Source organism: Drosophila suzukii (assembly GCF_043229965.1).
Source record: "Drosophila suzukii chromosome 2 unlocalized genomic scaffold, CBGP_Dsuzu_IsoJpt1.0 scf_2c, whole genome shotgun sequence".
Taxonomy (NCBI): domain Eukaryota; kingdom Metazoa; phylum Arthropoda; class Insecta; order Diptera; family Drosophilidae; genus Drosophila; species Drosophila suzukii.
In genome coordinates, this window is record NW_027255896.1 from 14144047 (window position 1) to 14216135 (window position 72089).

The 72089-nt window shown below is 45.1% G+C and overlaps 2 protein-coding genes across 2 annotated transcripts; both read right to left on the minus strand.

Moving 5' to 3' along the window:
* Nucleotides 1-3228: 3228 nt before the first annotated feature.
* Nucleotides 3229-8359, minus strand: LOC139354068 (uncharacterized). The gene is made up of 2 exons (XM_070998311.1): nucleotides 3543-8359; nucleotides 3229-3483 (listed from the first exon to the last, which is right to left on the minus strand). Exon 1 carries the CDS (start codon nucleotides 4055-4057, stop codon nucleotides 3698-3700), a length of 360 nt encoding a protein of 119 aa, XP_070854412.1. The 5' UTR covers nucleotides 4058-8359; the 3' UTR covers nucleotides 3229-3483; nucleotides 3543-3697.
* Nucleotides 8360-19635: 11276 nt separating this feature from the next.
* On the minus strand, nucleotides 19636-56326 carry LOC139354304 (uncharacterized). The gene is made up of 9 exons (XM_070998525.1): nucleotides 56274-56326; nucleotides 54251-54380; nucleotides 53865-54068; nucleotides 52910-53756; nucleotides 52635-52843; nucleotides 52230-52475; nucleotides 51826-52132; nucleotides 51478-51687; nucleotides 19636-19721 (listed from the first exon to the last, which is right to left on the minus strand). The coding sequence occupies exons 1-9, from the start codon at nucleotides 56324-56326 to the stop codon at nucleotides 19636-19638; spliced, it is 2292 nt and encodes a 763-aa protein (XP_070854626.1).
* Between the last annotated feature and the right edge of the window lie 15763 nt (nucleotides 56327-72089).

Below are 72089 nucleotides of genomic sequence, written 5' to 3' on the forward strand. Positions count from 1 at the left end.
TAGGGAGTGGAAATTTACCAGACAAGAGTTTTTTTATTAATTTGACGATAGTCAATTAGGTTAGGTTAGGTAGGAGTGGTTGGAGACTAAATATTAGTCCCCTCACTTAGGCCACAATGGGCCCCTTGTGATACCACATGATCTCTGAAAGATCCGTTTCCCTAGCTCATGGGTTTTCTGCCTTCGCGAAGTATTCTGTTCTTCTTAAGAAACATAGTAGTTTTTGAATGCTTACGTCCTGAATGGCCGCAAGGTTCGGAAGTGTGTAGCTACCTAGGGTTTGAAAGCGCTTTAGGTTATGCGCTGGGCAGAAGCATAGGAGGTGTTCGATGCTCTCCTCTTCGTCTATCTCTTTGCAGCTGCGGCAGAAGTCGTGGTTACTTAGACCCAGCCTTATCGCATGAGTCCCTATAAGACAGTGGCCCGTGAGGGCATTTAGGAGAGTGGAGATGCCCTCCCTACTACATTGTAGGAGAGTTTTTGTTCTTTTCGTGTTATAGTTTGGCCATGTGAGTCTAGAATTGTGGCATGTTGAGATTGAGTTCCAACGGTTGTTGGAAAGAGTATACAATCTCTGCCTGAGAAGGAGCTTGCAGGTAGCCATGGGCATCCCTACCGTGTCCTTATCACGAAGGATATCGGCGGTTGTCCCCTGTCTTGCCAGCTCGTCTGCTATGCAGTTGCCCTCAATGTTGCGGTGCCCAGGCACCCAGATGAGGTTGATTTTCAGATGAGTGGCCATCTCGTTAAGAGATTTGCGGCATTCAGAGATTGTTTTTGAGCTCGTTGTGTAGGAGTCGAGGGTCCTGAGGGCAGCTTGACTATCCGAGAATATGAAGATATCACTGTCTTTATGTACAGACGTGTTCAGGTGGGTAGTGGCTTCCTGAATTGCCATCACTACCGCTTGAAAAACACTACAGTGGTCTGGTAGGCGGAATGAGACTTTTATGTCTAGTTCGGGGGAGAAGACTCCCCCACCTGTTTGGGAGTTAAACTTGGAGCCGTCAGTGTATATGTTGACGGCGTTTACGAATTGATGTGGGAGGTTGTCCCAGTCTGAACGGGTGGGTATATGAATTTTGTATCTTCTTTCGAAGTTGGGACGTAGTCTGTATAACGTGGTAGGGGTGAATGTTTTGATAGGATAATGGAGTGACCCGTGGAGCCCGTTGTCCATGCCGCTGCTTCACGGAGCCTCAGCGCTGTTGCAGATGCCCAGCTTTTGGCAAGTAGGTCCAGGGGTTGGAGATCGAGAATTGTGTTTAGTGCCTCGGTGGCGGTAGTGCGCAGCGCCCCACTGATGCAGAGCTCTGCGCTCCTTTGGATCTTGTGAAGGATCCGGAGGTTGCAGTTCTTATCTAGAGAAGGCCACCAAACGATGTTTCCGTAGAGGAGAATGGGCCTGACTATTGCAGTATATAGCCAGTGAACTATCATGGGGGAGAAACCCCACTTCCTCCCTATGGCTTTTTACAAGCGAAGAGGGCTATGGCCGCTTTGCGTGTGCGATCTAGGATGTTATCAGTCCAGAGGAGCTTTTTGTCAAGGATGACACCTAGGTACTTTGCTTGGTTGCTAAAGGTTAGGCGCGTTTGGTGTAGTTTTGGGGGAACTAGAATTGGTACCTTGTACTTCCTTGTAAAGAGAACTAGTTCGGTCTTTTCCGGGTTAACTCCCAGTCCACAGACAGCCGTCCATCGGGAAAGGGTGGATAGGGCTGTCTCCATTAGATTACAAAGGGTTTGCGGGAATTTGCCCTGCAGTAGGATAACCACGTCATCCGCGTAGGCTACCACTTTTGTGCCCGCCTCTTCTAGAAGTGATAGCAGTTTGTTGACCACTAAAACCCATAGAAGAGGTGAGAGTACGCCCCCTTGTGGGGTTCCTCTACTGACATTCCTGGTCGAGAGGGCCGATCCCATAGTGTAGTGCACTATCCTGCTGGTTAGCATGGTGTGTATGAGTCCCACTATGGGCCGCTCAATGCCCAGTTCAGTCAGAGCACCAGTGATCGCCGTTGGGGTGACGTTGTTGAAGGCGCCTTCTATGTCTAGAAACGCTGCAAGAGAGTATTCCTTATTGTGGGAGCCTCGTTCTATACTGTACACTAGAGAGTGGAGGGCGGTATCGGTTGATCTACCCTTACGGTACGCATGCTGTGCGTCAGAGAGTAGGCTATGGTCGATGGTTAGTCTGATATGGGTGTCAATTAGCCTTTCCAGGGTCTTCAACAAGAAGGAAGAGAGACTGATCGGGCGGAAGTCCTTTGGGTTTGTGTGGGAGGGCTTGCCGGCTTTCGGTATAAAAATTACCTTAACGTCCAGCCACCTTGTTGGAATATGGCTTAGAGCAAGGCAGCCGTGGAAGATGGCTGTCAGCCAGGGAAGGGACATATCTAATGTCCGTTGTAGCTGGGCCGGGAAGAACCCATCTGGGCCATGTGATTTGAAGGGCTTAAAAGAGTTAACAGCCCACTGAATGCGGTCAGGGTTTGAAATGTTGGCAATACTCTGGTCGTCTAGATTCACCTCTATGTGGAGGTCCTCCACTACCTGGGTATTGGTAGGGAAGTGTGTGTCTAACAGTAGTTCAAGGGTTTCCTGACTGTTTTCCGTCCAGCCATCAGCATTGGTTTTAAGATAGCCAATGGTAGCTGGAGCTTTAGCTAGAATTCTTCTGAGTCTGGATGCCTCCGCAGTAGATTCTATGCTACTGCAGAAGTTAGCCCAGGCTCTTCGTTTTGATATTCTTATTTCCTTTTTGTATAGGCTTAGTTTTGAATGATATAGATTCCAGGAGGATTCGCTATTGTTGTATTTAGCTTTATTGAAGTAAGTTCTACACTCTCTTTTAAGGTTCGCTAGGGTTGGGTTCCACCATGGGGGTTTGTGCTTTGTTTTAACTGTTTTACTTGGGCAAGACCTTTTTAAGGCCTCACCGCAGATATCAGTAAAAGTGTTAACTAGGCTATCTAATTCTTGACGGTTGCGTATGTGTGTCGGAGGAGCGGGTAGGTTCCTGTTGGGGAGATTTTTATAGTATCCCCAGTTGGTTAATCTTAGATTAGTTATGTTCTCGGCGGGAGGATGTTCTAGACTTATTGTAAATTCTATGTATCGGTGGTCCGAGAATGAGTGTTCGATCCCCACCTTCCACGCGTCTAGCTGGTTAAGTAAGGGATCAGATATTAGAGTACTTCCCTCCTATTCCTTTGTTGCAGATGAATAGGTTTGATTGAAGGAGATAGTCGTAGAGTAACTCACCCCTTTCGTTGGTGTTTGTACTTCCCCATTGTGTGTGGTGTGAGTTAGCGTCCCCACCCAGGATGAGTTCCTTAGATGAGTGAGTGCGTATGAGTTCTTGTGTAGTGGTGTTTGGTAGTGGCCCTTCGTAGTCGTGAGCCAGATAGAATGATGCTATGGTGTGATGGGTGTGTTCGTTTAGCTCCAGTCTGACCGTGGTAAGGTCGCCTTCGCTAAACTGTGGAATAAGAAATGTGTTAAAGTGTGTTTTTGTAAGAATGCAGGTTCTGGTTTTACCCTTGTCCTTGGTGTAAAATAGCTTGTATAGGGGGGTTGATAGGCCACAGATGTTGTTACCAACAATCCATGGCTCTTGAATGAGGACTACGTCTATGTTGCCTGTTGCCAGGCGGGTGAGGAGGGCAGCGGATGCTGCCTTGCTGTGGTGCAGATTAATTTGCAGAAACTGCACCATCTTTGGGACTGGGGTCGGGCTGGGTACCCTCCGCTTCCTCCGCTATGTCCTGGAGGACAGAGCGCCCTGGTCGGGTTGTGTCCTGGGTGCACAGCTGTTTCAGGCTCTCCGTCAGCTCCGAGTCGGTTGACACGTAGCCGGTGAGGGTGGCCTCCTCGTGATCTGGTTCGTCGTCGCTCGGGGGTTCGTACGACGCACAGGCAGCCAGGTTGTCTGCCGCTATTTTATCGGTGTCATAAATACGAAGCTGCACCTTGTCGAACCCGTAGTTCACTCTGTGCTGTTGGGCTGCGAGGGGTTCCAAGCAGGCCTGGTTTAGGAGGATAACCACGCTCATGGTGACTCGCTCGGTTTTCTCCACCTTGACCACCTTCCAACCGCCTGTTGGAAGTTTTGGGTTGAACCTGGTCAGCAGGCTGAGTATAGCCTCTGGTTCCGATGGTTCCGACGGCAGCCACACCCTCGCTCTCGGTCGAGACGGGATGTCTGCAGCCTCACAAACTGCCAGCTTGGCCCCGGGGTAGACCTCGCCGACTTTGTCAATTGTCAATTACTAATCGCCATTTAGACTACTTGATCTGTGTTTGTAGTATTTAGTAATCTTATATATGGATTTTGGACTGTTGCTATGGTATTTGCGATATAGATACCATGCTGAATTTCTTGATTCGGAATTAATGCACTGTCTTCTTCTGAATTTATTTCGATTTTTCGGACGATTTGGGATCTTGCTGGCAGAATTAGAGAGTTGTTGCCAGAACTGAATGCTATTGGAACATAAATTGGATATTTTAGGTTATTTGGTCTTATTATAAGCCAGTCTTTAGACGGCTTGAAGTCTATTTGACAGTTGTATCTTTTGATAAAATCGATTCCTAGTATTCCATCACATGGAATAGCGAATTGCATATTTACGATATGGAAATCATGTTGAATTATGTACTTAGAAGTTTGAATTTCAATAGAAGTTAAGCCTTTTGATTTTGTAACTTCCTGACTTACACCCTGTATGTTTATGATGTGATTATCTTGAATGTTTTGAAAATTATCAGAATTTTCCTTCAATAAGGATATTTCCGCACCTGTGTCTAGTAAGAACTAATTCTTTTCCTGTTGCTACGTTCGTGAAAGTGACAAATGTTTTTTGACTGAGATTTAAAGTGTGAATTTTGATGTTGTTTACTGTCGTGTATCTAAAGGTGTTTGGGAGTTTCCCGAATTTGTTTGCGCCACTCTAACATTGTTATTGTGGTTGTTGTTTCCCTCACGGCTGTTTCCGCCGCTGGTGTTTCCACCACGGTTGTTGTTTCTGTTATAATTGTTATTTTGGTTATTTCTGTTATAACCATTGTTTTGATTATATCCGTTATTCTGATAATATCTGGTATGGTTATAATTACCTCGATTATTACCTCGATTATTACCTCGTCCTTATTTCTACCGCGCTGCGGGTAATTTTTGTAATATAGGACAGTGTTTGGCTGTCCGGTTGCTTCTGTGCAACTGCTTACAAATTTGGATATGGCTTCATTCATTGTATTGAAGGTAACGGCTTGCATTATAGTTTTTACCTTATCTATTTGGCATTGCTTTCACTGCATGCCGAGTGGAATAACGTCTGGCTAACTCTAGAGATAAGCCATCTGTTATAAATGCACCTTCTAAGGATTTCGTCATCTGCTCAACCTCTTGTGTGTACTGGTTGGCAGTTTTATTGCGTTGTTGTAGGCTCATCAGTTTTGCTGACAACACTTCTACAGTTTCGCCTTTGACGTTGTTTTTTAATCTGGAAATGACTTCAGCTATTGTTGTTTCATCTCCGATTAGATTTCTGGCGACACCTTTTAGCTTTGTTTTTATAATTGAAACTGCTAATTGTTCGTGTTCGCCTTTTATTGATTCTATTATTTCTAATGCATCCATAAAACTTGTTAAGTTTTCAGATTTACCATCGAAAACTGGTATAAGCTTGGATGCTGTGTTAATGAAATCAATATTAGATTGTGCCATTGTGATATTGTTTCTTATTTTATTTTCTATTATGGAATTATCATCAGAATCTGTAGAATTATCTAGATCTGACATTAAAACAGCTGGAACAGTAAGATTATTTAAATCTTGCTCTTCTATTTTAGGATTTGTTTCTGTAAGGTCTTCTGATTCTATTTGGTCACTGTCAGTTTGTTTTGTTGATTCCGATTCATCACCAGTTTCAACTGCTAGGGAAGTGTTAAGTATAGTTGGTACCGATATGTCCAACTTAAACTTTTGTTTAATTGATATTAAATTAGATCGTAGTCTGATCAAAAATTTTGATACTTGGGACCAATGGCCTCTGGCCATATATTAGTATTCGTGCTTCATTAAAGCATTTTACTAGAATTTCCACATGTTTTTTAATGGTATTTTTTAGAATTGGCCTGTTTTGATTAAGTGACTTATATGATTTGTCAAAGTCAACTTTTATGTTATTTAGCTGCTTATATAATTCATTCCATTCCATTATATTGTGGAGATGAATTATTTCTTGAGGACCATATTGGGCGTTCGTCTACTACTGATTTAACCTGTACCAATAAATTAGGGGAGAGGCATCTAAATTAAATGTTTCTGTATATAAGTTTTCTAACTCGTAAATGCTTACTGAAGTTGGTGCAACTAATTGCAGAATTCTTTCTCTAAAATAAATGTCCCTATCATATGTGTTTGCAATTGCTTTTAGCGTAGCCATCTTTAATTAATTTGTTTTTATTTATTTATTTGTATTTTATTCTATTTTCTTTAACTTTTTAAAATTTCAATACAGCAATATTTTTATAATAATGTTGTTTGTGCCAAAATGTTTAAATTTTGTCCAGATCATTTGCCTGGCTCATATATTTTTTCTTAAGACATTTATTGTGCAATTTATAAAGTTTATAGAAACAGTTTGCGCACATTATTACAACAATTATTATAAGCAATGTATGAATTAATTATAAGTCTATGGGGTTTGATTCTACCTTATTAATAACATTTGCAGTGGAATCCACTGTTTTTGTATCTATTAAGCCCATCTTTGGGGTTGGTATTCTTAATATATATCTTGGTCTGTCAAATTCTTTGGATTTTTGAATCAATTCGTAAATGTTGTTAATGTTATTCATAAACAACTAGTTTAATATTATTAATTTTGATTTTACTTTTTTGTTTTTGACCAATTATTATCATATTTTACATATAATTTCCTGCCTATTTTGTGTATGGTTTTCAGGCCATACTCTAATCGGGCAACTTTTATGTCGCTCAATTTTTACAATTGTTTTTATAAAATAAATAAAAAAATATGCATCGCAGTGCAATTAAAAAAAATTTTTGCAACGCAGTGCAAAGATAAAAAAACAAGGAAGAACGCTATAGTCGAGTACCTCGACTATCAGATACCCGTTACTCAGCTAAATGGAGATATGCAAGCAGCAAAGCGAGATTAAAATGCGCCACCTACCGGCGGTAGACAGATTTAAGCGTTATGGGCGTTAGAGTGGGCGTGGCAAATTTATTTTTGGATAAATCGATAGGTATTGACGATACCAATACATTTCAGTTAAAATTTTTTATGTAGCATGCAAATTGTGGGCGTCACAGGTTTTCGCGGTTTGTGGGCGTTTAAGTGGGCGTGGCAAACTTTTTTTTAGGTCAATCGATAGGTATTGTAACGAACTGATTTTTATTGTCTGCTCGCTACAAGATTCGTGCGGCTAGCTCAGTATATTGTGTGTTCGTCCCACCAAATTTATATTAACGTGACCGCCCAGTAGCTCAGTGAGAAAGCACAGAATTCACGGGTTCGTATTGGGTTTTATTGCGGGTATATTATTACAAGTGTCTTAGTCGCTTGGTTGGCTTTGACTCGTTGCTTGTGACCTTCGGTGCTTCCGACGGTCCTGGATGACTCTACGACCTCTCGCCTTGATGACTCGGTGCTCCAGTCCTGTAGCTCCCTGAAGATACTCGCAGCTCCCTGAAGATCCTCGCCGCTCCCTGAAGATCCTCGCAGCTCCCTGAAGATCCTCGCAGCTCCCTGAAGATGCTCGCTCGCGGTTCACTTCTCACGCGTGACTTGGTGACTGCTGGTAACGACTCGGACTCGCGAGGGGTATCGGCCGTACGGGCTTAGGGAAGCGTCACCGTTCTCAGACTAGGGTGAACAGAAGCTGCGCTCTCCAGGATCGCTCCTTTCGACACACCGCCGCCTGTCCCTTGCTCTGTCCCGGATGGTCCCACTGGGGTTTCTGCTCAGCCCGCGCGGACAGTCAAGGCGGTAACGCCAGGAAGCTGCCTCGCGCCTTACTTCGCTTCCACGCCTAGTGTAAACGAACGTTCCACCCTAGCCTCACCCTTTTGCTTTTTGTCCGGGACGTTTCCGTGTGGCTTTTGGTACTCGGGGTTCGGGCACGCCGCTCCGGGACCTCGCAAGTCGAATCCGTAGGGCTCTCCTGGATAATTCCACTCGAGACCGTACCGATCGACCGCTCTCCCTTCTGGCTTGTTATATTCGTGGTTCGGGCACGCCGCTCCGGGACCTCGCAAGTCGAATCCGTAGGGCTCTCCTGGACAATTCCACTCGAGACCTTACTGATCGACCGCTCTCCCTTCTGGATTGTTATACTCTTTCCAGGCGTAACGCCAGGACTTTGTGGACAGGGTTAATCGACCGCCTTGACCTAGCCGTGTGATGCCCTCTGGATCTCAGCTACCTGCGTCTCAATTCGGAGATTCCTGGTATCCCAATCCCGAACGTCTCGACGTAGCAATCTCGCTCCTTGTAGGCTCCCACGGCGCTGCTTCTCTGGCGACTCGACTTGCTGCTGCTCCCTTGTAGGTTATCTGGTTGTTTGATTGTTCACTTTGGTATCTGAGTGATCTTGACGGTTTGACTCCTTGTGATCGACTGATCCAGCTGCCAGCGCTCTGGGGCCTTATATAGGGCCTCCGGGAACCGTTATTTCCCTTTTGCGCACGGCCCGCTGGATCTCTCCACTCTGGGTCCAAAGTCCGTGCCTCCTGGATGACCCACTTGTCGTTCCCGTACCGTTTCCAATCGATGCTCCGCCCACTGCTGCCATCCCGCTGATTCCCGTGATGCTTGTGGCACGCCTGTGTGCCGCTCCACTGCCGAGATGTGGCACTTCCTCTCCCGGTCCAAAGTTCACGGGAGAGTCCAAAGTCCAGAGGAGTTCCGTTATCCCCTTCTGCATACGGCACTCTTGCTCTGCCCGCGAAGTCTCCATTCTCTCTCGATCTCCATCCTTGGTCTCCAATCTCTCTCGCTCTCCTTCATTGGTCTCCAAACTCTCTCGCTCTCCATCCTTGGTCTCCAATCTCTCTCGCTCTCCTTCATTGGTCTCCAAACTCTCTCGCTCTCCTTCGTTGGTCTCCAAACTCTCTCGATCTCCACCCTTGGTCTCCAGACTCTCTCGTTCTCCCCGCCGCGCCGTTACTACGCGAATTCGCCGCGTATCTGGTAAGCGGCCGGCCATCTGCTGCTGCTTCTATTTGTGGGGAGTTATTCAACTCCTCACATTCCCCCCTTACTTCGGGAAACATTTAAGACTGGTTCCTACTCTCCGGCGTTTCCTTGCTTATCCTAGCCTTTGAGTCCTTGTGATTTCCGCGGCGCTCCCTCGTTGCTCCCTCGACGCTCTTAACTCCCTTGAGTTTCTACAGCGGGGGTCATCCTCCTCGTAGCAACTTTAAATCTCCCGCGCCGATATCTCCTGTGTTCCCACTGGGACATCGATACTCCTAGGCTATCGATCCCCAGCTCGCTGCTCATTGCTGCGTCTCACTCCTTTCCATGTTTCCCCCGCCTGGTCACACCATTCGTGCGTGATCGATATTTATTCGCATATCGATACCGACGGTGCGGCGTTGCCACCTGCTCGTTTGCGATATTTCCACCTTGGCCGATATTTCCATTGTCGTGTGCCCATCGATCGCACTATCGTCCAGTGCCAATCGATCGCCTATCCAGGCGCCCCCTTCCCTGGCTCATGGTGATTTTGCAACTTTCTAGGTAAGTTTTCGCATTTCCTCACTCCTTTCTATTTCATCCTTTCTCTCTCCACACGACCTCTCTCGCCTCTCGTCTCTCTCTCTCGCCCTTCAATCGTCCTCAGCCGGCTGAGCCTGGCCTTACGCTGGCAACACTCGAACGCTGGTGCGGAGAGGACTTCGCATTTGCTTCGCTGCAGGTAAGTATTTTGGTGTCGCTTGGCTGCTTCCTGTATTAACCCAATATTGATTTCAGGACGCTGAAGCTGCCATGTGTGCCCCTTACTTCTGGCCCCTGTTTCAGCCGCGATTCCCGTTCTATGTCGGTTTTTTCCTTTTTTTTTTAAACTCTGTTTTTTTCGGTTTATTTAACTTTTATTTTTGCTCCTCAAACACTCTCATGCCCGCCAGCCCCAACCGGACGCGGAACGCGCGCCCCTCTCTCCATACGCGCACGCTGCGCCTGCCGCCCAGGATGCGAGCTTCCTGCACCACCGGTGTCTCCGCGATCCCTTCGGGCCACTCCGTCTCCGCGATTTCTCGCCATCGCTGGCCTTCCGGCGCCGACACCGTCCGCGACAACTTCGGCCGGGCCACCACCTCGGACACTTCGGGCGCCGAGTGCTGCCGCTTGAGCGGAGGACGGCCGTTTTCCACGGGCTCAGGCCACACCCAGGGTCCTCGCTCCAGAGGTTCCGCGGTTACTGCGCTCCCGGTAGGCGTCGGCGTCGTTGGTCCGGTGCTCGGCGTCGGTGGTGCCCACTGCTCCGGTCTGCCACGGGTCCTGGGGTCCAGCGGGCTCACCCGGGGACCACATTCTTCCCAGATCCGGGGTTCTTCCGTCGCTACCGTCTCCTCCGCGGGTCCCTCCGGCCAGGTCCAGACAACCGTCTGCTGTCGCCACCTTATCCCTTCGGCCACGAACGTCCGGGTGCTGTGGCTCACGTGGGCCGCCGGTATGTCTGTCCGGATGTGTTGCTGCTGCGGTGGTGGCTGCCGCTGCGGTGGTGGCTGCTGCTGCGGTGGCTGCTGCTGCGGTGGTGGCTGCTGCTGCGGTGGCTGCTGCTGCTGCGGTGGCTGCTGCTGCGGTGGCTGCTGCTGCGGTGGCTGCTGCTGCGGTGGCTGCTGCTGCTGCGGTGGCTGCTGCTGCGGTGGCTGCTGCTGCGGTGGTGGCTGCTGCGGTGGTGGCTGCTGCTGCGGTGGCTGCTGCTCGTGCCTCGGCGTGGGCGGTCGCGCTGGCGTCCACCGTGGTGACCCCTCGTACCGCGGTGTGGGCGGGATTTCGGGCAGCCACCGCGGAGGCGAGGACGCCCAATCGTCTGCCACTTCTTGCGGCGTGGTGCAGGGTTCGGGCGCATACCTCGGCGTAGGTGGGTACCCCGGGTTTTCCCACAGCTGCTTCTCCTCCTCCTCGGCCATCCGTAGTTGGGCCTGCCACTCCGGCGTCTCCTCCATCTCCTTCAACCGCCGCTCCTCGTCTCGCCTTCGCGCCTCGCACTTGCGCCGGAACTCCCACGTAGCCGCTGCCACAGCCTCGGCATGGCTAACGGGAGCCGGCTGGTCCTGGGGCGGCTCTTCACTGGCCCACTCCACCTGCGCCGCGCCAGTCGGGATGCGTCCGTCGGCCCGGTTGAACGCCTTGCGAAGCCGCCATCGCCGTTGCTCCACCCGCGGGTCCTCCACCAACTCGACGTCGCTGTCGGAGCTGATCACCGGATCGGGGACGCCCCGCCCGGAGATCCGCCGCGAGGTTCGGGTAGGCCGGGCTGCCGACCATCCTTGCCCCGGGCCAGATCCTCCGGACGGCTGGTGGGCAGCCATCATCCTGCGCGCTTCGCTCCTCGTCACACGTGTGCTTATTATGCTCTTTGATTTTGATTGTGCAGCTGGAGCCTGGGCTCCCTTTAACGACACCTCGGTTCCGAGCCTTCCTCTTTGCTCAATCCCGCTATTTCCATCGGCCTCTCCTTCTTACTACCCAGATCTACGGTACAGCTCTCTGCTCTGTGCCGTCTTCCCCCTTCCTTCGGCAGACTTTTGATGCGTGTTTTTCTTTTCCTCCGATCAGTCCCAATCGAGACCTTAGACGCTCTGGTTCGCTCCCTTTGTGTTCTTAACGTTCTCCTGATGTCCTTTATGTGTTTCATCGCGCCTTTGTAGATGCCCTGTAGTATCCTTGGAGGTATCCTTGGAATTTGTTAGTAGTATCCTTTGGGAATCCTTGCAGGTATCCTTGGACGCTTTCCGTAGTACCCTTTGGGAATCCTTGGACGTATCCTTTGACTCCTTTCGTAGTATCCTTTGGGCATCCTTGGAGGTATCCTTGGACTCCTCTCGTAGTATCCTTTGGGCATCCTTGGAGGTATCCTTGGACTCCTTTAGTAGTATCCTTTGGGCATCCTTGGCGGTATCCTTGGACTCCTTTCGTAGTATCCTTTGGGCATCCTTGGAGGTATCCTTGGGATCCTTTCGTAGTGTCCTTTGGTCATCCTTGGAGGTATCCTTGGACTCCCTTCGTAGTATCCTTTGGCCATCCTTGGAGGTATCCTTGGGATCCTTTCGTAGTATCCTTTGGGCATCCTTGTAGGTATCCTTGGGATCCTTTCGTATTATCCTTTGGTCATCCTTGGAGGTATCCTTGGACTTTTAATGTTGTTTTGCATCTGTTGTGTCTACTTGCTGTAGCCGCTCGCTTGTGTTTTCCGTTTGTTGCTGTTTCAGCTCGCTTACGTGGATGGTCCGCTCTTTCTTTGTGTTTATGTGTCGTATTTTGCAGATTACTGGTGACGCAAAACCTATGACTTGGTAAGGTCCGTCGTATCTTGGGGCCAATTTTGCTGCGAACCCCTCGGCCGCTTTTGATAAATGGTGTTCCTTGGCCCACACGACGTCACCCACCTTTGGCGTCCATTGCCTCCTCCTTAGGTTATAATGCCTAGCCTGGTCCTGGGATGCTTTCTCCAGGTTCCGCCTTACAATCTCGAAGATTTCCCTGAGTTTGTTAGCATTCTCTTCCGGGGTCTCTGTCGGTCGTCCGGTCCCTACGGTTTCTCTGTCGTATAGGGCGCTCGGTAGTCTTGGTTCTCTGCCTTGGGTAATGAACGACGGTGTGTAACCTGTGGATTCTGAAACGCTCGTATTTACTGCCAGCATGATTTCTGGCCATTTTTCGTCCCAGTCTCTTTGGTTCTGCCCTGCGAACTGCGCAATCATTGTTTTCACCGTCCTATTGGCTCTCTCAGTCGGGTTCTCCTGTGGGGTGTATGGAGCTGTGAACTGTTGCCTGGCTCCCATTTCGGCCAGGAAACTCTTGAAGGTTTTGCTGGTAAACTGGACTCCGTTGTCCGTTATGACTATTTTGGGGACCCCATACCTCGCGATTATGCGTTCTTTAAAAGCTTTCTTCAGGGATTCGGCCGTCGCGCTTCGCAGCGGCACCAACTCAGTCCACTTGGAGAACCTGTCTATCAATACCAGCAGCATTTGGTTGCCGTGTTTCGAACGCGGCAGGGGTCCGACGAAGTCCGCACATACCGTAGCCCATGGTTCCTCTGGCACCTGCGTAAGCATTTTCCCAGCCATTTGCATCTGATTCGGCTTGAACCTCATGCATGTCTCGCATACTCGCACGTGGGCTCGGGCGTCTCTGTGCATTCCTGGCCAGTAGTACCGGGCTGCCAGACGTGCTATTGTCTTTCGGCTTCCTACATGGCCAGCCGCCGGTGGTTCTCCTTCAGCACCGTTTCCCGCAGCGCTTTCGGGACGCACATCTTCCATGTTGCAACATCTTCGCTGCCCGCTCTATGAGGTATATTCCTGTACAGGGTGTTACCTTCCATCACGTAGTCTGGATACTTTTGCGGCTGGGTCCTTATCTTTTCGCGCATTTCCAGAATCCAGCTGCATGCTGCAGAAGCTTCCGCCGCCGACGTCTCCTTGATCCCTCGAAGCGTTTCCGGCAGTGGCTGCCTTGACAAAGCGTCTGCCACCACGTTGAGTTGCCCTTTCCTGTACGCTATTTCGAAGTCGTACTGCTGCAACTCCAGGGCCCATCTGGCGATCCTCCCTGAAGGGCTCTCTATGCTGTTGAGCCACTTCAGTGCCATGTGGTCGGTTACTACTTTAAAGTGGTAACCTTCCAGATACGGCTTGAGCTTTCGTATTGCCCAGACGATTGCCAAGCACTCCTTCTCGGTTGTTGAGTAATTCTTCTCAGCGCCGTTGAGCGTTCGGCTTGAGTAAGAGATTACCTTTTCGCCTCGTTCAGTTTCCTGGGTCAAGATTGCCCCGATGCCGTAGTCGCTTGCGTCAGTTTGCAAGATGAATGGTTTGTCGAAGTCCGGGCATGCCAGTACGGGGTCTGCGACGAGTCTTGCCTTCACCTCTTCGAACGCCGTCTGATGTTCCTGTGTCCACACCCATTTATTGCCCTTGCGTAGCAGATCGTTGAGAGGTTTGACTATTTTTGCGAAGTCAGGTACAAACCGGCGGTACCATGATGCTACGCCCAGGTACTGTCGGAGCTCTCTTACTGTCGATGGTGGTTCTAGTTCGGCGATGGCTGCTACCTTTTCCGGATCCGTGCCTATTTCTTCGCTAGTCACTCGATGACCGAGATATAACAGCTCTTTCTTGAAAAATCTCAGACTTGCCTCCTTTAGTCGTCGGAAAACTTCCTTTAGGTTGGCCTTATGTTCTTCCAGCGAGCGCCCGATCACTATGATGTCGTCCTGGTAAGCAAATGCGTGCGGCGACATTTCTGGGCCGATCACCCGGTCCAGCACCCGTTGAAAAGTCGCAGACGCCGAATGAAGTCCGAATGGCATTACTTTCCATTGGAATAAACCTTTTCCCGGCACTGTAAATGCCGTATACTGCCTGCTGTCCGCTTTCAGTGGGATTCGCCAGTACCCATCCTTTAGGTCCAAGCTGCTGATGTACCGTGCTTCCCTCAGTTGGTCGAGAATATAATTTATTCGGGGCATCGGGTAGGCATCCTTTACAGATTTGGCGTTTATTTGCCTAAAGTCGACGCACAGTCTCCATTTGCCCGTCTTTTTTCTAACCATCACGATGGGAGAAGTGTATGGGCTTGTTGAGTGTTCTATGTATCCCATTTGGAGAAGCTCGTCCACCTTCGCATTGATCTCCCCTTGAACTTTCGGATTCTTGGGATAGTATCGCTGCTTTATTGGTTTGTCGTCTTTCATCGTGATCTGATGCTCTGCCATGTTTGATGTTCCCTTCATGCTGCTGAAAGTCGATAGCTCTGCCTCCAGGAATTTCGTCGTGTCGTCATCTTCGCTTGCCCGTTGTACGACTGCCACCGACAACTTTTCCTCGAGCCATCCCTTGTGACGATTCCTGGCCGGTATTATCACTTCGTGTCCAGCGCACTTAATTTCGGTACCGACTTGTGTTAGAAAGTTCCATCCCAACACCAATGAATCCACTACTCCTGGTAGTATCAGCAGGCTCATGCCCAGTCGCTTGTTCCCGAACGCAATTTCCACCTCCAGCTGCTCATCGATTCCGCCACATCTTCCGTCTGCCAACCTAACTTGCCGTCGTATCCTCGTAATCTTTCCGAGGGCAGCCAGGTCGTCCGCCAGCTCTTTGCTTATAAAGCTTGCTGTTGCCCCGGTGTCGATTGTGGCCTTGTATGTGCCCCCACCAATCGTCACCGCTGCGGACAACTGCTGCTCCTCCTCGATCAGCTTTCCCGTTAGTTTGGAGAGGTAGCATCTTGCGACCCCCGCTCGCCTCTCTGCGGCTGAGATCGCTGGGCATTTCCCGCCTGCTGGCAGCATTCAACGCTCCTGACGCCTACTCTCCCGCACACCCAGCAGAACAACAGGCGATGGTGCCGACATCCCCGCGCCCAGTGTCCATGACCGCCGCACTTTCGGAAGGCCTCCTGGGGGTCTGTGATGTGTGTCGTTTCACGAGGCCTTTGTGTTGTACTTGGTGGCCTCCAAACATTGTTTGCTGGTTGCATCTGTTGCTGTTGTGGTGGTGTCCATTGGCCTCCGCGTGGTGCTCCTGTTGCCTGCTGCCGTGGTACTCGGTTAGGTGGCGACCATTGGTCGTTTCCCCGCGTCTCCTGGATTCCTGTCTCTTCGCATCTTCTGCATGCTGATACTACCTGCGCTGGCGATGACGACTTGTTCTTCGAGAATTTGTTTTCTTGCGCGAACGCTTCCCGCTCCTTTTCGAGTTATTCATACTCGTCTGCTAATATCATCAGCGTGTCCAGGTCCGACACTTTGTATGCCCTTAGGAAGATCCTTAGACTGGGGGTGCAGTTCTCCTTGATGATTCTTAGGGTCTCTATAGTGGAGTAATTAAGTGGCCTCACCATCGTCTGCATGTCGATCATGTAGTCTTTGAACGACTCGCTGAAGCCCTGCTTCCGTTGCCTGACCTGATCCGCCAGCCTGGTGAAGAAGTCTCTCGGTAGAAAGTATGTGTGGAAACTATCTATGAACTCCGCCCAGGTTTTCCATTGTTTGTTGTTGGCGATGAACCACTTTAAAGCCCTTCCCTTCAGTAATTCAGGCATCGCTCGGGGAATCATGTCTAACTCCAAGCCGTATGTGTTGGCGGACCATTCCACCTGCTCCAGGAACTCGAACGGTTTTTCCGCCCCGTCGAACCTGAACGACCATTCGCGGACCTGTTTAGCGATCCTTGCATAGTCTGATTGATTGGGTCTCGAGATCAGCACTGTTGTTTTCCTGTCTTGGCTTGATTCTCTCCTGTTTGCCTCCTTTTGTAGGTTGTCAACGCTCAGGCTTGCCACTAAGTTGTCCCCTTCGACGGTTGTTAACGTGATGCTGGGGCCGGCTTTGTCGTGGTATGTGGCTTCCAAATCGGCCCAGATGTCCACGAGTTGTGGGTCATTATCCGTTTCTGAGTAATACTCGGATAATGCTTTTCTCATGTCCTCTAATCTGCCGTCCAGGGTGACATTAAGCCTCTGTGCGACATTGGCGAAATCCTCCTTTTTAAGTCGGTAGATCCACTTCTTCCCCATTCTGTTTAAATTGCTTTCACTGCTGGGACAATCACGTTGGGCGCCAGATGTAACGAACTGTTTTTTATTGTCTGCTCGCTACGAGATTCGTGCGGCTAGCTCAGTATATTGTGTGTTCGTCCCACCAAATTTATATTAACGTGACCGCCCAGTAGCTCAGTGAGAAAGCACAGAATTCACGGGTTCGTATTGGGTTTTATTGCGGGTATATTATTACAAGTGTCTTAGTCGCTTGGTTGGCTTTGACTCGTTGCTTGTGACCTTCGGTGCTTCCGACGGTCCTGGATGACTCTACGACCTCTCGCCTTGATGACTCGGTGCTCCAGTCCTGTAGCTCCCTGAAGATACTCGCAGCTCCCTGAAGATCCTCGCCGCTCCCTGAAGATCCTCGCAGCTCCCTGAAGATCCTCGCAGCTCCCTGAAGATGCTCGCTCGCGGTTCACTTCTCACGCGTGACTTGGTGACTGCTGGTAACGACTCGGACTCGCGAGGGGTATCGGCCGTACGGGCTTAGGGAAGCGTCACCGTTCTCAGACTAGGGTGAACAGAAGCTGCGCTCTCCAGGATCGCTCCTTTCGACACACCGCCGCCTGTCCCTTGCTCTGTCCCGGATGGTCCCACTGGGGTTTCTGCTCAGCCCGCGCGGACAGTCAAGGCGGTAACGCCAGGAAGCTGCCTCGCGCCTTACTTCGCTTCCACGCCTAGTGTAAACGAACGTTCCACCCTAGCCTCACCCTTTTGCTTTTTGTCCGGGACGTTTCCGTGTGGCTTTTGGTACTCGGGGTTCGGGCACGCCGCTCCGGGACCTCGCAAGTCGAATCCGTAGGGCTCTCCTGGATAATTCCACTCGAGACCGTACCGATCGACCGCTCTCCCTTCTGGCTTGTTATATTCGTGGTTCGGGCACGCCGCTCCGGGACCTCGCAAGTCGAATCCGTAGGGCTCTCCTGGACAATTCCACTCGAGACCTTACTGATCGACCGCTCTCCCTTCTGGCTTGTTATACTCTTTCCAGGCGTAACGCCAGGACTTTGTGGACAGGGTTAATCGACCGCCTTGACCTAGCCGTGTGATGCCCTCTGGATCTCAGCTACCTGCGTCTCAATTCGGAGATTCCTGGTATCCCAATCCCGAACGTCTCGACGTAGCAATCTCGCTCCTTGTAGGCTCCCACGGCGCTGCTTCTCTGGCGACTCGACTTGCTGCTGCTCCCTTGTAGGTTATCTGGTTGTTTGATTGTTCACTTTGGTATCTGAGTGATCTTGACGGTTTGACTCCTTGTGATCGACTGATCCAGCTGCCAGCGCTCTGCGGCCTTATATAGGGCCTCCGGGAACCGTTATTTCCCTTTTGCGCACGGCCCGCTGGATCTCTCCACTCTGGGTCCAAAGTCCGTGCCTCATGGATGACCCACTTGTCGTTCCCGTACCGTTTCCAATCGATGCTCCGCCCACTGCTGCCATCCCGCTGATTCCCGTGATGCTTGTGGCACGCCTGTGTGCCGCTCCACTGCCGAGATGTGGCACTTCCTCTCCCGGTCCAAAGTTCACGGGAGAGTCCAAAGTCCAGAGGAGTTCCGTTATCCCCTTCTGCATACGGCACTCTTGCTCTGCCCGCGAAGTCTCCATTCTCTCTCGATCTCCATCCTTGGTCTCCAATCTCTCTCGCTCTCCTTCATTGGTCTCCAAACTCTCTCGCTCTCCATCCTTGGTCTCCAATCTCTCTCGCTCTCCTTCATTGGTCTCCAAACTCTCTCGCTCTCCTTCGTTGGTCTCCAAACTCTCTCGATCTCCACCCTTGGTCTCCAGACTCTCTCGTTCTCCCCGCCGCGCCGTTACTACGCGAATTCGCCGCGTATCTGGTAAGTGGCCGGCCATCTGCTGCTGCTTCTATTTGTGGGGAGTTATTCAACTCCTCACAGTATTGATGAGAACAATACATTTCAGTTAAAATTTTTTATCTAGCATCAAAACTGTTGGAGTTACAGTTTTGGGCGGTTTGTGGGCGTTAGAGTGGGCGTGGCAGTCTACTGAAACAAACTTGCGCTGCGTAAGAAGCTCAGGAATCTGTACGCCAAATCTCAATAGCCTAGCTCTCATAGTTTCCGAGATCTCAGCGTTCATCCGGACAGACAGACGGACAGACGGACAGACGGACAGACGGACATGGCTAGATCGACTCGGCTAGTGATCCTGATCAAGAATATATATACTTTATGGGGTCGGAAACGCTTCCTTCTGCCTGTTACATACTTTCCGACGAATCTAGTATACCCTTTTACTCTACGAGTAACGGGTATAATTATGCGCTCTTGGTAGCGCTGTCGGTTCACACTTCCTTGGTACCGGTGCTGGCTGCACAGGTGTACTTCATGGTGGGGCACCGGTGCTGGCTACACAGGTGTACTCGCAGAACGGGGAGCACAGTGGTCCCCCGCAGTCATCTGGGCACGTCTTCTTTAGTTTTGGGATGGCAACTTTTTCTGGAGGAGGCAATGTGTTTTTATTTTTGCAAATATTTTGGATTACAGGGTAGGTGGATGTAGCTGTAGCTGTGGTCTGATTTTTACGTTCTGATAGCAAATTTTTTAGGTATTCAACTTCGGCATGTATTTTTACCGAGTCGTTCCACTGTATTGCTTTGCCGCTGTTGAGCAGCTTCAGTAGATGAGCCTTTCTGGCTTTTAATCTTTTGACCACGCCACTTCTTTTGGCACACATCACACTCTACTCACTGCGTTTCTTCTCTTGTTCTTGTTGTTGTTGCCGTTTTTGCTGTTGTTGCCTTTGTTGTTGCTGTTGTCTTTGTTGCTGTTGATTGCTGCTGTCGCCTTGGTTGCTGTCTTCTTATTTTTCGAAGTCCCGATCCATGTCCAGATCCAGGTCCAGATCCTTTAGGACCAAAGTCACGGTCGCCATGTTGTGTGAAACTCCTTGTGTTGGAAATGTTAATAATCTTTATCCATTTATTGAGAACGCATATTTTTGGTAGTTTTATTATATTCTTTATTTATTTGGTTTGCATGGTAGGAGCAGCGTTAATGCCGCTTTCGGCCACTTAGGGTTTTCGACCGAGCCTTTTGTTTATATAAACACTGCAACAAAGTGTTACAGTGTGTTTGTTTCAAGTACTCTTGGTACAGTAGATATTCCATATAAGTGCATACTACAATGCATAAAATATTTTATGTAGCATGAAAATTGTGGGCGTCACAGGCTTGGGCGGTTTGTGGGAGTGGCAGTCTGTTGAAACAAACTTGCGCTGCGTAAGAAGTTCACGCACGCCAAATCTCAAGGACGGACAGATGGACAGACGGACATGGCTAGATCGACTCGGCTAGTGATCCTGATCAAGAATACAAGTATATATACTTTATGGGGTCGGAAACGCTTCCTTCTGCCTGTTACATATTTTCCGACGAGTCTACAAGGTGAGTTCCAAAGTAAACAGGACTTTTAAAAAAAAGACAGAACAAATAGTTTTTTCGGGTATAACACGATAGTACATTTCTCATGCGATGGTGGCGCCATCGGGCGGTGAAGTAGTAGGAAAATTACTGCAAAATATGATGTTTGCGATTTATATACCAATGGAATCCTAGACTAAGGTCAATTTTTCCAAAAGCTGGAAATGCAAGCCGGTATAAACAAAATCAGCCAATTCAAAATGGCGCCGTGGGAAAATATGTTTGAACATGTTTCAATAGATAATTTCAAACAAATGGGCAACAAGATATCGTATGCATTAAGAGTAGCGCTACTCAACCCGGTGACGCTTACAGAAAAACAAGATGATCAAGAAGCTATACTGTCTAAATGCCATGACGATCCAATACAAGGAGGTCATACAGGCATTGCATAAACCTTTGCCAAGGTCAAAAGACATTTTTTTTGGAATGGTATGACGCGAGATATTACTGAGTACATACGAAAATGTCATAAATGCCAAAAAGCTAAAATAACTTATTAAAATAAGTTTATATTTTACAGAAAATTCTTTATCATTAAATGAATTTTATAATTTTTTTACTAATTTTATTACAATTTTATTAATAAATTATTTATTAATTACTTTAATTGTAGTAGTAAAAATTACTAAATTATTTAAAGGACCTATTCGAATTATATCATAATTAATGAATAAACCTTTACGAACTTCCCACCCTTTATTTAAAATTGCTAATAATGCTTTAGTAGATTTACCAGCTCCAAATAATATTTCAAGATGATGAAACTTTTTTTTTATTAGCACAATAAGACCCCATTAATAATAACTGAATGAAACTGAAAGTGAAATAAATGATATCGACAGAGTGATAGTGGACACATGGCAATGAATATGCAGAAACTCTAATATGTTACTTAACTAAATACTTAGTTGCCATACCAGTTCCAAATAAGATCGCGAACACTGTCGCTAAAGCAATTTTTGAATCATTTATTCTGAAGTACGGTCCAATGAAGACGTTCATTAAGGACATGGGTACAGAATATAAGATTTCAATTATAAATGATTTGTGCAAATACCTAAAAATTCAAAATATAACATCTACGGCACACGACCACCAGACAGTCGGAACAATAGAACGAAGTCACAGAACTTTCAATGAATACATACGCTCATATATACTGGTTGATAAAACTGATTGGGACGTATGGCTTCAATATTTTATAGATTATAAATATACTGGTCCGTATAAAGTAACGGAAATAGAAGATAGAAATAACATTATAATAACGAATTTTAAAAACAAACACTTCATAAAGATAAATTTAAAATGTTTTTGTCATAATTGTATTTAGTATGGCCATACTTAGACAGAAAACTTCTTCTTTACGTACGAATATTTTTCGTAATTCCATTTTCTTTGTAACTAATAAAAAAAATATACTTATAAAATAACTTCATAATATTACGTTATTTTTCAAAAAAAGGGAGATTTGGTATGTACAAAGAGTACTTAAAGTGAACGCACTGTAACACTTTGTTGCAGTGTTTACATAAACGAAGTCCCGGTCAAAAACCTAAGTGGCCGAAACATGAGTCGATCTGTGCGGTCACAGAAAGTGCAAGTGTCAGCATTCTGTTGCACGCGCAGACCGCTTAACCGATTTATATGCATATACCCTCGCGCTCCAGTATAAGAGATCATAATTTTATACACATAATATGTAAGATATACATAGCCGTCTCTCTGCTGTCCAACTGTGGGCAGCGTAGCTACGAGACTTAGGCTTACTTAGAACCTAAGGAAAAATGTATGAACAGAAACAACTGAACGTTGGTAGCGGCAACTTTGCTGCAAGTAAATATAGAGGACATCTTTTTACTACTTTTTACTCTTAAAAAAACAAAAAATTATATTCAAAATAGTATAAGATATTGTGTCAAAAAACACCGAAGCTATAATTTGTTTCATAATATATTCGAAATTCAGAACTAATTAAAAATAATATTTTCAAGCGTAGGAGGTTATATGTTTAAAAAAACACCATAGATATAAATTTAATACCCGTTACTGGAGAGTAAAAGGGTATACTAGATTATTCGGAAAGTATGTTACAGGTAGAAGGAAGCGTTTCCGACCCCATAAAGTTTATATATTCTTGATCACGATCACTATCCGAGTCGACCTAGCAATGTCCGTCTGTCAGGCTGTCCGTCCGTCCGTGCATCCGTCCGTCTGACCGTCCGTCCGGATGAGCGCTGATATTTTGGAAACTATACGAGCTAGGCTTTTGGGATTTGGCATGCAGATTCCTGTGCTTCTTACGCAGCGCAGGTTTGTTTCAGCAGGGTGCCATGCCCACTCTAACGCCCACAAACCGCCCAAAACTGTGTCTCCTACAGTTTAAATGCTAGAATAAAGTTTGCCACGCCCACTATAACGCCCACAAACCGCCCACAAACTTCAAAAAATCGTAAGTATGAACGCGGATTTCTCAGCAACTATCAAAGATGGAGAATTGGGATTTCAGATTTAGACTCCGCGAATATGCCACGCCCACTCTAACGCCCACAAGCCGCCTAAGCCTGTGGCGCCCTCAATTTTCATGCTAGATAAAAATTTTAATTGAAATGAATTAGTCTCGTTGAAACCTATCGATTGACCCAAAAAAGGTTTGCCACGCCCACTCTAAGGCCCATATCGCTTAAATCTGTCTATCGGCCACATAACCATATATTAAGATCGCGGGTAGGTGGCGCATTTCAATCTCGCTTTTCTGCTTGCATACCTCCATTTCCGTTTGGTCCCTTAAGCTAGGTAACGGGTATCTGATAGTCGAGTCCTTGTTATACATTTTTTTTTTCGAGAGGAATCGAGCAGTAGAACAATTCGAGAAAAAGTAAAAGAGCAGTGAATTTAATAAGTTCGACCTATTGAAAAATTGTAATAGTGAATAAGTGATTGTTAGAAATAAAAATAAATTGTTTTAATCAATTCACCAGCGAGAAGCTTAATTGACGCCCAACATGGGGCCGTGTGATTAAAAATTTCTGAAACAAAGCTTTTAAGGGGTTATATATATTTTTTTTTTTCAAAAAAACGAAAAAATTTTTTTTTGCTGAATCCTAAAGTATATCCCCTAGAGAACATTTTCCCAAATTTTCATAGAGATCCGAATAATAGTTCGACGATGACTTGTAAGTTTGTCTGCTCGACTTCAATAGTTGCATATACTCAACGTAAAACTTTGAATGCGATTTTCTCAAAGTCGTGTTTTTCCAAAAGTGCCTTTGCTGTGACCGCGATTGCACAAGAACTATTTGATCGATCTTCTTATTTTTTTTTTAAATTATTCGTAATGATTGTGCCGAGTTCGTGAACGATTCAGTTTTTATGCGCCAATTTTGATTTTGCAAATCAGAATTTTTTAATAAAATTTTTAGAACTCGAAAAATTAACTTTTTGGAAAAATCGTTACTGTATGCAGAAAAAACCAAATATTCTTGAAAATAATCGTTCACGAACTGGAATAATACTATACTAATAAAATTTTTTTGGTCTTTTGATATCAGTTGACCTGCTGGACTTCCATCGTGGCCACCGCAAGCCGCTATAAAAATAAGGGTTCCGAGAGAATTGCCATAACTTCGTAAATTATTTATATTTTTTTAAGAACAAACGCTTGTTGTTGTCAGTGTCATAAAAAAATTGCTACACACCTGAAAAAAAATCCAAAGTTCCCTCAATTTTTTCGCTCAAAAAGGTATTTAACCCCTTAAATAAACCCAAAAAAGTTTAAAAGTAAAAAAGGAATTTTGCGCGGCCAACAACCCGATACAACCGACGAATATATAAAGCCTGTGTTGATAAAAATAAGGTGGAAATTAATAAATGCAATAATCCCCTTAAACTCTATGTTGTATAGCAAAAAAATAAAAAGTTTGTGTTGATCAAAAAAAACTAAGGTGAAAAATAATTAATGGAATAATTCCCTTAAATCTCAAATTACAAAATAGTGATCGTAACATAAATTCACTGCTCGGACAATATAAAAAATTTAAAAGTGACAACAAAATTCATCGAAACAAATAACCATTGTGAAAAACTATTTATTTAAAAAATGTTTAAAAACAAAAATTAACAAAAATCTTCGAAATCATCAACAAAAAGACATTTAAAGAAAAAAGGCTGAAGGGCAATCCCTCGCCAAGAAATAAACACTGAAAAAAGAAGGAAGACCCCAATATAAAAACCGAAGAAAGAAGGAAGACCGGAAGATACAATAAAAGGAAGGACGACCCCAAGCAGGATCATCATCCAAGAAAAGGACGACCCCAACAGGATCAAAAAACAACAACAAGAAAAATAAGGAGGACGATTCGTGAACTATACTATCTTTTTTTATTATTCTTATATAATAAAAAATTTGTAAAAAAGAAATATAAATATTCAAAGTGGAAGAATTAATTTCTGATTTCGAAAATATTCTCAAAATGTCAGAACCTTCAACAAGCCAGACGGGAGCAAATAAAAGACTCCACATAAATCCGCCTCAAGAACATCATCAGGCGATTACAAACAATACAATGTTAAATTTTGTAAATTTGTAAATTTTGAATTGAATCCATTAAAGGAAGAGATCGTTAACTTAAGATCGCAGCTTTCTCATAAAATTAAATCGGTTGAAGATTATCAGATAGAGATTATAGATCCAAATATCAACACACACATGCGACACATCTTATGAGATCATCAAATCTGTTAGGGAATATAAAGGAGAAGAAGATAAACATGTAAGCTGGAGAGAATCAGCTGAAATAGCCATGGGGCAATATGCCAGAGGGAGTGAAAGATTTTTTTAGGAATGGCAAACGATGCCTTATCCCATAACGGTACGGTATTAAATTTCGACTTCGTAATGGCCAGACTTGACTTTGTCTTTAGCAACAAACGTCCTATTCATATTATTGAACAGGAACTAAGTGTTTTGAGTCAGGGAATATTATCCATTATGGATTATTATGGTACAGTTAATAGAAAATTAACTCTACTTATTAATAAAACAATTATGACCTACGGGAGAAACAAACCGATAACAGCAGAAATGAATGAAAAACATATGAAGACTGCTCTTAGAGTTTTCATTACCGGCCTCAACGGCCAAATTTCAGATACAATTTTCTCAATGAATCCACCTGACCTACCGAATGCATTGGTCATAGTTCAGGAATTGGAAAGCAACAACATGAGGGCGCATTTCGCAAACAGTTTCTCAACTACTCAAAGAAAAAATAGTGAGCCAAACTCTGGTGGAAATGTTCAAACACATTTCAACCACAAGCCAAGACAACAAAACAACTTACAACAACATCAAGCGAAACAATAATAATTTAAGGTTAAATCATGACAACAACCAGAACAAAAATACTTATGGTTATTATAATCAGAACAAAAATAATTCTTGGAACCAGGGTAGATTTAATAATATCCAACAAAATCAGTGGAACACCTATAGGCAGCCACAAAATAAGCCAGAACCAATGGAGGTAGACAAGTCTATTCAGGTTCAGAATAGGGCTAACAACGGCTATAATCAAAGCTATAATAAATATCAAAATATTAATTATAGCCGGATCAAACAAAAAAATTTGAGACCCAGAACACTCAGCAAGGACAAGCCCAATATAAAAGGGTACCAACTGGAATTGTTAACCAATCGGCCAAAAAGACAATGAGACTAAACAACATTGAGGAGAACCATTTTTTAGACAAAAGTCAGGAGTAGGCTTACCCTACTTATTTAGAAATAACCCGAAAATAAATAAAAAATTAAAAATATTAATTGACACCTGGGCAACCTCGTGTTATATTAAAACAGGAATTTATAAAAATAAGAATGAGCTTCCAATATACAAAAGAGTATCCACAGTGAATGGATATTCAATAATTAAATATTATCATATGATAACTATTGTTCGTACCCAAAGGTACTCAACATGACCACACCCAACAAATCAAGCAGTAGCCAAGTTGGGAACAGTACCAGGCGCTCAGTTGCACTCACTGCAGATGAGAAGTGCTTATCAGCATATTATATGTCTCACTAACTCACCGTCTCACCGACTCAACGGTACACTGATGCGCCAATGCAGTCAGCACGTGTTGCAGTTTTAGCCGAGCCAACTGCACCATAATCATAATTCCCTGACCTACTTTAGATTATAGCTTATTTCACTAATCATTACACTAAGCTTCCGTGTTCCAAGTAGTATATAAGCTGGTATCAAATGAAGAATAAATCAGTTATCAACACACCTCTTAACTCCGCGGTTCTACTTCCTACATCTGGGAATAGGGCTCGTAATACACTATCTCAACTAGCAGCTAACCACGTTAGCTCACCCTCAGCGCAGGTCAGCATCGCCTGTGGTCCGGCATCGCAGTAACCATCGTTACCATTGCCGCGACGCGATCGTCCTGCCATCATAGCGTCCCCGTGCCAGCGACAAGTGCTCATTACCCCCTTGTCCCGCGGTGTGACCCGGAAGTGTCTACTTCGGTTAGGCATAAACATTGGTGACCCCGACGTGATCCTTTAACAACAAAGGATCACACTCAAGCAACCCCCTTCCCACTAAAGGAACTTCAGCTTTATCCAGCTTCACAGGATACGCTTCTTCTTCCAGCATCACAGGAACTTCATCTTCATCCAGCTTCACAGGACTCGCTTCTTCTTCCAGCGTCACAGGAACTTCAGCTTCATCCAGCTTCACAGGATTCGCTTCTTCTTCCAGCGTCACAGGAACTTCAGCTTAATCCAGCTTCACAGGATTCGCTTCTTCTTCCAGCGTCAAAGGAACTTCAGCCTAATCCAGCTTCACAGGATACGCTTCTTCTTCCAGCGTCACAGGAACTTCAGCTTAATCCAGCTTCACAGGATTCGCTTCTTCTTCCAGCGTCACAGGAACTTCAGCTTCATCCAGCTTCACAGGATACGCTTCGTCTTCCAGCGTCACAGGAACTTCAGCTTAATCCAGCTTCACAGGATTCGCTTCTTCTTCCAGCGTCACAGGAACTTCATCTTCATCCAGCTTCACAGGACTCGCTTCTTCTTCCAGCGTCACAGGAACTTCATCTTCATCCAGCTTCACAGGACTCGCTTCTTCTTCCAGCGTCACAGGAACTTCAGCTTCATCCAGCTTCACAGGATACGCTTCTTCTTCCAGCGTCACAGGAACTTCAGCTTCATCCAGCTTCACAGGATACCCAGCTTCATCCAGCTTCACAGGATACTCAGCTTAATCCAGCTTCACAGGACTCACAGCTTCATCCAGCTTCACAGGATACGCTTCGTCTTCCAGCGTCACAGGAACGTCAGCTTCATCCAGCTTCACAGGATTCGCTTCTTCTTCCAGCATCACAGGAACTTCATCTTCATCCAGCTTCACAGGACTCGCTTCTTCTTCCAGCGTCACAGGAACTTCAGCTTCATCAATCTTCACAGGATTCGCTTCTTCTTCCAGCGTCACAGGAACTTCAGCTTAATCCAGCTTCACAGGATTCGCTTCTTCTTCCAGCGTCAAAGGAACTTCAGCCTAATCCAGCTTCACAGGATACGCTTCTTCTTCCAGCGTCACAGGAACTTCAGCTTAATCCAGCTTCACAGGATTCGCTTCTTCTTCCAGCGTCACAGGAACTTCAGCTTCATCCAGCTTCACAGGATACGCTTCGTCTTCCAGCGTCACAGGAACTTCAGCTTAATCCAGCTTCACAGGATTCGCTTCTTCTTCCAGCGTCACAGGAACTTCACCTTCATCCAGCTTCACAGGACTCGCTTCTTCTTCCAGCGTCACAGGAACTTCATCTTCATCCAGCTTCACAGGACTCGCTTCTTCTTCCAGCGTCACAGGAACTTCAGCTTCATCCAGCTTCACAGGATACGCTTCTTCTTCCAGCGTCACAGGAACTTCATCTTCATCCAGCTTCACAGGACTCGCTTCTTCTTCCAGCGTCACAGGAACTTCAGCTTCATCCAGCTTCACAGGATACGCTTCTTCTTCCAGCGTCACAGGAACTTCAGCTTAATCCAGCTTCACAGGATTCGCTTCTTCTTCCAGCGTCACAGGAACTTCAGCTTCATCCAGCTTCACAGGATACGCTTCGTCTTCCAGCGTCACAGGAACTTCAGCTTCATCCAGCTTCACAGGATACCCAGCTTCATCCAGCTTCACAGGATACTCAGCTTAATCCAGCTTCACAGGACTCACAGCTTCATCCAGCTTCACAGGATACGCTTCGTCTTCCAGCGTCACAGGAACTTCAGCTTAATCCAGCTTCACAGGATTCGCTTCTTCTTCCAGCGTCACAGGAACTTCAGCTTCATCCAGCTTCACAGGATACGCTTCGTCTTCCAGCGTCACAGGAACTTCAGCTTAATCCAGCTTCACAGGATTCGCTTCTTCTTCCAGCGTCACAGGAACTTCAGCTTCATCCAGCTTCACAGGATACGCTTCGTCTTCCAGCGTCACAGGAACTTCAGTTTAATCCAGCTTCACAGGATTCGCTTCTTCTTCCAGCGTCAAAGGAACTTCAGCCTAATCCAGCTTCACAGGATACGCTTCTTCTTCCAGCGTCACAGGAACTTCAGCTTCATCCAGCTTCACAGGATTCGCTTCTTCTTCCAGCGTCACAGGAACTTCAGCTTAATCCAGCTTCACAGGATTCGCTTCTTCTTCCAGCGTCAAAGGAACTTCAGCCTAATCCAGCTTCACAGGATACGCTTCTTCTTCCAGCGTCACAGGAACTTCAGCTTAATCCAGCTTCACAGGATTCGCTTCTTCTTCCAGCGTCACAGGAACTTCAGCTTCATCCAGCTTCACAGGATACGCTTCGTCTTCCAGCGTTACAGGAACTTCAGCTTAATCCAGCTTCACAGGATTCGCTTCTTCTTCCAGCGTCACAGGAACTTCATCTTCATCCAGCTTCACAGGACTCGCTTCTTCTTCCAGCGTCACAGGAACTTCATCTTCATCCAGCTTCACAGGACTCGCTTCTTCTTCCAGCGTCACAGAAACTTCAGCTTCATCCAGCTTCACAGGATACGCTTCTTCTTCCAGCGTCACAGGAACTTCAGCTTAATCCAGCTTCACAGGATTCGCTTCTTCTTCCAGCGTCACAGGAACTTCAGCTTCATCCAGCTTCACAGGATACGCTTCGTCTTCCAGCGTCACAGGAACTTCAGCTTCATCCAGCTTCACAGAATACCCAGCTTCATCCAGCTTCACAGGATACTCAGCTTAATCCAGCTTCACAGGACTCACAGCTTCATCCAGCTTCACAGGATACGCTTCGTCTTCCAGCGTCACAGGAACGTCAGCTTCATCCAGCTTCACAGGATACTCAGCTTCATCCAGCTGCACAAGATTCTTTGTTTCCAAGTCACACAATATGTCTACTTCATTCATTGAGGAAACAAGTCACACAAGAATCGATTTACACAATCGATTACTAGACACACAAAACGAGCTGCAAGGGAAAATCCAACAGCTCATTAAGAATTATGGCAAGGATTCAGCCGACCGACGCCACCGAGACGGCTATTATTCCGGTAAGCTAAATCAATTAAACGATCTCTGGCGGCAGTTTTGCGACCTAGATGAAGAAGTCCAGCAAGCGGCAATACCCATTGGAAGTGAGTACTCTTCGCGACAAGTAGCACTTAAGGAGCTGGTCGAAAAATATCAGAATATCTTTCTGGACAACATGCCGACTGGAAGCGGGCTTCCGAACGCCCCGAGACGAACGTCGGCCAACATCAAGATCACAACAAGAGATCACGTCAAAGGAGATTCCGCAATTGACACGGTGATCCGACAGTTGCAGAGAAGATGCAACGAATTGGAGTCATCATTAACATTAGCCTCGAACGCCCCAACCGTCACCCCAGCCTTACAAAGGTACCTGGATCTCCATTGGGCGTTACTGAGGCAAGCCCACGACGAATTGGACAGCACACCTGGGGCCGCAGCCCTGGCAGAAGCAGAGCTAGCTCAATTCCACACATTATACGAGGAATACGAAATGAACCTGCTTCGAGAAAACGACGCGCCAATGAGCCTAAACTTGGCACTTCCGCCAATTAGCGTTCCGGAGTTCAACGGCGAGTATCTAGACTGGCCACGGTTCCATTATCTCTTTGTGGAATTGGTACATAACAAACCATATTCGGTCAGTCAAAAACTACATATTCTACAGAGTTCGCTTCGTGGTGAAGCGAGGAACGTCTTGACAGACACAACCTTCTCACAGGGTGGCTATGACGACACCCGGTTGCGGTTGAAGGCCAGGTACCAGAACGGCAAAATATTAGTATTCGCCGCCATAGCAAAAATTATTGACCATAGGCCTAAAGACGGCTCCTCGCGCCAACTAAGGGCCTTACATGACACTACAAAAAACTCAATGAGTACTCTTAAAAACCTCGATATCAGCACAAAATCCTGGGATCCAATCCTGTGTTTTCTTATCAGAAGAAAACTAGACCAACAGTCTCTAGCTGCTCTAGAAAATTCAGCGGATGCACCAACGGAAATTCCAACGTTATGGAGTGTACTGACGTTTATTGAGCGGCGCGCTGGCATGCTGGAGACGATAAGCGCTCAACCTACAGAAACATTCCTCCTTCAGTCAGTTCACAACGAAGAGAGCTGTAAGATTTGTCACCTAGGACAACATAATCTTAGAGCATGTAGCCGTATCCAGCAAATGGACCCCAAAGCACGGCGTCAAGCCATTGTTCAAGTAGGAGCATGCACAAATTGTTTGTCTACAGCTCATAAGGTTGAAAACTGTGGATCACCGACCACTTGTCGAGTCTGCCAGCAACGGCATCATTCACTGTTACACCAAGGACCGACTAGCAATCCATTGGCCGGCGCAGTAACCATTGCAGGCTACGACCACGTAGGAGGATATACTGTGCTCGCGACCGCCAAGGTCTCATTACAAGGGCCAAACGGTCAATTACAAACATGTCGCGCTGTAATAGATGGTGGATCATAGGTGAATCTTATCTCAAGGAGAATGGCAGATCTGCTATCTCTTAAGGAAAGGTCACCGATTGAAATATCTGGAATCGGAGGAAAGATATCAACAGCAATTAGATCAACACTAAAGCTCTCATCATGTACATCAGGGTTTGAAAAACTACTAGAGGTATTTATTATGCCCACAGTCATTACAGACCAACCGTCAGTACCGATTACAACCGATCTTAATATTCCCGAGGGACTGCCGTTAGCAGATCCTAACTTTCGGCAACCTGGACCCATTGACCTAACCTTAGGGGCTGAGGTGTATTCTCGTGTAATAACCGGTGAACTTCTTGAACTAGGACGTAATTAACCTTTGGCACAAGGCACTAGGCTTGGTTATGTAATCACAGGTTATCTCAATAAAGAAACCTCATCTGATACGGAAATCAACCCCATTCTGGTAGAAGGTAGAGGTGATTTTGCAGGACCGGACGCTGCTTATGAGCCAACAATAGATAAAAATTCGATGAACATAGAACCGACTTCTCATCAAATTAAAACCTAGAAGAAGGCTGACTTTGGGTCAACATTTCTAAACTGAACCAAGGAAGATCTTAGTTTTGTTGCAGAATGTGCACACACCATAGACGTGCCAAATGATCAAGTTTTACGAGGGCACAATTTCAGTCCCCACGGTAATGTCAATTTTATCGCAAAGGGGAGTGTTAAGCAGCATCAAGAAGATGTGAAGGACCTGAATCAAAAACATGAACCTCAGTTGAAGGAACGATCCACCTTGGTCAATGATTTGTTAGGTGCTTCCGATACAATTCGGTCAAGGGCTGACCGACATCACGACTTAATTAAGGGTACCCCTCAATGGGGGGGAGAATGTTCGTACCCAAAGGTACTCAACATGACCACACCCAACAAATCAAGCAGTAGCCAAGTTCGGAACAGTACCAGGCGCTCAGTTGCACTCACTGCAGGTGAGAAGTGCTTATCAGCATATTATATGTCTCACTAACTCACCGTCTCACCGACTCAACGGTACACTGATGCGCCAATGCAGTCAGCACATGTTGCAGTTTTAGCCGAGCCAACTGCACCATAATCATAATTCCCTGACCTACTTTAGATTATAGCTTATTTCACTAATCATTACACTAAGCTTCCGTGTTCCAAGTAGTATATAAGCTGGTATCAAATGAAGAATAAATCAGTTATCAACACACCTCTTAACTCCGCGGTTCTACTTCCTACATCTGGGAATACGGCTCGTAATACACTATCTCAACTAGCAGCTAACCACGTTAGCTCACCCTCAGCGCAGGTCAGCATCGCCTGTGGTCCGGCATCGCAGTAAGCATCGTTACCATTGCCGCAACGCGATCGTCCTGCCATCATAGCGTCCCCGTGCCAGCGACAAGTGCTCATTACCCCCTTGTCCCGCGGTGTAACCCGGAAGTGTCTACTTCGGTTAGACATAAACAACTATTTTTGATACGCGATATACTTTTTCGAAATAGAAGGGCTAGACTCAGATCTACTGATCGGCTATAACCTATTGAAAAAAATGGGAGCTGTGATTGATACAGCTAAGGGAGTTATTAAATATAATGGAATAGAAAAAAAATTAATATATGATAATGGAAACATTTTAAACCAACATTATTTAACAGAAGAAAACACCATTCTTCCATTAAAAGAATTTATATTGAAAAAATACTTTGATGAAAAAGCTCAAATCAGATCCGAATCTGAAATGGGTAATCAAAGTGAATTTAGTTTGGGATATACAAATCCTGAACACGCCATCGTTGAAAAATACGACAAAAATAAAAGTTTGGTATTGAAAAATTCTGAGCACGCCGTCGTTGAACTATCCGACAATCAAAAAATAAACAACATAAAAATATCATCTGTAGATCAAAGAAAAGATCTGGAAAATGAAATTTTAAATATTATCAATGAAAAGCATTCAAAAATAAATATGCAGATCCCTTTTAGGACAGATATACGCGGTGAAATAAACACCGTAAATGATAAGGCTAATTACAGCAAACAATACCCTTATGCTCTATCAGCTTCAGATTTTTTAAATTCTGAAATAAGTCGAATGCTAAAAGAAGAAATTATTAGACCAAGTAGAAGTCCTTATGATTCCCCTTTATTAGTGGTACCAAAAAACGGTTTTAATGAAGATGGAACTCCAAAACTAAGACTCGTAATTGACTATAAAAAACTTAATGAAAATACTATACCTGATAGGTATCCAATGTAGGACCCTTCAGTGATTTTATCAAATCTCGGAAAAGCCAAATACTTTTCAACAATTGACTTGGAATCTGGATTTCATAAGATTCTCATGAACGAAACAGACATTCAGAAAACCTCATTTTCAATAAACAATGGGAAATATGAATTCTTAAGAATGCCTTTCGGTTTGACAAACGCTCCAAGAATATTCCAAAGAGCGATGGATGATATCTGTAGGCAACAAGTGGGTAAAACATGTCATGTTTATATGGATGACATAATTATATTTTCAAAAACAATTGAGCAACATTACAAAGATTTAATTGTCATTATTAAAATCAAAGTTCTTTAAACTAGAAACAAACTTTCTCGGTAACGTTGTTTCTCACAATGTGATCAAAACCAATTCCAAAAAAATTTCTACAACTGTAAAATATTCGACCCCTAAAAATATTCGAGAGCTTAGAAGCTTCCTAGGCCTACAGGCCAGTAGAACTAGTACAACCAGACTATAATAAACAAGGAAGAACGCTATAGTCGAGTACCTCGACTATCAGATACCCGTTACTCAGCTAAATAGAGATTTGCAAGCAGCAAAGCGCGACCTACCGGCGGTATACAGATTTAAGCGTTAGGGGCGTTAGAGTGGGCGTGTCAATTTTTTGATCAATCTATAGGTATTGACGAGACCAATACATTTTAGTTAAAATTTTTTATCTAGCATAAAAATTGTGGGCTTCACAGGCTTTCGCGGTTTGTGGGCGTTAAAGTAGGCGTGGCAAACTTTTTTTTGTGTCAATCGATAGGTATTGATGAGAACAATACATTTCAGTTAAAATTTATATTCTAGCATCAAAACTGTAGGAGCCACAGCTTTGGGCGGTTTGTGGGCGTTAGAGTGGGCGTGGCACTCTGCTGAAACAAACTTGCGCTGCGTAAGAAGCTCAGGAATCTGCACTCCAAATCTCAATAGCATAGCTCCCATAGTTTCCGAGATCTCAGCGTTCATCCGGACGGACAGACAGACGGACAGACGGATAGACGGACATGGCTAGATCGACTCGGCTAGTGATCCTGATCAAGAATATATATACTTTATGGGGTCGGAAACGCTTCCTTCTGCCTGTTACATACTTCCCGACGAATCTAGTATACCCTTTTACTCTACGGGGGGTGGCTTCTAGGACCCTGGTCGGTTGCCGGCAATTTTCTCCCGAGCGTATTAATAACCAGTCAGAAGGGAATATTCTTCGACTCAGCCATGGAGGTCGGATCAGCCATCCAGCGCCCGCCTCTCGGCTTACGTACCGGCAGCGGAGGCGCCTTCATGAACAATTAAGCACGCAAACCTAGTCAACACCTATACGTCAGAGACTATATGTGTAGTCGGGTATACCCCCCGCTACCTCAACACCACTAGGGCATGAGGCCTAAGTAACAGGAGACATCGGCCGCACAGCGTTGCCAGATGCGATTCGTCTGCTGTATGCTCAGCGCGGTAACTTTGCGTAGTTTTTAGTTTTCATTTTCTATTCGCTGTATTTGAGTAGTTTTTGCATAAATGTACTTGTACAAAATTTCTAACGATAGTTTTAAATACGTCCATTAGGTAAAAAAGCTTGTTATGTTAACGGGAAGTGCATCGAAGTTAATGTTGTAAACATCACACATATACATATACATCATGTTCTAATCTACCCTCAAGGAATCAACGAGAGCTTCATTGGGCCCAACGAACGCTTCGATGGATTTCCTGTAAAGTACCGATTGTGAGTAAAAATTTAATGAATACTGTATGAATATGTTTGGGCCTTAATTATGGTCGATGCGAATCCCGCGATAGCTAAAACCTCTAGCGTAAATATATAAATAAGGATTTACCTAGTTAACTTGAATTACGTACCGCTTTGAATTTGCAATGATTTACCATATATATGTATATAATTTAGTAGGGATATAAATCTTGGAGTATAGCCAATAAGTAAACGGCACCAGCCTGTGCTTAGGTTATCTAAAACGACCTCATTAGAGCGTACCGCGCGTAGACTTATGAAATAAATGAAAACTATGAAATCTTTGTATAAAGCCACGAAATGATCGTGTAAATTCTTTTTTTTAATGGATCGTCACTGGAGCTACATAATGTTTGAGGGGTATTAGAATATAATCTGATGTCAGATAGGGGGTAATCTAATAGATGTCAAGGTTACCATGGAAGGGTGGGTAAAGAATAGGGGGGGCAAACAACGCCAAAGTCTCCCTAACCCTTGATCGGTTGGAGATCTGTTCCTCTTGGCGTAACTAAGCAGTGGGTGCAGCCGATTACAACGATTTAGGTACATCTTAATAGTTTCAGATAGTGCACTTATTTTCTTGTTTTATGTCGTGGTATAGCGAAAGTAGAAAGAACCCAGGCCAGTACGACGAGCATAGCGCAGAGCATCGCTAGAAGTGCACGACCTCTACGATCAGCATACCGAGTGGCGACTTGAGAACCGGTAGGATTCGAGTTGAACGCTACATAGTAGACATGTTTAAAAACAGAAATGGCGCCCAACGTGGGGCCTGATCGTTCAGATCGGGAGATATATAGTCAGAAATTCCTGCGAAAATCGCTCTCTAACACCATCCAGTAATTTTAAGTTTTTTTTTGTAGAACACAATTTCTTAAAGTAACGTCCAGCGGTGAAAAGCCAATTTGTCCTGTGGAAAAGCGTAAAGAGGTCCTCCTTGAAAAGTGGAACGACCCAGGATAAAGCAATTCACGTGAAGGAATACGTTATTTAAGAAAAATCCAAGTGTAGGTTTCAAATATTTCAGGGTAGTGTTAGATCATTTCCTGGAACAGCAGTACAGTCGAGTATATCACGGACTGGCTAACCGGAATGAGCTATACATCAGCTGAGATATTTAAGCTTTCAATAGTAAATCATCCGCGAATCGATGAGCACGGAAAAAAGCAATCACCTGAGTAGGTATGGGTTGACCAGCCGTCGAAATTCAGGGAGTTCATAGTTATATATAAAATCAGTCATAGGAATAGCAGAACCAATCGAATCAAGGAAATAGTATGCCTCATAAGCAGAATGTTATAATGGTGACGATCCAAAATTTTTATATTATTACCGAAAGGCAAATAAAAATACAATGGTAGTAAATCATAGTAGTGAAGATTTAGAAGCTGCTCTTAGTGGAAATTCTACTTTTTGCAATATATGTAACGAGCCGTTAAATGCAGTAGACATTCGAACAGTAGTGCCGTGTATGCACAAATTCCACAATGGTTCATTATAGAACATCTTAACTAATTTATGCCCAATTTGTAAGACCCAGTGTAAATTACAACCGGCATCTTCTCCGACTAACAATTTGCAAGCAGAAATCTCCGCCGCAGAGCAAATTCGTAACGCTGACGAACAACAGTACGCTAGGCCCACAGGCACTAGAAGGGGTCGGGGAAACGGTCAGCGAAGGGGGATGATAACCAGATCTCAACGGCTAGAGATCCCAAACCAACCAGCACTGAATTTAACGAATAGTACCACGTCGAATTTGAACACATCGAGTCAACGAGAAGAAATTACTAGTGTAGTACGCAGTGAAATGCAAATTTGCCAGCGTCAGTTAATGCAGGAATTGACACCCGCTGTTCAGACTCAATTAGCAACAATGCACCTAAGAAGTAATACAAGATCGAATGCAGAGATTAGACCCATAGAGAATAGAGGTTTATCAGCACCGGCGAACAGACCACCGGTATGGAGCTGCAGGCAACGATAACCGTCAGCAATCCAGTGGCGTAAGCAACAGGTCACACGTATCAGTCCATCAGGACAAAGTACCGACTATTATCCAGAGCTGGCGGATCAAATTCGACGGCGCTCTATCGCATCAGGGCATTAGCGCAGCAGAATCTAAACGCTGATCAAAATATCTTGTGTGATCATTTACACCTATTCTTTGGAGGAAAAGCCACTGAATGGTATTGGAATTTTCATAAGGCAAATCCCAACTTCACTTGGGCAAAGTTTTGCCAAGAGTTTCGTAAGAAATTCGAAGACATTGATACAGACATGCACATTTGGGAGTCCATTAATAGTAGAAGGCAAGGCCACAAGGAACCGTTTGAAGAATTCCAGTTCCATGTCGAAAGACTCGTAGCCCGACTACGGAACCCTATAGTAGAGGAATCCTTGGTACGCTTGCTAATAAGGCACTCCAAGACCTCACTCAGATTTGAATTAATGCACTGAAGAGTTACGATCGCATGAACAATTTTGTAAACAAATCAAGTTGCAGCTGATGGAGAGGAAGAAGAGATGCAACCGAACGAAGTCGCAGCAATGCAGCGAAAACCACTCAAATGCTGGAATTGTGATAGTCTAGGTCACCGATTCGATGAGTGCCTTGAGAATCAGGGGCGCATCTTTTGCTATGGATGCGGTGCCAAGAACGTGTTTAAGCCGAAATGTCAGACTTGTAATCCATCGGAAAACCGACCGAAGGATGCGTCAGCGAACAACCTGCTGCCGCATCCAAAACAGTAGATATAGATTGCGCTACGCAGACTGAATCGGTTTCCAACAGCCGGTCAAAAAGCACTACCGAGCATATGCCGTATCAGGAGAGGCTGGCTCGGTACACAGAAACGCGGAATAGGATATTTGGGGGCGTAAATAATTTTCAGCACGACGATAGGACTCGAACATCGACGAGACGAGCGAGAAGCTTTTGGAAAGGAGTTCGCGACAACCGCAGAAGACTTATTTCAGCCATTTTCCTCAACAAGGATAGTCGGTTATACACCGATATTGAGAAAGATAACCACTCTTACATCGCGTTATTAGACTCAGGCGCTACAGTGAGTTGTATTGGCGGTGACGCCGCGAAAACATTTAACGATCACCCCCGAAGGCGCAAATGTTCAGGGTACATAAGAACCGCGAATAACTCAGAGTGTCCTGTTACAGGACGACTTAGTGTGAACATCAAATACCAGGGAAGGCAAACGCAGTAGAGTTTTTTATCATCCCAGATCTAAAACAGTACGTATATTTAGGTGTAGATTTTTGGCAGAAATTTGGGTTACTCGACAGAATCACCGACGACAAGGGAGCTGTAGCAGAATTAGATGTAGGTCGCGAAGAAATTGATGGGACAATTAAGAACCATGTATTATCAGCCGCTCAACAAGACAGGCTTCTAGGACCCTGGTCGGTTGCCGGCAATTTTCTCCCGAGCGTATTAATAACCAGTCAGAAGGGAATATTCTTCGACTCAGCCATGGAGGTCGGATCAGCCATCCAGCGCCCGCCTCTCGGCTTACGTACCGGCAGCGGAGGCGCCTTCATGAACAATTAAGCACGCAAACCTAGTCAACACCTATACGTCAGAGACTATATGTGTAGTCGGGTATACCCCCCGCTACCTCAACACCACTAGGGCATGAGGCCTAAGTAACAGGAGACATCGGCCGCACAGCGTTGCCAGATGCGATTCGTCTGCTGTATGCTCAGCGGCGGTAACTTTGCGTAGTTTTTAGTTTTCATTTTCTATTCGCTGTATTTGAGTAGTTTTTGCATAAATGTACTTGTACAAAATTTCTAACGATAGTTTTAAATACGTCCATTAGGTAAAAAAGCTTGTTATGTTAACGGGAAGTGCATCGAAGTTAATGTTGTAAACATCACACATATACATCATGTTCTAATCTACCCTCAAGGAATCAACGAGAGCTTCATTGGGCCCAACGAACGCTTCGATGGATTTCCTGTAAAATACCGATTGTGAGTAAACCCTTAATGAATACTGTATGAATATGTTTGGGCCTTAATTATGGTCGATGCGAATCCCGCGATAGCTAAAACCTCTAGCGTAAATATATAAATAAGGATTTACCTAGTTAACTTGAATTACGTAGCGCTTTGAATTTGCAATGATTTACCATATATATGTATATAATTTAGTAGGGATATAAATCTTGGAGTATAGCCAATAAGTAAACGGCACCAGCCTGTGCTTAGGTTATCTAAAACGGCCACGAAATGATCGTGTAAATTCTTTTTTTTTAATGGATCGTCACCGGAGCTACATAATGTTTGAGGGGTATTAGAATATAATCTGATGTCAGATAAGGGGTAATCTAATAGATGTCAAGGTTACCATGGAACGGTGGGTAAAGAATAGGGGGGGCAAACAACGCCAAAGTCTCCCTAACCCTTGATCGGTTGGAGATCTGTTCCTCTTGGCGTAACTAAGCTTGGCGTAACTAAGCAATGTTTTATGTCGTGGTATAGCGGAAGTAGAAAGAACCCAGGCCAGTACGACGAGCATAGCGCAGAGCATCGCTAGAAGTGCACGACCTCTACGATCAGCATACCGAGTGGCGACTTGAGAACCGGTAGGATTCGAGTTGAACGCTACATAGTAGACATGTTTAAAAACAGAAATGGCGCCCAACGTGGGGCCTGATCGTTCAGATCGGGAGATATATAGTCAGAAATTCCTGCGAAAATCGCTCTCTAACACCATCCAGTAATTTTAAGTTTTTTTTTGTAGAACACAATTTCTTAAAGTAACGTCCAGCGGTGAAAAGCCAATTAGTCCTGTGGAAAAGCGTATAGACGTCCTCCTTAAAAAGTGGAACGACCCAGGATAAAGCAATTCACGTGAAGGAATACGTTATTTAAGAAAAATCCAAGTGTAGGTTTCAAATATTTCAGGGTAGTGTTAGATCATTTCCTGGAACAGCAGTACAGTCGAGTATATCACGGACTGGCTAACCGGAATGAGCTATACATCAGCTGAGATATTTAAGCTTTCAATAGTAAATCATCCGGGAATCGATGAGCACGGAAAAAAGCAATCACCTGAGTAGGTATGGGTTGACCAGCCGTCGAAATTCAGGGAGTTCATAGTTGTATATAAAATCAGTCATAGGAATAGCAGAACCAATCGAATCAAGGAAATAGTATGCCTCATAAGCAGAATGTTATAATGGTGACGATCCAAAATTTCTATATTATTACCGAAAGGCAAATAAAAATACAATGGTAGTAAATCATAGTAGTGAAGATTTAGAAGCTGCTCTTAGTGGAAATTCTACTTTTTGCAATATATGTAACGAGCCGTTAAATGCAGTAGACATTCGAACAGTAGTTCCGTGTATGCACAAATTCCACAATCGTTGCATTATAGAACATCTTAACTAATTTATGCCCAATTTGTAAGACCCAGTGTAAATTACAACCGGCATCTTCTCCGACTAACAATTTGCAAGCAGAAATCTCCGCCGCAGAGCAAATTCGTAACGCTGACGAACAACAGTACGCTAGGCCCACAGGCACTAGAAGGGGTCGCGGAAGCGGTCAGCGAAGGGGGATGATAACCAGATCTCAACGGCTAGAGATCCCAAACCAACCAGCACTGAATTTAACGAATAGTACCACGTCGAATTTGAACACATCGAGTCAACGAGTCAGGAACAAGTACCGACTATTATCCAGAGCTGGCGGATCAAATTCGACGGCGCTCTATAGCATCAGGGCATTAGCGCAGCAGAATCTAAACGCTGATCAAAATATCTTGTGTGATCATTTACACCTATTCTTTGGAGGAAAAGCCAATGAATGGTATTGGAATTTTCATAAGGCAAATCCCAACTTCACTTGGGCAAAGTTTTGCCAAGAGTTTCGTAAGAAATTCGAAGACATTGATACAGACATGCACATTTGGGAGTCCATTAATAGCAGAAGGCAAGGCGACAAGTAACCGTTTGAAGAATTCCAGTTCCATGTCGAAAGACTCGTAGCCCGACTACGGAACCCTATAACAGAGGAATCCTTGGTACGCTTGCTAATAAGGCACTCCAAGACCTCACTCAGATTTGAATTAATGCACTGAAGAGTTACGATCGCATGAACAATTTTGTAAACAAATCAAGTTGCAGCCCCTAAAAAGTAGTTTTGTCCCTAGACCATTCGTATCTCAGCTAGATGGAGAGGAAGAAGAGATGCAACCGAACGAAGTCGCAGCAATGCAGTGAAAACCACTCAAATGCTGGAATTGTGATAGTCTAGGTCACCGATTCGATGAGGGCCTTGAGAATCAGGGGCGCATCTTTTGCTATGGATGCGGTGCCAAGAACGTGTTTAAGCCGAAATGTCAGACTTGTAATCCATCGGAAAACCGACCGAAGGATGCGTCAGCGAACAACTTGCTGCCGCATCCAAAACAGTAGATATAGATTGCGCTACGCAGACTGAATCGGTTTCCAACAGCCGGTCAAAAAGCACTACCGAGCATATGCCGTATCAGGAGAGGCTGGCTCGGTACACAGAAACGCGAAATAGGATATTTGGGGGCGTAAATAGTTTTGAGCACGACGATAGGACTCGAAGATCGACGAGTCGAGCGAGAAGCTTTTGGAAAGGAGTTCGCGAAAACCGCAGAAGACTTATTTCAGCCATTTTCCTCAACAAGGATAGTCGGTTATACACCGATATTGAGAAAGATAACCACTCTTACATCGCGTTATTAGACTCAGGCGCTACAGTGAGTTGTATTGGCGGTGACGCCACGAAAACATTTAACGATCACCCCCGAAGGCGCAAATGTTCAGGGTACATAAGAACCGCGAATAACTCAGAGTGTCCTGTTACAGGACGACTCAGTGTGAACATCAAATACCAGGGAAGGCAAACGCAGTAGAGTTTTTTATCATCCCAGATCTAAAACAGTACGTATATTTAGGTGTAGATTTTTGGCAGAAGTTTGGGTTACTCGACAGAATCACTGACGACAAGGGAGCTGTAGCAGAATTAGATGTAGGTCGCGAAGAAATTGATGAGACAATTAAGAACCATGTATTATCAGCCGCTCAACAAGACAGGTTAAATCAAGTCATTAGCACACTTCCGTCTTATGAGAAAGAAGGATTAGGAGCATCATTTTGATGTAGGCAGTTCTCGTCCAGTAAAGCAGAGGCATTGGCCAGTTTCGCCGGCGAAGGAAAAGGTTATGTTTTCTGAAATCAAGAACATGTTAGCAATAAATGTTATTGAAGAGTCTAGGAGTACAAGGAGCAGTAACTGCGTTCTTGTTCAGCGAGGAGAGAAAATTCGGCTATGTCTAGATCCTCGCGGGGTTAATAATCTTACCCTAAAAGACGCTTACCCTCTCTCTCAGGTGGATGGACTGCCTCCTGCTCGTTACATTACCGGCTTAGACATGAAGCATATCTTCTGGCAGATACCTCTTGAGGAGAAGTCTCGCCAATGCACAGCTTTCACCATACCAAATCGGCCACTATACCATTACAACCTTATGCAACGCAGCTCAAACGCTCTGTAGGTTAATAGACCAAGTAGTACCGCCTAGCCTGAGGACGAGAGTGTTCGTCTATTTAGACGACCTCTTGCTTCTCTCAGACGACTTTGATTCATATATGCAACTAATCGAGGAAGTAGCAGGGTATTTTCGTAAAGCCAACTTGACAATTAACATCGCGAAGTCCAAATTTTGCATGAGAGAGATAAAATATTTAGGATTCATTATCGGGGACGGTCAACTGAAAGCCGATCCAGGTAAAATCTCAGTGGTCAAGGAGTTTCCAAAACCTATCACGACCAAACAACTCAGACGTTTCCTAGGTCTCGCTGGATGGTATAGACAGTTCGTGGAAAACTACGCATCCATCACCCGAGCTTTAACCGATCTGTTGAGGAAAAACCACTGTTTTGAGTGGACAGAAGATGCAGATCAGGCTTTCAACCAGTTAAAGAACAGTCTAACATCTTCCCCAGTCTTACATACTCCTGAATTCTCAATGCAGTTCGTTCTTCTCTGCGATGCCAGTCTGCACGGCATCGGTTGTGTTAGCACAAGTAGATGAAGAAGGGACCGAGCTCCCCATCGCGTATATGTTCGAAAAACTCTCGAAAGCCCAACAGAACTATTCGGTTACCGAATTGAAATGTTTGGCTGTGATTAGAGGAATTAACAAATTCAGGGCGTATATCGAGGGGCAAGATTTCGTAGTAGTTACAGACCACGCGTCGCTGCAGTGGCTAATGAAGCAGAAGGACTTATTGGGGAGGTAAGCCAGATAGGCAATCCGTTTGCAAGGGTTTTCATTCGAGATTAAGCACAGAAAAGAGACTCAGAATGTCGTAGCCGATACGCTTTCTAGGAGAGACGAACTAGTAGTCAATGAGATTCACGGTCTCGGCCCTATGATCGACATGTCCTCGAAGGAGTTTAAGTTGCAAGAGTATGTATGACCAGAAGCATACAGGATGACCAGTCACGGTTAACAGACTTGCGTGTGGATAACGTGTATATCTATAAGCGCCTCGATGGCGTGGAAGGTAGTGATTCATGGAAGCTTTGGGTGTCTTCAAACCTCCGAAACAGTGTTCTATATCGAGCACACGATCCATGTGACTCAGCTCACCTAGGCATGGGACGAATGGCGCAGAATCTTAAGCAATTCTTCTTTTGGCCGGGGATGATTACACAAATCCATTCATACATATCAAACTGTCCCACATGTAAATCCACTAAAGACGCAAACCTAGTACTAAGGCCGCCCATGGGCAGGCCAATGACATCAGACAGACCTTTTCAGAAGTTGTATATGGATCTATTAGGGCCATATCCGAGGTCAAAAGAAGGTAATATCGGGGTATTGATTATAGTCGACCACCTGTCTAAGTTCCATTTCTTGCAACCATTAAAGAAATTCATTTCGGATAAAATCTGCGATTATCTACTAAGATACGTCTTTTACACATTCGGCGTGCCCGAGTCGATTTTGACTGACAACGGTTCGCAATTTAAATCGGGACAATTCAAGGCGTTCCTGACTCGTCACATATCTGTACCGCGATCTACTCTCCACAGGCTAACGCCATTGAGAGGCTCAACCGTTCTGTCCTACGTACGTAGGTCAAGACCACACCAATTGGGATAAGCAACTAAGTGAGATAAGCGGGTCATTAAGGGCAAACTTCCACCGTAGCATAGGCTACTCACCTTACTCCCTTTGTTTCGGTCAGAACATGATACTAAATGGCAAAGATTACGACCTTCTTCGTAAGCTGGACTTATTACAAGATGATGTAGCGATAAAATATCTTGAATTTCTTCAATTAGCTCGACAAGAGGCCAAAGCCAGAATAGCAGACAGCCATGGGACAAATGCTCGAAAGTACAACTTACGAAGTCGGACCGTACAGCAGGTTGGTGACACGGTCTTCGCTAGGAACTTTGCACAGGGCAATGCCGTTAAGAAATTCAGTAGCAAATTAGCGCCAGTTTTTATAATATCAAAGGTAATCAAGAAAGTCAGCGCGGCATACTATGAACTAGCAAACGAGACAGGCAAATCAATAGGTATATACCATCTCAAAGATATTCAAATTGACAAATAGACAGATCGTCATTTCAGTTAAAAGCTTTTCGAGATATGATTCTCCATCTGTTAACTGTGGGTGTAGGGCACAATGCATGTACGCACGCAAAAGGATTCAAGTTTTGGCTGTAAGTTGTTCCTCGCTCGCATGTATAAAACGTAAATAGCGGCATAATTCCCGAATTTACTGGACCGCCTCTCTTAACTGTACGTCTGCCATCTCTCTCGCAAGATCTGTGCCGCGGCGACTGAACATCTGGCGAAAATCAGTGTGGGCGACGAGACGACGGAAAATATCACGCCATTACGCCGTTATTTTCCGTCTCTGCGCACCCTACTTATATTCCTGGAAGCGAAGTCAGCCACGTAGGCCAACTTCTGTGCACAGCTCGATCACTTGAGTTTCTTTCACTAGGGCCAGTAGACGTGCGCCAAAACCCACAGTCAAGATATAATTCGAGACAAGTCCACGTGTAAACTGACCGACAAACGGTACCAGAGGGCGACCAAGTGCAACCTGTACAGTATTAGCTAAAGTGAATAGTGCGAAACCATAGTCTGAGGTGAATATCAGTAATAGTTTTTCTCGAGAACCGGTCACATAATATCGGGAGTTTTGTGTTTCAGAACCCATCCCCCGCAATCGATCTCTTAACAGGCGCTAAGTCCCTGCCACACAGTGTACGGTGGCGCTAATATCGTCAAACGATTGCAGAGCGGGGGGGCGTAAATATATAAATAAGGATTAACCTAGTTAACTTGAATTACGTACCGCTTTGAATTTGCAATGATTTGCCATATATATGTATATAATTTAGTAGGGATATAAATCTTGGAAAATAGCCAATAAGTAAACGGCACCAGCCTGTGGTTAGGTTATCTAAAACAACCTCTGAAGGGTACATTAGAGCGTACCGCGCGTAAACTTATGAAATAAATGAAAACTATGAAATCTTTGTATAAAGCCACGAAATGATCGTGTAAATTCTTTTTTTTTAATGGATCGTCACCGGAACTACATAATGTTTGAGGGGTATTAGAACATAATCTGATGTCAGATAAGGGGTAATCTAATAGATGTCAAGGTTACCATGGAAGGGTGGGTAAAGAATAGGGGGGCAAACAACGCCCAAGTCTCCCTAACCCTTGATCGGTTGGAGATCTGTTCCTCTTGGCGTAACTAAGCAGTGGGTACAGCCGATTGCAACGATTTAGGTACATCTTAATAGTTTCAGATAGTGCACTTATTTTCTTGTTTTATGTCGTGGTATAGCGAAAGTAGAAAGAACCCACACCAGTTCGACGAGCATAGCGCAGAGCATCGCTAGAAGTGCACGACCTCTACGATCAGCATACCGAGTGGTGACTTGAGAACCGGTAGGATTCGAGTTGAACGCTACAGTTTATGGGACTCCCGACGCCGCATCCCAGTTGGAATGAGTTTTTCTTATTCTAAATATAATTAAGGAGAGTTCGTAAGTCGGAATAGCAGTAAGTTATTTACATTTCTACCTATGTATTCATTCTTTTCTATACATTAATTTTATATTCGTATATCGATAAATATTAAATAAGAAGCGTTTAACTTTGATTAATTTAATTTAATTCGCCCAAGTGCTTTTGTCTTTGCATAAGAATGCCGTGAATCGATTACATATACCAGTATATATCAGTAGTCAGTTAACGTTCAGTCTTAAGGACTTAGGTTAGGTTAGGTAGGAGTGGTTGGAGATTAGATACTAATCCCCACACTTAAGCCACATTGGGCCCCTAATGATACCTGATAAGATCCTTTTCCCTAGCTCATGGGTTATTTGCTTTCGCGAAGTATTTTGTTCTTCTCAAGAAACATAAGAGTTTTTGGATTCTTACGCCCTGAATGGCCTCAAGGTTCGGAAGTGTGTAGCTACCTAGGGTATGAAAGCGCTTTAGGTTATGCGCTGGGCAGAAGCATAGGAGGTGTTCGATGCTCTCCTCTTCGTCTATCTGTTTGCAGCTGCGCAGAAGTCGTGGTTACTGAGTCCCAGTCTGAGCGCATGAGTCCCTATAAGACAGTGTCCCGTTAGGGCATTTAGAAGAGTGGAGATGTCCTCCCTGCTACATTGTAGGAGAGCTTTTGTTCTTTTCGAGTTGTAGTTTGGCCATGTGAGTCTAGAATTGTGGCATGTTGAGATTGAGTTCCAATGGTTGTTGGAAAATGTGTACCGTCTCTGCCTAAGAAGGAGCTTGCAGGTAGACATGGGCATACCCACCGTGTCCTTATCGCGAAGGATGTCAGCGGTTGTGCCCTGTCTTGCTAGCTCGTCTGCTATGCAGTTCCTTAGTTGCCATGACTTCCGCTTGGAAAACACTACAGTGGTTTGGTAGGCGGAAAAAGACTTTTATGTATAGTTCGGGGGAAAAGACTCCCCTACCTGTTTGGGAGTTAAGCTTGGAGCCGTTTGTGTATATGTTGACGGCGTTTTCGAATTGGTGTGGGAGGTTGTCCCAGTCTGTATGGGTGGGTATCTTGTATCTTCTTTCGAAGTTGACTATGGTTGGAACGTAGTATGTATTACGTGGTAAGGATGTATGTTTTGATAGGATATTGGAGTGACCCGTAGAGCCTGTTGTCCATGCCGCTGCTTCGCGGAGCCGAGCGCTGTTGCAGATTCCCAGCTTTTGGCAAGTAGGTCCAGGGGTTGGAGGTCGAGAATTGTGTTTAGTGCTTCAGTGGCGGTGGTGCGAAGCGCCCCACTAATGCAGAGCTCTGCGCTTCCTTTGATCTTGTGAAGGATCCGGAGGTTGCAATTCTTTTCTAGGGAAGGCCACCAAACGATGTTTCCGTAGAGGAAAATGGGCCTGACTATTGCAGTGTATAGCCAGTGAACTATTACGGGGGAGAAACCCCACTTCCTCCCTATGGCTTTTTTACAAGCGAAGAGGACTGTGGCCGCTTTGCGTGTGCGATCTAGGGTGTTATCTGTCCAGAGGAGCTTTTTGTCAAGGATGACACCTTGGTACTTTGCTTGGTTGCTAAAGGTTAGGCGCGTTTGGTGTAGTTGTGGCAGAATTAGATTTGGTACCTTATACTTCCTTGTAAAGAGAACTAGTTCGGTCTTTTCTGGGTTAACTCCCAGTCCACAAACAACCGTCCACCTGGAGAGAGTGGATAAGACTGTCTCCATTAGATTACAAAGAGTTTGCGGGAATTGCCCTGCAGTAGGATAACCACGTCGTCCGCGTAGGCTACCACTTTTGTGCCCGCCTCTTCTAGAAGTGATAGCAGTTTCTTGACCACTAAAACCCATAGAAGAGGTGAGATAATACGCCCCCTTGTGGGGTTCCTCTGCTTACATTCCTGGTCGAGTGGGCTGAGCCCATAGTGGAGTACACTACTCTGCTCGTTAGCATGGTATGTATGAGTCCCACTATGGGCCGCTCAATGCTCAGTTCAGTCAGAGCACCAGTAATCGCCGTTGGTGGTTTGTTAAAGGCGCCATCTATGTCTAGAAACGCTGCCAGAGAGTATTCCTTATTGCGAAAACCTCTCTCTATACTGTACACTAGAGAGTGTAGGGCGGTATCTGTTGATCTACCCTTACGGTACGCGTGCTGTGCGTCAGAGAATAGGCTTTGGTCGATGGTTAGCCTGATATCGGTGTCAACTAGCCTTTCCATAGTCTTCAACAAGAAGGAAGAGAGACGAATCGGGCGGAAGTCCTTTGGGTTGGTGTGGGAGGGTTTGCCGGCTTTCGGTATAAAAATTACCCTTACGTCCAGCCACCTTGTTTGAATATGGTTTAGAGCAAGGCAGCCGTGGAAGATGGCTGTTAGCCAGGGTAGGGAAATATCTAGTGTCCGTTGTAGCTGGGCTGGGGAGAACCCATCTGGGCCGGGAGATTTGAAGGGCTTAAAAGAGTTAAAAGCCCATTGAATGCGCCCAGGGTTCGAGATGTTGTCTATACTCTGGTTGTTGTGACGATTCGCACCCGATCGTCAAAGTTGAGCAGAAGTCCACTCTGGGGGTCTTTCACACACTTTGTAATAAAAACTCAGAAACATGTTAAACTTCACCAGTTGTATTCATTTGTATACTTTCAATCTTTGACTTATTGCTAACTTTGATTTACAAATTAGGAAATATAAAAGCTCGGTTATAAACGCGACCAGCTTCTCCTTATGTCTTCTTCGTAGTGTCGTGCTGCTAACATTAGCAGCAGAAATCTAACATTCGCTGTTAAAGCTGCTGTTGTCCACTGCTTCTCAGAGTCGCCAGAAAACAGCTGTCCAGCTTCTCCTAATCGACAGAAACACCCATTCATGCCGCCCTCAATGCTGGACCCAGTATTCAAAGCCTTAGACCATGCTTAACTCTGAAAAGGTTGAAGTGTGTTATGGAGTGAATGCGGGTATATTCAAAGGTGCATGGGTTGTGTACTTGGGCTAGACTCTTCAGTAAATCTTGGCAAGGGCAAACGACAAGTCTTTGACACAGACCTCTTGTAAATACCCGTTGAGGTCTTAATTGTAGCTACTCGAACGAGCCCATCGGCCCCAGGATGTAAGTCGATGATTCGCCCTAATTTCCAGTCAGAAGGACCAGTTCGATCATCCTTGATGATGATCATGTCGTTACGCTGAAGATTGTCAGTTTCGTGGCGCCACTTGGGGCGCGCCTGCAGATGAGATAGCCAATCTGCACTCCATTTTCTCCAAAAGAGGCGAAACATCCTTTGACCATTCAGGAACTCTGTGCTTAATGAAGAATCCTTAAGGCTAGGCTCAGGGAGTGACATCATCGTATCACCGATTAAAAAATGTGCAGGGGTGAGAGCTTGCAAATCATCTAAATCAGACGTTAAGGGGCATAATGGCCGAGAGTTCAAGCACGCTTCTATCTGGACAAGAATGGTAGACAGCTGCTCGTACGTCATTCGAATATCATTAAACGATCGATAAAGATGGGTTTTAACAGCTTTTACGTTGGATTCCCAGAGTCCTCCAAAGTTTGGACTATGTGGAGAATTGAAATGCCACTGAATGTTTCGACGAGTAAGTTCAGGAACTACTGTCTCTTCAATTCCTTTATAGAATTCATTGGTCCACAGCTTTAGAGACTTGTCGGATGAGATAAAGTTGGTCCCACAGTCGCTGTATAGATGTTGACAAAAACCTCTACGTCCGATAAAGCGCTGCAGCGCCCACAGAAAATGCTGTGCCGACATTCCCGTGACTGCTTCCAAATGAATCGCTTTGCTCGCTAAGCAAATGAAAACTGCAATGTATGCTTTATAGCAAGTGTGACCTCTGAATCTGGATGACTTTATCTCAATCGCACTAGTGTAATCAACTCCCGTTGCTTCGAACGCCCGTTTGGGCTGATTGACACGGTGCGCTGGTAAATCTCCCATCAGTTGGCTTGATGGTGACGGGCGGTGTTTGAAACAGGTTACGCACTGTCGCAGAATCCTTTTTACTGCCTGTTTACCGTTGACGATCCAGAAAACTTGATGAATTGTAGATAAAGTTAGTTGCACACCGCCATGTAAGGTGTTGTGATGAGCGTTCCTTATAACCAAAATCGTCAGGTGGTGGGCCTTTGGAAGGATTATTGGTGTGCGTTGAGACATGGAGAGCTGCAAAGCATTCTTAAGTCTGCCTTTAACTCTGATTAGCCCCTGAGCGTCGAGAAACGGTGATAGCTGGCTGAGTTTGTTGTGTTTGGATAGAAATTTGTTGGATCGTAGTCTTGATAATTCTTCCAAATAGACTTCTTGTTGAACCATCCGCACCAGTGCGAACAAAGCCTGTTGGAATTCAGATACCTGAATAGGGCCGGTGAGTCTATCCGCTTTTTTGTGACGAGTATTATAAATGAATCGTTTGACGTAGGCTGTAACGAATAAGAGTTTATTATGGGAGGAATATGATTCGATAAATGGTTGCACTTCTATACAAATGTGGGCTCCGATGTGCTTTAAGGATTGCTCTCCTGAAATAAGTTCTGATTTTGGGGACTGAACTGCATTGACTGGCCAATGCTCCTCTGAAAGATGCAGCCAATGTGGTCCGTTCCACCAAAGCGTGTGAAATTTCAGCTGGGAAGGGGTGAGTCCGCGTGTAGCACAATCTGCTGGGTTTTCTTGCGTAAGAACATGTCTCCACTGCGATGGCGAGCTTGCCTCCAGGATTGCTCCAATTCTATTCGACACAAATGTCTTCCAACGCCTGGGGTCTCCGCTGATCCAATACAGCACTATCATTGCATCCGACCAGTAGTGTACGGATATGGTGTGATGTGATGCTTGAAGTTGATTGACAATCCAATCGGCTAATTGTGTACACAGCAGGGCTCCGGAAAACTAAACTCTCGGAATTGTTAGCGGCTTAACAGGTGTGACTCGACTGCGGGCGGCTAATAAGTTAACCTGCACGGAACCATCCGTACAACTAGCTCGAAGATAAGCACATGCTGCATACTCCATGGATGATCCGTCACAAAACATGTGTAGTTGCAACGTCGAGACATGCCTTAAATCGAAGCCTAACCAACGAGGGATGTGTATCTCTTCAATGTCGGGGAGCTCTTGAATGAGCTGACGCCACCGCTCGGCGAGTTTATCTGGCAACGGGTCGTCCCAATCTAATGATGCTGGGGGCTCATCTTTGCGCTCGTTACGAAAACTCCACACTTCCTTCAACAGGATTTTCGCAGCGATGATCACTGGTGCCAGGTATCCCAACGGATCGAATAAGCGTGCTACTGTGGATAGTATAGAACGTTTGGTGAATGTAGGATTGAAAGAAAACTTAAGACTAAAACCAAAACCATCTTTGTTTGGATGCCAATACAACCCTAAAGTTTTAATGGAGTCCTTATTGTCTATCTCAAAAATGCTACTGTTAGAGAGATCTGTAGTTGGGATGCTTTCTAAGATATCTGGATGGTTGGATGCCCACTTCTTGAGCTCCATGCCTGCTGATTGCAGAGCTGCGATGACATCATTGCTAATTTTTAGAGCTCCGTCGATGGTCTCGTGTCCTGTTTGAACATCGTTCACATAGATTTCTTTTTTAAGGACATGCTCGGCCAGAGGATAGCGTTCGCGCTCGTCGGAAGCAATCTGATGTATGACTCGAATCGCCGTGAATGGTGCCGAGGCAGTGCCAAACGTTACTGTAGTCAAAAAATATTCCTTGATGAGTCCCTTTTCATCGCGCAAGAAAATTCGCTGATACTGGGTATCTTCTTCATGCATATCTATGCAGCGATACATTTTCGTTATATCGGCCACGATGGCATACCGATGTTAAACTGTCGTCTTTGATCACAGCATGATGTGGAACGGTGCACGCAGAGATTAAGAGTTGCCTTTGAGCGTTGATCCTAGTGTGTTCTTCCTCACTACCTTTTACCTCTTTTATCTGCTTTAGGTCGAAGTACTCTTGAATAGTGCTGGCATACTGTTGACTGAAATCTGGCCGATGATTAAGTTTCCATTCCAGGGCGTGGAAACGGTTTAATGCGATTTGCCTTGACCGGCCGATCACCTGTGTGGGGTCAAACAACGTTTTTAAAGGCAAACGAACTAGATATTTCCCATTCGGCTGACGGATATGAGTTTGTTGAAAATGGTCTTCACACCATTTTTCCTCTGCGTTGAGTTGTCTTGTTGTGGAGACCTGATCCCATTCGAAAAACCTCTGTACCATGTTGTTTAGGTTTGCCAAATTACAACGAATGGAGATTGATGTCGTCTGGGCTGCTTCAGCTGGTCCAAAAACTATCCAGCCCAGCTGTGTGTTTTGTGCAATTGGTTCTGCAACCGTCCCTTTGCGTATGTCCGGAAGCATTAATTGCGGGATAATGTCGACACCGATAAGTAGGTCAATGCGACCCGACTTGATGAAATTAGGATCTGCAAAGGACAACCCTTGGAGATGTTTACAGGACTTAATGTTTACATTTTGTTTTGGTAAATGACCTGTTAGTGACCGAATGATGAAGGCTGAGGATACGTAGGCATTAAAATCCGATCCTGAACATGAGATTATGGTAAAGTCGGTGCTGTGCCTGCACTGATTATGCGACGTATTACCAATTCCCGTGATCTCAACTCGAACAGGATGCCGTTTGAGTCTAAGCGCTTGAACGATTTTTTCCGTGATGAGGGTGCCTTCCGAGCCATGGTCGATGAGAGCTCGAACTAAAGCTGACTGCCCAGTGGAGTTATTTACGAACCGAACCAGTGCAGTAGCAAGAAGGGTCGTTGAGTTCAGATGGGAGGCAACTGCGCTGAAGAGTTGCGTTGATGGTGCATTTTGTTCAGCGTCTGCGCTCCGACCAGAGTCTGAAGCATGCTGTCGGGATACTCCAGGAGTCAATGAAGGACTTTGTTGAGCATTCGGGAAATGTAACAAAGTGTGGTGCCGTTGACCACATTGCGAGCAGTTTCGGTTGCTGCTGCATTGACTGAGAGAATGGGAAGCACTAAGGCAATTGATGCATGCCTTCGAGGGGTCGACTATAACCTTTCGCGCGAAACAATCCTTGGCAAGGAAGTCCGGGCACCGTCTTAGAACGTGATTCTGTTGGCAGAGCGAGCACCTGATGGATCCAGACTCAAAAGTTCTGTGGAAGCTGTGTCCCCTAACAGTAGAGTTTCCCGATGGTCTGGTTGTCTGGCGATGGTTGGTCGATTGTATAGATGATCTAACTGGAACGGCTGGTTTCCTACTCTCAATTAGGTCGATGCTGACCAATCGATTGTGAAGAAACACCTCCAGCTTTGTGAAGGTGGGGGTTTCCACGTTGTTGCCCAGGGACTGTTTCTAGGCCTGTGTTGTGCTGATAGGCAGCTTTGTAAGTAAGTGATGTACCAACCAATGATCACAGGAATCAATGGCAATGTGTAGTCGTCGGAATTCACTAATACATACATTTGCCAAGTTTAACAAATTCCTAAGGTCCACCGCGATTTCCTTGGACAGTGGCTCAATTCCGTACAGTGCATTCATATTGTACATGAACTGCAGTCGAGGGTTGTTGTATCGTTTTACCACAAGGTTCCATGCCACTGAATAGTTGGTTTCTGTTAATGCCATATGGTTTATATCCTGGTCTCGTCCGTGCGGTAGTGCTTGCTTCAAGAAATGAAATTTTTGAATGTTTGAAAGAGATTGATTTTCATGTATTAGCTGCGTAAAGCTGTCATAAAAAGATGGCCAGTCTGCAAAATTTCCTGAAAAGTGGGGTCCGGGCAATTTGGGCAGCTGAATTGTGGAAACAGGAATGGGCACAAGGGTGTTGTTTATGTATTGATCACCTGATCCCTGTATTGGGACTGGAAACTTGGTTTCGTATTCATCGGCGAAAGAACAATAAATGTGGCTATATGCTTGCTCAAAATTGTCTTCAACAGCATCCGCAAAATATGGATGCGATCGTGGACATTGCTGTAAAATGAGCGCTTTATGATTTGTGTAAAATTGTTTTGAAAGCTCGTTGAGCTTGTTGAGACGAAACTCATAGTAAGATTTAGTTTTCTTTATTTGACCGTCCTTTTTAGCATTTTTAATTAGTTGGGTCAACCTGAAAGATAAGTCCATCTGCATTGCGTACATGTCTGCAAAAGGCTCGACCACAGCCAATGGTGCTGAACTCTGTTGTGCCAAATCACTACCATTACTTTCATTTTTACCCATTTTAATGTTTTCCTATTGCACTCTGCTTTGAAATACCACGCACAAATACTCTCACAAACACACTCACCAGTTTCAGTCGTTCCTCTCGTATTGCGATCAAACTTTGAAGGAAGGGGACGGCAAACCTCACGAGACTAGTGTGTCGCATGAGATGGCAATAGGCATGGGTTGAATCCGCTATTCTCCTCGACTTCTTGATTCCTCCGTTATGCGAGGCTCCGTTATGGCGATGTACGGGGCAAAGGTTGCGTAACTTTGCTGGTTTAAATTAATAGTAGATTGGTCAACAAGTAAGCAAAAAGATTGAAGAAAGTTTACAATATTGGAAGCTGATGAAGTTATGAGTGTATGTTCCCCTCATGGGCCACCAAAATGTTGTGACGATTCGCACCCGATCGTCAAAGTTGAGCAGAAGTCTACTCTGGGGGTCTTTCACACACTTTGTAATAAAAACTCAGAAATATGTTGAACTTAACCAGTTGTATTCATTTGTATACTTTCAATCTTTGACTTATTGCTAACTTTGATTTACAAATTAGGAAATGTAAAAGCTCGGTTATAAACGCGACCAGCTTCTCCTTATGTCTTCTTCGTAATCTAACATTCGCTGTTAAAACTGCTGTTGTCCACTGCTTCTCAGAGTCGCCAGAAAACAGCTGTTCAGCTTCTCCTAATCGACAGTAACACCCGTTCACTGGTCGTCTAAATTCTCCTCTATGTAGAGGTCCTCCACTACATGGGGTTTTTTAGGGAAGTGGGTGTCTAACAGTAGTTCAAGGGTTTCCTGACTGTTTTCCGTCCAGCTGTGAGCATTGGTTTTTAGATAGCCAATGGTTGCTGGAGATTTTGATAAAATTCTTCTGAGTTTAGATGCTTCCGCAGTACATTCTATGCTACTGCAGAAATTAACCCAAGCTCTTCGTTTTGATATTCTAATTTCCTTTTTGTATAGGCTTAGTTTTGTATGGTATAAATTCCAGGAAGATCCGCTATTGTTGTATTTAGCTCTATTAAAGTAAGTTCTACACTCTCTTTTAAGGTTCGCCAGGGTTGCGTTCCCCCATGGGGGCTTGTGCTTTGCGTATGTGCGTATGTGCGTCGGTGGAGCGTGTAGGTTCCTGTTGAGGAGATTTTTATAGTATCCCCAGTTGGTTAATCTTAGATTAATAATGTTCTCGGCGGGAGGACAGTCTAGAGTTGTTGTAAATTCTATGTATCGGTGGTCTGAGAATGAGTGCTCGATCCCCACCTTCCACGCTTCTAGCTGGTTAAGTAGGGGATCAGATATTAGTGTACTGTCTAAGACTTCCCTCATATTTCTAGTGATGAAAGTTGGGTCATTTCCTTTGTTGCAGATGAATAAAATCGATTGAAGGAGTTAGTCATAGAGTAACTCACCCCTTTCGTTAGTGTTTGTACTTCCCTATTGCGTGTGGTGTGAGTTAGCGTCCCCACCCAGGATGAGTTCCTTAGATGAGTGTGCATGTATGAGTTGTTGTGTTTTGGTGTTTGGTAATGGCAAGTGAGTAAGATAGAATGATGCTATGGTGTGATGAAAGTGTTCGTTTAGCTCCAGTCTGACCGTAGTGAGGTTGCCTTCGCTAAACTGTGGAATAAGAATGCAGGTTCTGGTTTTACCCTTACCCTTGGCAGCGGATGCTGCCTTGCTGCAGATTACTCTGCAGGAACTGCACCATCTTTAGGACTGTGGTCCGGTACCCTCCGCTTCCTCCGCTATTTCCTGGAGAACAGTGCGCCCTGGTCGGGTTATGTCCTGAGTGCACAGCTGTTTCAGGCTCTCTGTCAGCTCCGAGTCGGTTGACACGTAGCCAGTGAGGGTGGCCTCTTCATGCTCCAATTCGTCGTCGCTCGGGGGTTCGTACAACGCACAGGCAGCCAAGTTGTCTGCCGCTAGCTTATCTGTATCGTAAATGCGTAGTTGCACCTTATTGAACCCGTAGTTCACCCTGTTTTGTTGGGCTGCGAGCGGTTCCAAGCAGGCCTGGTTTAGGAAGATTACAACGTTCATGGTGACGTGATCGGATTTCTCCATCTTGACCACCTTCCAACCGCCTGTTGGAAGCTTCGGGTTGAACCTTGTCAGCATGCTGAGTATAGCCTCTGGTTCCGACGGTTCCGACGGCAGCCACACCCTCGCTCTCGGTCGAGACGGGATGTCTGCGGCCTCGCAAACTGCCAGCTTGGCCCGGGGTAGACATCGCCGACCTTGTTAATGGCAGCCTTGTACAGTGCTGCCGAACTCTCGTCCTCGCAGGCGATCAACTTAACATTGTCTTGGTACCACCCTGTATCTGTGCAATCAGGTGGCGGACCTGGGCTTTCGTCCAGCACTTTCAAGGCCACTGACGCAAGGGCCCGTCTAACCAGACCCCATTGGTTCCTTGGGATCCTACCGCCTTCATCGCTCTGGTCGATGACTCCAATGATCTTCTGATCCTTCACTACTTCAGCAAAGGATCTCGACCATGTGCCGCGGTTGGTTACTCTGGCCTTCTTGCTCGCTGGTTGAGCTGTCTCCATCGACCTCTCTCGCTTGTTTCTGTTGCTGGTAGTCATAGCGATGTCGAAGTCTGGGATTACCGCCTTTGCCCAGGCTATGTCCTCTTGGATTTTAAGTAATACAATTTTGAAGTCTGATCCTCACGTATCGGGTTGGTGGCCAGCCGTTTCAGGATCCGGAAAGCTTTCTTAGGCTTGGGCTTGTCCTTATGGTGAGTTAGGCTTAGCCGGCTGCGTTGTTCGCTGGCCTTGGCAGGGTTAGACGTCACAGGGACTAGGGTAATCGGAGCCGTGATCTTGCTCTTCTTGTCGTCGTTGGTTAGGTTAGGTTAGGTAGGAGTGGTTGGAGACTAAATATTAGTCCCCTCACTTAGGCCACAATGGGCCCCTTGTGATACCACATGATCTCTGAAAAGATCCGTTTCCCTAGCTGCTTTCGCGAAGTATTCTGTTTTTCATTCATAGTAGTTTTTGAATGCTTACGTCCTGAATGGCCGCAAGGTTCGGAAGTGTGTAGCTACCTAGGGTTTGAAAGCGCTTTAGGTTATGCGCTGAGCAGAAGCATAGGAGGTGTTCGATGCTCTCCTCTTCGTCTATCTGTTTGCAGCTGCGGCAGAAGTCGTGGTTACTTAGACCCAGCCTTATCGCATGAGTCCCTATAAGACAGTGGCCCGTGAGGGCATTTAGGAGAGTGGAGATGCTCTCCCTGCTACATTGTAGGAGAGTTTTTGTTCTTTTCGTGTTGTAGTTTGGCCATGTGAGTCTAGAATTGTGGCATGTTGAGATTGAGTTCCAACGGTTGTTGGAAAGAGTATACAATCTCTGCCTGAGATGGAGCTTGCAGGTAGCCATGGGCATCCCTACCGTGTCCTTATCGCGAAGGATATCGGCGGTTGTCCCCTGTCTTGCTAGCTCGTCTGCTACGCAGTTGCCCTCAATGTTGCGGTGTCCAGGCACCCAGATGAGGTTGATACTCAGATGAGTGGCCATCTCGTTAAGAGATTTGCGGCATTCAGAGATTGTTTTTGAGCTCGTTGTGTAGGAGTCGAGGGCCCTGAGGGCAGCTTGACTATCCGAGAAGATGAAGATATCTATGTCTTGATGTACAGACGTGTTCAGGTGGGTAGTGGCTTCCTGAATTGTAATCACTTCCGCTTGGAAAACACTACAGTGGTCTGGTAGGCGGAAAGAGACTTTTAAGTCTAGTCCGGGGGAAAAGACTCCCCCACCTGTTTGGGAGTTAAGCTTGGAGCCGTCAGTGTATATGTTGACGGCGTTTACGAATTGATGTGGGAGGTTGTCCCAGTCTGAACGGGTGGGTATATACATTTTGTATCTTCTTTCGAAGTCGACTATGGGTGGGACGTAGTCTGTATAACGTGGTAGGGGTGAATGTTTTGATAGGATATTGGAGTGAACCGTGGAGCCCGTTGTCCATGCCGCTGCTTCGCGGAGCCTCAGCGCTGTTGCAGATGCCCAGCTTTTGGCAAGTAGGTCCAGGGGTTGGAGATCGAGAATTGTGTTTAGTGCCTCGGTGGCGGTAGTGCGCAGCGCCCCACTGATGCAGAGCTCTGCGCTTCTTTGGATCTTGTGAAGGATCCGGAGGTTACAGTTTTTATCTAGAGAAGGCCACCAAACGATGTTTCCGTAGAGTAGAATGGGCCTGACTATTGCAGTATAGAGCCAGTGAACTATCATGGGGGAGAAACCCCACTTCCTCCCTATGGCTTTTTTACAAGCGAAGAGGGCTATGGCCGCTTTGCGTGTGCGATCTATGATGTTATCAGTCCAGAGAAGCTTTTTGTCAAGAATGATACCTAGGTACATTGCTTGGTTGCTAAAGGTTAGGCGCGTTTGGTGTAGTTTTGGGGGAACTAGAATTGGTACCTTGTACTTCCTTGTAAAGAGAACTAGTTCGGTTTTTTCCGGGTTAACTCCCAGTCCACAGCCAGCTGTCCACCGGGAGAGGGTGGATAGGGCTGTCTCCATTGGATTGCAAAGGGTTTGCGGGAATTTACCCTGCAGTAGGATAACCACGTCATCCGCGTAGGCTACCACTTTTGTGCCCGCCTCTTCTAGGAGTGAAAGCAGTTTGTTGACCACTAAAACCCATAGAAGAGGTGAGAGTACGCCCCCTTGTGGGGTTCCTCTACTGACGTTTCTGGTCGAGTGGGCCGGTCCCATAGTGGAGTGCACTACCCTGCTGGTTAGCATGGTGTGTATGAGTCCCACTATGGGCCGCTCAATGCCCAGTTTAGTCAGAGCACAAGTAATCGCCGTTGGGGTGACGTTGTTAAAGGCACCTTCTATGTCCAGAAACGCTGCAAGAGAGTATTCCTTATTGCGGAAGCCTCGTTCTATACTGTACACTAGAGAGTGGAGGGCGGTATCGGTTGACCTACCCTTACGGTACGCATGCTGTGCGTCAGAGAGTAGGCTATGGTCGATGGTTAGTCTGATGTGGGTGTCGATTAGCCTTTCCAGGGTCTTCAACAAGAAGGAAGAGAGACTGATCGGGCGGAAGTCCTTTGGGTTGGTGTGGGAGGGCTTGCCGGCTTTCGGTATAAAAATTACCTTAACGTCCAGCCACCTTGTTGGAATATGGTTTAGAGCAAGGCAGCCGTGGAAGATGGCTGTCAGCCAGGGAAGGGACATATCTAGTGTCCGTTGTAACTGGGCCGGGAAGAACCCATCTGGGCCAGGTGATTTGAAGGGCTTGAAAGAGTTGACAGCCCACTGAATGCGGCCAGGGTTTGAAATGTTGTCAATACTCTGGTCGTCTAAATTCTCCTCTATGTGGAGGTCCTCCACTACATGGGTGTTCTTAGGGAAGTGGGTGTCTAACAGTAGTTCAAGGGTTTTCTGACTGTTTTCCGTCCAGCTGTCAGCATTGGTTTTAAGATAGCCAATGGTCGCTGGAGCTTTAGCTAGAATTTTTCTGAGTCTGGATGCCTCCGCAGTAGATTCAATACTACTGCAGAAGTTAGCCCAGGCTCTTCGTTTTGATATTCTAATTTCCTTTTTGTATAGCACAGCTGCTTCAGGCTCTCCGTCAGCTCCGAGTCGGTTGACACGTAGCCAGTGAGGGTGGCCTCTTCGTGATCTGGTTCGTCGTCGCTCGGGGGTTCGTACGACGCGCAGGCAGCCAGGTTGTCTGCCGCCAACTTATCGGTGTCATATATGCGTAGCTGCACCTTATCGAACCCGTAGTTCACTCTGTGTTGTTGGGCTGCGACAAGCAGGCCTGGTTCAGGAGGATAACCACGCTCATGGTGACTCGCTCGGTTTTCTCCACCTTGACCACCTTCCAACCGTCTGTTGGAAGTTTTGGGTTGAACCTGGTCAGTAGGCTGAGTATAGCCTCTGGTTCCGAAGGTTCCGACGGCAGCCACACCCTCGCTCTCAGTCGAGACGGAATGTCTGCGGCCTCGCAAACTGCCAGCTTGGCGCCGGGGTAGACCTCGCCGACTTTGGTAATTGCAGCCTTGTAGAGTGCTGCCGATCTCTCGTCTTCGCAGGCGATCAACTTTACATTGCCCTGGTACCACCCTACATTTGTGCAATCGGGTGGCGGGCCTGGGTTTTCGTCCAGCACTTTCAAGGCCACTGATGCAAGGGCCCGTCTAACCAGACCCCATTGGTTTCGTGGGATCCTACCGCCTTCAACGCTCTGGTCGATGACACCAATGATCTTCCGATCCTATCGTTTTTTCTGTATTAAATTAAATTTAAGATGATTTAAGTTGTGATCTTTTAAGGGCACCTTAGAGAAAGTAGCGCAGCGGTTGTTGAAGGGTGGAGTGTAATGAGACTTCACAGGAAGGATGGAAATATAAGAAGGCCGTTAGCATCTGGCCTCCATCTTCGATAAGTACACTCTCTCGTCCGAATCTTAGCCGTAGGGTTAAAATACTTATCGGTATCGTTCAACGAAATTGCATTTCTATCGCTCAGGCTCAGTAGGTAACATCGTACTTCCCCCAATTACCCAATGAAATCTCGTATTAACGGGCGTGGGCGTATTTGTACCCATCCTGCACTTTTCAACTCGTAGGGCTTCGAAGAATCCTTCAATTCCGATCAGAATGTCGATTTTGCTGGATTGATAGAATGTTGGATCAGCTAAGACGATCCCCTCTGGCATGTTCCATTCGGTGGCATCAAGGCCGCTACTAGGTTGCTGTGCACAAATGGATGCGATCACTGCGAAATTCGATGACCACTCAAAGTCCGAAGCTCGTGATTTGAGGGTGGTGTGTACGTTGCAATTGATTTGCCTTGAAGTGTCTGAAATACCACTGATAGCTTGGCTGACGTGGCATTTTGATAGCTGCAGACGTTCGTCAGTCCCCTCCGTGATCAAGTTTTACTCCGACCCTGAGTCTAACAACGCTCCTACATACTAACTGAAACTGACCGGTTCCATCCTTGATATGGACTACCGTTATTGGTATGAGACTCTTTCTTGCGGTACGTCCTAGAAGAGAAACCTGTGGTGCTAATGGCTGAAGAGCTGCTGCCTGACTATGATGTGAAACTGTTGAAAGACCTTCAATAGATGAGGTATGCTCTTGTTTGGCCTACCCTCAACCTTGAGTTCGGCACTCGGCTACGGTGTGAGATTTTCGTAAATAGTTGAAGCAGAGAGATGCCTTTTTAACGTGTTCCTTCCGTTGAGCTAAGTTTAATTTAGCAAAGGACTTGCAGTGAGATATGTAATGGTTGGCTGAGTTGCAGTAACGCAGCTAGCCTGGGTATTAACAAATGATTTTGACGTCGATGTTGGGAACGACTTCGGCTTTTTATATGAATCCCCTTGGCAGGTTTTGATTGAGATACGTTGATGACCTTCTAAAAACTGGCATCGGTGATTGAGCGTTTTGAAAAAGTCTTCCCAATTAGGGAGCTAATCGAAAAATTATTTTTCATCGAGAGAACCGGGGTGATCATAATCGCATTCACAATATCATTCGCACTGCCCAAGGAGAGGAGAGACCCTCGAATAGCTGACGATGTATCGATTAGACGCTGAAGTCCTGCGGCATCTGGCTTGACGATCGCTGGTAGGTTAAAGAGATTGGTAATGGAGTTATTATCATAACGCCCCTTTAGTCAATCGAATGCCTTGGGGTAGTTATCTTCTGTAACTTGATACCCCTTCTACTTCAAGTGCTGGTTCTGACAAACAATTTAACAAATAATTGAACTTGTCGATCTGAGGAATAAGTGGATCACAATATACAAGATTTATGAATGCGCCTTCGAAACGTTTATAATTGCTGTAGGTACCGTCGAAGTGTGGCAATTTTAAACTCGGCAGTTGGAAGTGGTGTGCGCTTGTAGTTGTGTTGAGAAAACTAGAGTCGTGGAAGCTAGAGCGCCGTTGCTTGTTGATAAGTGATTTTAATTTGCTTTTTGTTTCTACAAATAAAATTTCACCTACGGCGAGTCCGTCGTCGTCGAAATCTAACTCTTCGATTCTGGCTTGCAGCTGAGATAGCTGCCGAAAGAAGAAGAATTTGCACATTGCAGTCCAGCGATTCTGCTGTTTCCCTTGAGTTGTGTTCTACGCGGTCCACTAGTCGTTTGATGTTGTTGTCAATTTTGGATCGTTGTTGCCGCAAGGAAGGCAGCTCGTCGCTGGGGCTCGTGTCAGCTTTGTTGGTTGGACTCATGGCGTGTGTGTGTATACTCACGGCACGCGTTTTTTTTTTAAATTCATTTATTCCCTACAATTATATACAAAGTAAAAGTAAGTACAAGAACAGGAGTAGGGGGCCGTTGTTGCGCGGTATCACCGCAAGGTATTGCTTCGCGCAATGGTAGCCACCTAGGCCGAACTCTTGCCCCGGTGGTTTCCATGAGTATTTGGCGGTCATAGCCAAAGCGGCGACATTCCGTGTCGTGTCCGAAGCGCCTGCGTGAGGTAAAAATCTACCTGGCCGTGCTTCCTATTTAGCCATGGCTCTATGCTGGGGATGAGCTGGTGCGTCCAGCGATCCTTGCTGGAGTTGTCCCTGGCTGCCTGCCAGTTGACGACGCTCTGCATCCTGGCCCTTCTCTTCACCTCGGTCTTGGTTCTGCGGTCCGCCTGTTCGCCTGCTATAGCCTCGCGAATCTCCTTGGCCTCCCGCACCAGTTCACACAGGGGAACTTGGCCTGCGATGACAGGCGCTGCGTCGTCCGAGATCGTCCTGAAGGCACTGGAAACTCTGATGGCGCACAGGCGGTACGTCGAGTTAACACCTTGCGTGTAGCTGCTCACAGCAGTGGCCTCAGCCCACACTGGAGCAGCGTACAGCAACTGCGACTTGACAACAGTCGCGAGGAGCCTGCGTCTGTCCTGCTTCGGTCCCCTGGTATTCAGCAGGATCGTGCAGAGCGATCCTGTGGTCTCGCTTGCCTTCTTGTTTACGAATTCTAGGTGTTCGCGGTAAGAGAGGCGGGTGTCCAGCATGACTCCCAGGTACCTTATGGCACGCTGAGATGGTATTGTTGTCCCTCCGATCTGAACATGCGCCGACTCCACTGCTTTCCTGCTTGAAATCAGCACCGCTTCAGTTTTGTGTGAGGCCAGCTCTAGGCCCGCCACTGAGAGCCACTCCTCCACTGCTCGAATTGCGCGGTTTGCAGCTGCCTCCACGGCAGCAACTTCCTTGGCCACCACAACCAGCGCGACATCATCTGCAAAGCCAACAATGTTGGTGCTGCTCGGCAGTGGGAGCTTCAGAACTCCGTCATACATCGTGTTCCATCGTGCTGAGTTGAACGCGTTCCGTATGTGCAGCGTAACCACTAGACAATACTTTTTCGTCCCACCCTTCCATCTGGTACCAGCGATGGCTTTAGCAGCAATTTTGGTGCCCCTTTCTATCGCGTCCAGTGTCGATTTCCCTTTCCGGAAACCGTACTGGTTGGAAGAGAGTCCACCGGCATCCTCCATAGCAGCGTTAAGCCTTGTTGCAATGACCCTTTTGAAGACCTTGTCTATAGTGTCCAGCAGGCAGATGTGTCTATAGGAAGAAGCTTCGCCCGCTGGTTTCCCTGGCTTTGGCAGAAGCAGAAGTTTTTGCCGCTTCCACCTGTCGGGGAAGGTCCTTCCAGCCCGCGCCCGGATGGAGGGATCCGGCCCAGGTGCCTTCCTGTTCTTCAAGTTCCTTGCCACAGACAATAGTTCCGTCTCCGTGACCGGACATATCGGGCTCCCAATTTGTCGCGTCCATCGGGGGATGGAATGGCGGCAACCCTCTGGAAGCAGCACTTGGACAAAGCCTTCCAGGACCGCCGGGTCAGTAGGCGACCTATTGCCGGCACTCACACGCTTGACCACCTCCGTCCTGTAGGCTCTTCCCCATGGGTCGTTTTCCAGCCGCAGGGCTTGAGGTACCTCTCCCTCTTGCTGTCCCGAATCGCCAGTTTGAGTGCCTTCTTTGCACTCTTAAAGCTCGAGTTGCAGGCAGAAAGGTTTGTGGTGCCTCTCGCCCCTTGGACTAACCTCCTGGCCCGAAGGCAGGTCCTGCGCAAGCTAGCGAGTGCGTGTGTGTGTGCGCTGCAACGGAGTTCTTCGTCCGCTTAGCTGTGTGTATGTTGGTCACGGCTCGTGGTTTCAAATCGCTGATTGGGAGAGGGATGAAAAGTTATGTAATCCTGGGCGCTTTGGTGGTTCAGAACGATGATGTACTCCGTAGTCCCTAACGCTGGCGATGATCCGGAATGTGGTTGACCTGTGTTCGAACAGGCGGATAATGCTAATGATGTCTCTCCGTTGCCTCTATGTAAGGCGACATTTTTTAATCCCTTTAATAACGGCTAAGCATTCCAACTCACTAACCGTATAGTTCCATTGGCATAGATTAAAATAAATCGTTTTGAGAAGTCTGTATTAATCAAAATAGGCACTGAAGTAAGGCATGATTTTAGGAGGCTAAAGAATCTTCAGCTTCCCATTCCATGACAACAATTTTTTTGTTTTTCGTAAATGGTTCAGTGAAAAGATTAGGGTGATGTTATTTCCTACAAATTGTCGATACCAGCCAGATAATCCTACTCTGCTATCTAATATAAAGAGGAAGAGGGAACGCATATTTTGCTTTTATTTGATGACAAAGCCGAAATATTTTTTTTCGCATACAAAACTTTGACTCTTCGATGCTTATAGTCAAGTTAGCCATTCTTAGACAGAAATTTCTAGGACAAGCAGGTCATTCAAATACACAAAATCTTTGGTTCTTAAATAAGTAGGGTAAACCTGGTTCAATAAACGACAACGAGGATGCGGCGCATTACAAACCCGAAGGCCATCGTTTTGTATTGGTATAAAGGCCTGTTTGGATTCGTAAAATCCGTATATTGTCGTGACTTTTCGTCGAGAGGAATCTGCCAAATCGCGTGTTTCATGCCTAGGCCAGATATGTATTTTGCAGGCGGAAGCCCACTTAAAGCCCCGTCAATGTGTGGTAGCGGATTCGCGTCTTAAACATTGACCTTATTGACCTCACGCGAATCAAAACAAAGTCTAACCTCTTTTTCCTTTCGCACCAACAAGCAACTACTACTTCACGGACTATACATCTCTTCAATTACGTCAAGTGCCGACTTACTGCCATAAGTCAATTCCTAGATATATTTCTTGTATAAGCCCGGTAATAATGAGAAGATATAATAGCTTTGGGTTCCATTGGCAGCTCGATGCTTTCAGAGCATTGTTTTGTTTTGCTTAGTGACAGAGAAAAAGCGCTACCTCACCATCTGCTCAGCTTATCGTAGCGCCAGAATCTAAGAGAGCAGTGTACTTGATTCTTTCGATACATACTTTGGCGTAAAGTCAATCATCACGGCCACACAGTGGGTACAGTAGCCCTGCTAGCGGAATTTTTTGAAACTTTATACCTACAGTTTTTAACCTAATTTCCGTAAATCATTTAAATTGCATCCTGCTGCGTTAGTTATTTCCCACAGCCCCCATTAAAAAAATGCATATAAATACAGTGTAAATGATTAATTATACTCGTTACTCGTAGAGTAAAAGGGTATACTAGATTCGTCGAAAAGTATGTAACAGGCAGAAGGAAGCGTTTCCGACCCCATAAAGTATATATATTCTTGATCAGGATCACTAGCCGAGTCGATCTAGCCATGTCCGTCTGTCCGACTGTCCGTCTGTCTGTCCGGATGAACGCTTAGATCTCGGAAACTATGAGAGCTAGGCTATTGAGATTTGGCGTACAGATTCCTGAGCTTCTTACGCAGCGCAAGTTTGTTTCAGTAGACTGCCACGCCCACTCTAACGCCCACAAACCTGCCAAAACTGTAACTCCTACAGTTTTGATGCTAGATAGAAAATTTCAACTGAAATGTATTGTTCTCATCAATACCTATCGATTGACAAAAAAAAAAGTTTGCCACGCCCACTTAAACGCCCACAAACCGCGAAAACCTGTGACGCCCACAATTTGCATGCTAGATAACAAATTTTAACTGAAATGTATTGGGGCTGTCAATACCTATCGATTGATCTAAAAACAAATTTTCCACGCCCACTCTAACACCCATAACGCTTAAATCTGTCTATCGCCGGTAGGTGGCACATTTTAATCTCGCATAATCTTGCATATCTCCATTTCCCTTTGAGTAACGGGTATCTGATAGTCGAGGTACTCGACTATAGCGTTCTTCCTTGTTTTTTTTTATATTGGTAAGATTCAATTATATTTATACCCGTTACTCGTAGAGTAAAAGGGTGTACTAGATTCGTCGGAAGGTATGTAACAGGCAGAAGGAAGCGTTTCCGACTCCATAAAGTATATATATTCTTGATCAGGATCACTAGCCGAGTCGATCTAGCCATGTCCGGATGAACGCAGATTCCTGAGCTTCTTACGCAGCGCAAGCTTGTTTCAGCAGAGTGCCACGCCCACTCTAACGCCCACAAACCGCCCAAAACTGTAGCTCCTACGGTTTTGATGCTAAAATACAAATTTTAACAGAAATCTATTGTTCTCATCAATACCTATCGATTGACCCAAAAAAAAGTTTGCCACGCCCTCGTTAACGCCCACAAATTGCCCAAGCCTGTGACGCCCACAATGTTCATCTCACTAGCCACGCCCACTCTAAAGCCCATAACGCTTAAATCTGTCTACCGCCGGTAGGTGGCGCACTTCAATCTCGCTTTGCTGCTTGCATATCTCCATTTCCCTTTGGTCCCTTTAGCTGAGTAACGGGTATCTGATAGTCGAGGTACTCGACTATAGCGTTCTTCCTTGTTTTTTTTATTTTAGCAAATGTCTTAGTTTACATAATGTGAGACTTAATCTGAATCAGAACAATCAGAATCATTATTTATTTTAGGAAAATTGATAAGCAGTTCAGCAACGAAGTTATTAAAATGAATAGACTTCGTCGACGTTTTCGTTTTAGATAATGATCAGAAGATACCAGCAAGGCGTGCATGACATCTTCAATTGTGTTACATCTATTAATTTTTCGAGAATGGTTCTTATGTCAACCCATTTCTGATTTTTTGTCTAAAAATACTTTGCATTATATTGGCAAGCCTTCCATTTCTCAGTAATCCTGCTTACAAAATTAGGCAATCTTTTTTTGCTAAGTATCTTTCTTCAAAATTGTGCCAAGCCGGTTTTTATGTCTTAAAATACTTTGCATTATATTGGCAAGCCTTCCAATTCTCAGTAAGCCTGCTTACAAAATTAGCCAATTTTTTTTCTGCTAAGTTTCTTTTTTCAAAATTGTGCCAAATTTATTTAGCACTAACAACTTGTTTGATGCTTCATTTTCCCCAAGCCACATGAAAAAAGGAAGAGCTTACGGACTGACATTTCCCCTAAAATATTCAACAGACTTAAGAGTTGGACGTATTTGGTTATCATTTTGGACATTTACGCATTACAAGGACTGACACTTTACACAAATACTAAAATAAGCTTAAGTACGATTGAATAACGTTAGTTATAGTCCCATAAAGTTTGTAAACTGCTCAAATGAAATTCTTGCAAAAGCAATTTACAAAGAACACATTTTTTACCTACACAGGGAAAGACAGGTAACGAATATACAATTAACATTTAGTGTACGATTTCGACTTAGCAGAAATTCGTTCGTTGCTGAGAGCTACTTTAACCTAAATAAATAGGAAGCTGATATCTTGGTCTGCGCACATCTGCATATGATAAACGGGTCATAAACCATATGCATCCAGCTGACGGACGTGTATTCGCAACATTTGGTAGATGTAATTGCTAATGTAGGCTATTTTCCTGTAATCTGATAATAAACCATGTTGTCCATTTGTATTTAGACTAGACCTAAGTAAATATCCTTGTAACCCCAAATCATGTACATAAACCCGGATCCATGCTCAATAAATTTAGTACGAAAAGAAATCTTGACGTTTTCACTTATCCGCAGCCCAATTTGTTCTGTACTTATTGCAGCGACTATTGCCACTGGTTGAGGCACGCAAAAAAACCTTTTCAGCAAAACCAGATTTCGGTAGAAATCCTACATTTGGTGACCCCCGACTTTGAACCGCAACAATTGTTCAAATTGGGACTCCAATTTGAACTTGCATCATCGATCATATTTTGATCAACCAAAAGTCAATTTGTCTTCAACGGTCAACAAGGCGACCAAAAGACGGTAAATTCAACCACTTTAGGTGTGCGATCAACTTGGCGATCAAACACTGTAAGGATCTACGTTGGAAAAGGACAGGTTCTGATCAACCAGGCGATTTGAACCAGATTAACTGCTGCTCCACTGATCAATCTGTTCAAAGCCAATTTACATATATATATCCAACGGTGTGAGTCGAGGCACATCATTACAAAATACCTCTTAATCGGATTATATAAAAAAGGTAAAAATGGCACCGAACAGCATTCATCACTTGTTGACAGGTCAGTTATCTATAGAAGAGCAAATTCAGAATGTCACTCGGAATTACAAATACTATGTTTATGCTATGAATATCATGCATTCTCCAGAACATGAAATTATAATAGCCCCTGTTTATGCAACACAGACAAATTCATGAAATGATATTAGTAAAGCTGTCAAATCTTTTGAATTTTATATAGAGCTCTATAGAGTAGTAGGCTGTGAAGTGGGCTGTGCCTCAGCATTTCGTAAATTGGGACTGAATTCATAGTCAACTTTCGTGTGTTATCGAATTCATGAAATGGTATTTATGCACACACGAATTTGCTCATTTCGTGAATTAATTTCATGAAATAGGCATAGCATAAACACAGTAAAAAAGGACTCCGTCGACAGGAAGACTAAGCCAGCCTACTACAGAGAACGTTTATTAACGTAAGAATGCCTGTGGGATAAATTCAACTCCAGAGATAATCAGATAAATAATTTGCTTAAATGAGTCACGTTAGAACACGACTATTTTAGCAATGAATTTTTTAATAAAATTAAGCAACTGGTTGAGGATTATAAGACAGAATTTAACAATCAGTTGTGTCTCTTGGAAGCGGATGTCACATCCATCGCATCATCAGCAGAGGACATTGAAATAGAATCGATGTTCAGAGAACAAAGGGAGTTGCTTGATAGTTTAGAGCGCATCATGAATAAAATGACTCAAGAAACAAAACAAAATTTTACCCCCGTCACAATACTGGAATGAAATAAAAAATATTCATGTCCAAATTTATAAAAAATTTAAGGACCCGAAGGAACTTGGATATGAAGACTTCAGATACATGGCAGCAGAAGATGCAGTCATAAAGGTACAAACAGAAATGTATGTAAAAAAGGAAACAACAAATAGTTCTCCAACAAATGCTGTTCAAACTGCATTACATTATTCAAAGGTAGCCATACCCAAATTTGATGGGGATTATTTAAAATGGCAACAGTTTCATGATATATTCAATAAAATGATTCATGAATCAACGTTACCCACTATATAAAAAATGTATGTAAATGGAGAGGCAGAGCGCCTAATTCGTTATTTATCGCTAACTGAGGCAAATTATTCAACTGCGTGGAAACCACTTGAAGAACGATTCAACAATAAAAGAGTATTAAGTAATACTTTAATCCAAAAATTATTGGATCATTCAATGATAACAAAAGATTCCAAAACAATTAAATCGTTGCATGATAATGTGAAGGAAACTTTATCTGCTCTTAATAACATCGGCATAGAGACAGACAAATGGGATCCAGTTCTACTCTGTCTTCTAACAAAAAAGCTTGATCGACAAAAGCACTTGTTGTATGCGCAATCCGTTCAAAATACAAGGCAAATTCAGCCTTTGAATGAATTTTTAAACTTTCTTGAACAAAGGTTTCTCACTCTTAAAGCCATTGGATCAGAAAAGGGGAAAACCCCAGCAGAACGTCTTAGCTGGGTTCAAAAACAAAAATTATGTGTTAAATGTCTATGCCAAAATCAGCCGTCAAGGACATGCACAAACAGAGATTGCTTTAAATGCAACAAAAAACAAAATACTTTGTTGCATTTGGAAACAAAACCGACCTCTCGGATAGTATCACGGCCGCATCAGCAAGTGGAAAGCAATCCAGTTATATTCTTCTGGCGAATGCCCGAGTAATTATTCAAGGAGTAAATGGACAAAAGGCAGAATTCAGAGCCCTGCTTGACTCTGGATCCCAAATTAATGCCATTTCCAAAAGAGCAATTAGAATGCTCTCACTGAAAACCACAAATTCGATGCTGAAAATAAATGGCATTGGTGGAAAATCTCAGACTTCCAATGCAAGGATCAACGTTCAGCTAAAGTCAAAACAAGGCAATTTTAATTCACGGCTTAAAGCAATGGTTTTGCCTCACATAGTAGCTGATCAACCAACTTATAAAATTTCGACTGATAATTGGAAAATACCTAAAAATACAATGTTGGCTGACCCTCAATTTGGAAAACCTGGAAAAATTGATATTCTTCTTGGAGCCGAGCATTACGGCTTGCATTAAGCCGAGAGCATGAGCTTAAGGAATGGACTGCCCAAGCTACAGAATACCAAATTTGGATGGATTGTAGCCGGGAAAATTTCTGAGAGAGCCCTACATCATCAGTATGTGCTGTACTCACGGAAGGAGAAAAGGTTGATGAGCAACTCGCTAAATTCTGGGAATTGGATAATTTTCAACCAGAGACAAAATGCTATTCACCAATGGAGAAACAATGTGAAGATCACTTCCTTCAGAATATTCAGAAGGCTCAGGACTCTAGACTAATTGTTAAGTTACCCTTTTCGGAGCATACTTCAGCGCTGGGGGAGAGCCGTGACATTGCCACGAGACGGTTTTTATCGTTGGAAAAACGATTGCAAAAAGATCAGACAATAAAAAAAGGATACATAGAGTTCATGAAGGAGTATGAAGCTCTTGGGCACATGAAGGAAGTACCCCATATACATCTTCCGAAGTTCCATTACTTTATACCGCATCATTGTGTTCTCAAACCCGACAGTCAGACAACCAAATTAGGAGTTGTATTTGACGCGTCTGCAGTGACGTCAATGTCAATGTCAATACTGCTTCGATTTAGAATGCATAAATATGTATTCACTGCTCACATTGAAAAAACGTACAGGCAGATTTGGATAAATCCAAATGATCAACAATATCAAATGATCGTCTGAAAAAATGATCCGTGAGAAAGGCTTAAGTTTTATCGGTTGAAAACCGTCACTTATGGTACAAAGTCTTCACTATATCTGGAAACAAAATGCTTGGAATACTTAGCAAGCAAGAACATGCTGAAATATCCTATAGGATCGTCTGCTCTTAAAAATGATTTTTACGTCGACGACTGTATCACCGGAGCTGATACAATTCCAGAGGCCCTTCAAATTCAAAAGGAGTTTAATCACATACTATTTAGTTCCGAATTTAAATTAAGAAAATGGTGCGCAAATGGTAACCATCTTCTTCAAGGA

Coding starts and splice junctions, on each gene's coding strand:
- LOC139354068 (XM_070998311.1), bottom strand. CDS start 4,057: ATGAGCGTGGTTATCCTCCTAAACCAGGCCTGCTTGGAACCCCTCGCA.
- LOC139354304 (XM_070998525.1), bottom strand. CDS start 56,326: ATGGTGCAGTTCCTGCAGAGTAATCTGCAGCAAGGCAGCATCCGCTGC. Junction 53,757..53,864: donor ATTTGTTAAACTTGGCAAAT/GTATGTATTAGT, acceptor ACACAGGCCTAG/AAACAGTCCCTGGGCAACAA. Junction 19,722..51,477: donor TGAAGAGATACACATCCCTC/GTTGGTTAGGCT, acceptor TTCCAACACAAG/GAGTTTCACACAACATGGCG.